The sequence below is a fragment of the Pelobates fuscus genome, chromosome 11 (genome assembly GCF_036172605.1).
Source record: "Pelobates fuscus isolate aPelFus1 chromosome 11, aPelFus1.pri, whole genome shotgun sequence".
NCBI lineage: Eukaryota > Metazoa > Chordata > Amphibia > Anura > Pelobatidae > Pelobates > Pelobates fuscus.
In genome coordinates, this window is record NC_086327.1 from 115,376,249 (window position 1) to 115,448,337 (window position 72,089).

The window sequence follows — 72,089 nt, forward strand, 5'->3', positions numbered from 1 at the left end:
GTTTTAAAAGTGGAAAAGCCACCATAGAAACCAACGAAATTGTGTTTTTGATTGCAAAACTTTTAGAATGTTGCCCCACGATTACGCTTTACGCAGAACCATTAGTGTAACTCCTCCATCAATGCAATATGTGACTTGACTGTGAAGACTAGACTGGATGTAATGTCACTTGATAAATGTTTAATAGACATTTTAAAAGAAAATAGATCATCACATAAAAAAGGTTAACAGGCGTTCTAAACACTTAACAGGCGTTCTAAACACTTAACCACATCATTTTACTGGCCCTGCATGTGCTACCTTTCTTTTTAAATACTTTCATCAGAGATGTGAACTTTCATGTCCAGAGCCTCAATGGGCTGTCAATCAGCTCGCTGGTACACTCTCTTCCTGGATGTAAATATCAGTTGTGTACACTTTGTTTTTGATATCATCACATGCAACACAAAAAATGCTAATCTCAGATGCCTTAGATAGGCTGTTCATGGCTTGATGAGTTATAAACATATGGTTGAATTATCTTAGTAGAGCAGAGACTTACTCTGCTAACTCAATAGCAATTTTCTCTTTGACTTCAATGGAGAAATTGCTCTTCAGTAAAATGTGATAATCCAGCCCACCTGGTCAAAGCTTCTGCTTCAGGATTTTCATTAACTATGTAACTCATTGATATAGAAAAACATCAATCAGTTGTGATTTCATACTTCTGCCATTCATAGTTGCAGAGATCAAAGAAAAAAAAAAACCACAACAACTCCTTTGGGAATTTATGTCACAACAATGTGAGTACAAGATGTTGCCTGTCCCTACTGGATTGCAAATCATATAATTCTCAGTGAGATTCTGGCTGAGGTTGATAGGAGTAAAAATATAAATTTGATGTAATTGGAAAGTGAGGCAACCACTTGCTTTACAATGCATGTGTACTATAACTCCAATCAACCTCATCCAGCATGTGTACTATAAGTCCAATCAACCTCATCCAGCATGTGTACTATAACTCCAATCAACCTCATCCAGCATGTGTACTATAACTCCAATCAACCTCATCCAGCATGTGTACTATAACTCCAATCAACCTCATCCGGCATGTGTACTATAACTCCAATCAACCTCATCCAGCATGTGTACTATAACTCCAATCAACCTCATCCAGCATGTGTACTATAACTCCAATCAACCTCATCCGGCATGTGTACTATAACTCCAATCAACCTCATCCAGCATGTGTACTATAACTCCAATCAACCTCATCCAGCATGTGTACTATAACTCCAATCAACCTCATCCAGAGGTTGGCTGAGCCTGAAACGAATTTTAGTCTACAATAGTTTTATATTGCGATATATAAAGCTAATATATTACCAACACAAAGAAATATTACTTAAAAACAACACTTGAACTAATAAAGCCCTTAAGTATGAGTTGCTATGGGTCCCTTAATCTCAATAAAATAACCCATTTCTGTGAGGAAATTTGGAATAGAAATTGACCATCAACATTTCAATCATTTGATTAAACATTGCCTTTCACAAACAAGGAAGTAGGTGACAGCCAAAAAAGAGGTGGATTTTTATTAGCTGCAGAGACTAGTTCTGCTTAGGAAATAGGTGTGCAAAGTAAATGCATCTATTTTGCAACAATTAATTATATGCATTAAAAAATTCAATTTATTTTCTATTTTCATATAATCACAGCCATGTATTTGTTAAATGAATAAAACAATCCAATTTGATTTGGTGGCTTTTTTTTTTTTTTACACATATTTTATTGACATTATAATTTAAATAAAAAAGTTAACGCCATGCATACTTTTACAGTGTTATATTTATCAGCCAAACATATTAATTAAAGATAATACATATAATCACAACATTAAAAAAGTGATTTCTTTATCACAAAAATAAAAATTCTAGCATTCGTTTTTGTTTTTTATTGGTATTTAACAGTATCTCTCTCTCTGTATCCATTTATAATGTGCACATTCTCAGAGTTCTATTACATACTTTAACGGCCAAACTAATTGCTAAACTTAGTGAAGTTACCTCCCTGCATGGCTTTCCAAAGAACAAGAAAATAATAATTTCAAGATGGATGCCAAATATTTTCCACTCATATAAGCATACTGAAGCTCCAATAAGAGTGCATGTATGCTCCTGTCCTGGGTACATGGAAATCATTGTAACAGATAATTAAAGGGACACTCTGAGCATCAAAACCACTGCATTTTAACATAGTTGTTCTAGTGCATAGATACTGTCTCTTTTCTCTGGCAATGTAAATATGTCAGAGAGATACCAACTAAAGTTATTCCCTCCTTAACATATTTTCGTTATTATTCATGTTCGTTGTCATCATGCACATGATAATGCCAAACATGGCTATTACTTCTCATAGATCGAGAGATACTTTATTCATTGCTTCTCTTTGAAAATTATTTGATTGGTGGAAAAGTGTGATGTCATGCGTGCACCACATTTCCCTAGTACATCTCTATGAGAAGCATTGGATTGGTAAATAAGAAGATATCAGAGAAGGAGGATCAGGCTGGATTAAAGAAACTGTTTCTGTGCTGGAATAAGTTATGTTGTAGTGTGAATTAAAGCAGCATTACCCATTCCAACATTTGGGAATGCCAAGGAACTGTTACCAGCAAGTGCAACATGAGAGCATCATTAGACATAATAGCGCTGGGCTAGGACCTATAGTATCTTTCTCTTCATTTTCTACCCTGAGCAGGGATGGCCAAAAAGTGGTTAGTCAGCCTTGCATACATTCATACAAGGTTGACGTACCCCTTGTTGGCATCCTGTCACCATTCCATGGGGGAAACCCCTATTTTAGACATCATCAGTGACACTAGTGGCATCACTAGCCCCATTGGTCTACCCACTCCCTGTCCTAATTTCATACGTATGAGTGAAATACAACAAACAGAAAATAAAGAATATAAGTTACCATATAGTATTGATGTGGTTAATATTAAGTTGCAAACCACTTTTTGTAATATTTCCAATTAAAAATGTGTTTTTCTTAATCTTTCATAACACCAATTTCAATTTATTTTTCTGACTCCTCAAATATTGCTTTTTATTTTAGAAAAGAAAAGTAAAAAAACACTTTAAAATAACATTACAATTCCTTAACTTGGTGTATGCAATTAAAGATTTCTGATGATCAGAACCAGGCCAAATGCTTGGATTAGAGATGTCAATATGGAGAAAGTCTGTTTTGCAGAACCAGAAGTTGTTTTGGAAGTGCCTGAAATGCATTGAAAAAGGTAAACATTGAAATTAAGCAACACATTGAACTATGTTATGTTAAATCATCTTGATTTTCAGAATACAGATTTTTTTACAAAATTTACAGAAAAATATTGTGTTTACATATAACCTGTCTGACTTTATATGTGTATGCACATTTACTTTCTTTTTTATTTTGTTTCTGATATCTTGTATTATTAAGTTTTTAAAATACTAGCTATTCCATTTTTACCTAAGAAATGTTTACATCAGATAGTCAAGAAACACAAGTAGTTTCCTGAAAAAAAATAAAAATCCAAAAAGGTATTTTCCTCCACTGGCATTGTAATTTCTTAAATTTAATACATTTTTGGTTGATTTTTAGTAATTCTACCAAGAATCAAAATAATTGGGTCATCTCTAGTATCACCTAATAATATGTCAAATCAATAAGCAGCATGGCAAATCAATGAACCAGGAAATTGTGTCCTATCAGGGCTAGTCCATTTGTATCAAGTGGGTTGGTTCCAACTAGAAAAATTTAGGAAAATACAAATATACCAGTTGATTTGCTAAATTCAGAAAAACTATCTGCAATTGCATCTGTATTTTATTCTACTGATGCTGAAAAAGCTTCTGATCAGGTTGTGCCCAAGGAGTCAGGCAAAGTTCCCCTTTGTGTATCACAGGGATATGGCTGCAAGATAAGTTGGGATTCAAAATTCAAAACCCTCAGGGTATTACTGAAAATTCAAAGTGAAGTTCAAATTCAAGGTAAAAATTGTTGAATTGAAAACATTCTCTAAGTTGGCGATGATACCAGTTTGGCTGCTTTGCCCTAAATTCTAAATTCACTTTGAGTTCACATTGAATTCTCACTTTATTGAATAACCCTGCCAGTTGCTCTGCAGCTATAGTTAGCTGGATGCAATGGCTTGGTGAGCACTAAGACATGTTAATTAAAAATTAGTGTTGGAAGTTGTGGAGTATAAATGCCTTTTTCTGTCTAACCAAGTAGATTAAACATTTTCAAACCCAGTATGTCTCTTCAAAAGATGCTCTTAATTTTTGCAGTATACCTAGTGATGATGAATGTATTTTAATTCTTATGACTTCCAAAGATATCATTTTACTAAATATTTTTTCTCTCTTGTTTCAATGACTAATATGGCACTACTCTTTCAATATTGAATACAGTCAATCTTTTTTATTTTAAACATGTGTCACCTATTCACTTAATATTATTACATACGATACTATTAAAATACTGATTCAATCTCCCATCATATGGTTCCTCAATATACTCTTGCTCTTCCTTTTCTTGCCTAGCGCATAACACGTTTCTCAAATTTTTTTAATTTTCTCAATTGGTTCATCACACATATGTGTTCTTAAATATATATATTATTATAATTATTATATGTATATATATATATATATATATATATATATATATATATATACATATAATAATTATAATAATATATATATATATATATACATATATATATATATATATATATATATATATATATATACATATAATAATTATAATAAATATATTATCATATACTTATAATAATTATAATAATATATATATATATATATATATATATATATATATATAAATAATATTATTTAACAACATTGGGATATTGCTTTTTAAACATATAAACTTGTTTTTATAATTAACCTGCGGTGGAGTTTGTGTTAATTGTTGCAGAGGTAGCTGAAAGAAAAAAAATGATATATTTTTAATTAAAAGGAAAAAATATGCTTTATTGAGTAAGATTATATTTATTGCAATAAATGTTTTTTATACCAAGTCTCAAAATATATTTTATCTGAAAAACATTCAAGGATAATTTAAAATTCTAATTATATTGCTCATTGTTTAATTCCTCACTCAGTTAATGGACTACTTTCAAGGCCTCTGTCACTAAATATTTCTCAACATATTGCAAACACAAGTAGAAGATTTATTTTTTGCCATCTAGACAATTTCCAATGTCTACATCTTTCTAACAAACCACTGGCTCCTTGCCTCTAAAAAGGAAAGTGACAGGAACATTGTGGAGTATAAACTATTTTTTGGCTAACTGATTAGAATTAGATTGCATATTTCAAACCCAGTCTAATATTATTTACAAACATTGCTGTATTGTTTTTTAACCCCTTAAGGACTAAGCCAAATGTACACGTTGTGAACAAAACAAAACGTAATCAAAACGTAAACAAAACCTTAGTGTTGGGAAGTTGTGGAGTATAAATGCCTTTTTCTGTCTAACCAAGTAGATTAAACATTTTCAAACCCAGTATGTCTCTTCAAAAGATGCTCTTAATTTTTGCAGTATACCTAGTGATGATGAATGTATTTTAATTCTTATGACTTCCAAAGATATCATTTTACTAAATATTTTTTCTCTCTTGTTTCAATGACTAATATGGCACTACTCTTTCAATATTGAATACAGTCAATCTTTTTTATTTTAAACATGTGTCACCTATTCACTTAATATTATTACATACGATACTATTAAAATACTGATTCAATCTCCCATCATATGGTTCCTCAATATACTCTTGCTCTTCCTTTTCTTGCCTAGCGCATAACACGTTTCTCTAATTTTTTTTAATTTTCTCAATTGGCCCATCACACATATGTGTTCTTAAATAAATAAATAAATAAATAAATATATATATATATATATATATATATATATATATATATATATATATATATATATATATATATATATATATATATATATATATACTATTATTTAACAACATTGGGATAATGCTTTTTAAACATATAAACTTGTTTTTATAATTAACCTGCGGTGGAGTTTGTGTTGATGGTTGCAGAGGCAGCTGAAAGAAAAAAAAAATGATATATTTTTAATTAAAAGGAATAAATATGCTTTATTGAGTAAGATCATATTTATTGCAATAAAAATGTTTTTTATACCAAGTCTCAAAATACATTTTATCTGAAAAACATTCAAGGATAATTTAAAATTCTAATTATATTGCTCAGTTTAATTTATCCCTCAGTTAATGGACTACTTTCAAGGCCTCTGTCACTAAATATATCTCAGCATATTGCAAACACAAGTAGAAGATTTATTTTTTGCCATCTAGACAATTTCCAATGTCTACATCTTTCTAACAAACCACTGGCTCCATGCCTCTAAAAAGGAAAGTGACAGGAACATTGTGGAGTATAAATTCATTTTTGGCTAACTGATTAGAATTAGATTGCATATTTCAAACCCAGTATGTCTCTTCTTCAGATGATCTTAATTTACTGTATTATACCTAGTGAAGCTATATGCTTGTATTTTAATGACTTAAAAATATATCATTTCACTATATCTATTTCTTCCCTGTTTCAATTACTAATTTGTACTACCCTTTCTCTATTTAATATAGTCAATCTTTATTTTAAAACAATGTGCAAACTACTTACTCAATAATATTAATTACGATTCTATTAAAGGGACACTATAGGCACCCATACCACTTCAGTTCATTGAAGTGGTCTGTGTGCATATTCCCAAATCCCTTAACCCAGCAAACATAATTATTGCAGTTGTTAATTAACTGCAATACTTACCTTAGCGGGTTAACTTCACCTCTAGGAGTTGTCTACCGGACAATAGCCTCTAGAGGGATCTCTGTGCTGTTAGGCGACTTATGGTTACCTAACTGATGCTGGACGTGCTTACAGTATGCATGCGTACTGCATAGCCAGAAAGCAGTATACATTGAAAAAAAAATGGTTTGGAAATCGTAAAGTGCTACTTGTACTTAAAACCCTAAAACTTTCCAAAAAAAGCTAAGAACACAAGCATTCCTAAACTCAGGGCAAAATTTAAAAACTATTTAGCATGGGTGTTTTTTGGCGGTTTTAGATGCGTAACAGATTTTGGGGGTCAAAGTTAGAAAAAGTGTTTTTTTTATTTTTTCATCATATTTTGTAATTATTTTTATAGTAAATTATGATATGACGAAAATAATAGTATATTTAGAAAGACCATTTAATGGCGAGAAAAATGGTATATAATATGTTGTGTTACAGCATGAGTAAGAGGATAATTACAGCTAAACACAAACACTGCAGAAATGTAAAAATAGCGCTGGTCCTTAACGGTAAGAAAATTGAAAAACGGTCTGATCTCTAAGGGGCTAAAGGGACACTATAGGCACCTAGACCACTTCAGCTCATTGAAGTGGTGTGGGTGCATATTCCCAGGTCTCTTAACGCAGCAAAGATAATTATTGCAGTTATTAATTAACTGCAATAATTAACTTAATGTGTTAACTTAACCTCTAGTGGCTGTCTACCCCAGGACCGCTGCTAAAGGGATCGTTGGGCTGTTAGGTGACTTACAGTCACCTGACACTGGACAACTTCACACTATGCATGAGTACATCCAGGGTCATGTAAAACACCACAGGAAAGCATTATACATTTTTTCATATGGGGGAAAGTACGAATGCAAGCAAGGCCATCGCCGCATGTGCGCATTAGGTCTCCCCCGCCGACATCAGTGAAGCCTGATATAGATATCTAATATTATTTACAAACATTGCTGTATTGTTTTTTAACCCCTTAAGGACTAAGCCAAATGTACACGTTGGGAACAAAACAAAACGTAAACAAAACGTAAACAAAACCTTAGTGTTGGGAAGTTGTGGAGTATAAATGCCTTTTTCTGTCTAACCAAGTAGATTAAACATTTTCAAACCCAGTATGTCTCTTCAAAAAATGCTCTTAATTTTTGCAGTATACCTAGTGATGATGAATGTATTTTAATTCTTATGACTTCCAAAGATATCATTTTACTAAATATTTTTTCTCTCTTGTTTCAATGACTAATATGGCACTACTCTTTCAATATTGAATACAGTCAATCTTTTTTATTTGAAACATGTGTCACCTATTCACTTAATATTATTACATACGATACTATTAAAATACTGATTCAATCTCCCATCATATGGTTCCTCAATATACTCTTGCTCTTCCTTTTCTTGCCTAGCGCATAACACGTTTCTCAATTTTTTTTAATTTTCTCAATTGGTTCATCACACATATGTGTTCTTAAATATATATTATTATAATTATTATATGTATATATATATATATATATATATATATATATATATATATATATACATATAATAATTATAATAAATATATTATCATATACTTATAATAATTATAATAATATATATATATATATATATATATATATATATATATATATATATATATATATATATATATATATATAATATTATTTAACAACATTGGGATATTGCTTTTTAAACATATAAACTTGGTTTTATAATTAACCTGCGGTGGAGTTTGTGTTGATTGTTGCAGAGGTAGCTGAAAGAAAAAAAAAATGATATATTTTTAATTAAAAGGAATAAATATGCTTTATTGAGTAAGATTATATTTATTGCAATAAATGTTTTTTATACCAAGTCTCAAAATATATTTTATCTGAAAAACATTCAAGGATAATTTAAAATTCTAATTATATTGCTCATTGTTTAATTCCTCACTCAGTTAATGGACTACTTTCAAGGCCTCTGTCACTAAATATTTCTCAACATATTGCAAACACAAGTAGAAGATTTATTTTTTGCCATCTAGACAATTTCCAATGTCTACATCTTTCTAACAAACCACTGGCTCCATGCCTCTAAAAAGGAAAGTGACAGGAACATTGTGGAGTATAAATTATTTTTTGGCTAACTGATTAGAATTAGATTGCATATTTCAAACCCAGTATGTCTCTTCTTCAGATGATCTTAATTTACTGTATTATACCTAGTGAAGCTATATGCTTGTTGTTAATTAACTGCAATATTTACCTTAGCGGGTTACCTTCACCTCTAGGAGTTGTCTACCGGACAATAGCCTCTAGAGGGATCTCCGTGCTGTTAGGCGACTTATGGTTACCTAACTGATGCTGGACGTGCTTACAGTATGCATGCGTACTGCATAGCCAGAAAGCAGTATACATTTTTTCCTATGAAGGAAGTACGAATGAAAGCATGGCCATCGCCGCATGTGTGCATTAGGTCTCCCCCGCCTACGTCAGCGAAGCCTGAACCAGCACTTCAGGACAGCAGCACTGGAGTCAAGTAAGTGACATAATTTTTTTTTTATGATTTACCTATGTTGGAATTTGAACCACTGGTGGCCGAAGAACTGAGTGCAGTTTTAGCTGAAATAGAAAATATATATTGTTAATTAAAACACAAAAAAATGACTACCCAAAAGTTTAACATAAAATGGTGATTTTAAAATACCATTTAAAATACCCTAGGGTGTCTACGTTTCAAAAATATATGGTTTGATGGGGTAAATTACATTGTCGGGCTTCAAAAATGTTCCATATAGGACATGGGTGCATGATGACCAGCTGTGAAAATTCCAAGTTGGAAAACTGGAATTCGCACCCTCCAAATAAGGTATTTTAGTCCCTAGAGAACCCAACACACCTATACATGGGTGGTATCAGTGCACTCAGGAGATGTTGCTGAACACACATTGGTGTGTTTTTTGTCAGTAACACATAACAGGAACTAAGAATCCATGCCTAAAATACAATGTGTGAGAAAAATAACACAAAAAAAATGACTACCCAAAAGTTTGAAAAAGACTGGTGGTAGAATTAGTGCATTGAAAGTGTTAAAATACCACCATATGAAATACCCTAGGGTGTCGTTTTCAAAAATATATGGTTTGATAGGAGTAAATTACATTGGCTGGCTTATAAAATGTCCCAAATTGGAGATGGGTGCATGATGACCCTCCAAATAAGGTACTTTAGCCCTAGAAAATCTGTCACACCGATACATGGGTGGTATCACTGTACTCAGGAGATGTTGCTGAACACATATTGGGGTGTTCTTTGGCAGTAACCCTTAAAGTTTTCCGTACATGTATACTTAAATTGCTATGTGTATCAAAAAAATCCCCAATGATTTTTTTTTTTTAAATTTGGCATAGATTGGTGGTAAAATGGTTGCATGAAAAGAGTCAAAATACCCCAAGTTTAATGCCTTAGGTTGTCTCCTTTTTGAAAAAAAACTAATTTTTTAATTTTGAAAAAAAAATGGTTTGGAAATAGCAAAGTGCTACTTGTACTTAAAACCCTAAAACTTTCCAAAAAAAGCTAAGAACATGAGCATTCCTAAACTCAGCGCAAAACCAAATAGCTACTAAAAATGACTGGACATACCCCATTTGCAATACCTTGGGTTGTCTACTATTGCAAATGGCATGCCATTATGGGTGTAAATTTCATTCCTGGACTACTATACAGTCTCAAAGGCAACGTAACCAATCTGGCGAATTTCAATTTCAAATGTAATGTGCAATATTTGACCCTGTAACTTCCCAAAACACCATAAAACCTGTACATAGGGGGTACTGTTTTACACGTGAGACAAATATGTGTATTCTATTGCAGTAAAAGCAAACAGTATTATGACATTGACAGTTAAAATGTCATGTAGAACTAAAAAAATAACAACATTTCTTACTTTCTCCCATTTTCTTCATATTAAATTATGTTTCATAGCTAAATATTTGATATTATGAAAGCCCTGTTTCCCCTGAATAAAATGGTATATAATAAGTGTGGGTGCATATAATATGAAAGAGGTGAATTACGGTTGGACAGACGTAGCGCAAATGCCAGTTTTTGTTCACGTTTTGTTTTGTTCACAACGTGTACATTTGGCTCAGTCCTTAAGGGGTTAAACATATAAACGTTTTTTATGATTAACCTGTGTTGGAGGTTGAACCGCTCGTTGCAGTAGAACTGGATGCAGTGCTAGCTGAAATAGAAAATATACTGCAGAGAGTTGTTGGAAATGGATTGTGGGTCAGGATTGTACAGACATGTGGTCAGCAGCATAGAACTAGGGATATGTTGAAAGAGATCTTGAGAGCACTTTATGGAATTACATCAAATGTGTCATTGTCTGGAAAAATTAAACAGCTGAAACAAGAGTCTCCGTTTGAATTGTCAGCTTGAATCTCCACAGTGATGGAACAGTTTGGGGTCAGTAATCCTGGTTTTGAACAGGGAGGGATGGTGCATAGATCGATGTTTTTGGATGCATTAGAGGAATATATTAAGGATGAGATATTATCTGTAACCCCAAACCCATCAGGAATGTGTGATTTACTGTTAAGAGCTGATAATTTGTGTCAAAGAAAGGATAAAAATTAGAGTTCTGGTAGTGACAAAAGACGGAGAGATCCACAGAGGGACCATAGGAATAGGGATAGTGCTAAAGGGAGCAATGTAATGGGAGACAATTGGAGAAATAGATGGGAGGAGCCTCAGGTAATCAACAATAATTGGAATAATAATAATAACTGGGAGAGGCTAAAATGGAGAGATAATAACTGGGAAAATCACAGTTGGAGAGAAAAACGAAGAAACAACAGAGAGAATACTTGGAGAAGGAACCATAGATGGGATGTGCAGCCCAATAGACGAAATTGGGATAATTGGAGGAATAAAGAAGGGAATAGCGAATACTGGGACCTGAAGAGACAGACTGAGAGATTGGAGGCAGAAGTAAAAGCACTTAGGGAACAGATGAGAGAGGAGGGATAGACTGATCAAATGAGGGTCCCCACCAATTAATAACTCCCATAAAATTTTGTTTTTTTTCTCTACATCTGTATGTATTTTTGTTTATCTTTTGTTTCTATATTTTGGTTACCAATAAAAATAGCCTGTAAGATTTTTATCTTTGTATGGCAACCGTTGTCAGTTTTCTTGCATGCTGACAAACATCTTTGATGGTTTGTCGTTTTTTTTTTTTTAAAAGGGGATATAACCGAGCTTCAGATTGGAAACAGAGTAATGCTGAAATTTTTTTCCCCCTACCATCCATTTCCAAAACCAAAATGGAAAGGTCCATATATTGTGCTTGACAAAATTGGCCCTTCTGTGTATTTGTTAGACGTGGGAGATGAGAACTTTATGCCAAGTTAATGTAAATTTTAACATAGTCTCTTAGTTCTCTTTTCCAGATAATTGGAGATGGAGTGGATCCCTGGAAGAGCAGCCCACATAAGGAATATGAAGTGCAAGAAAACAGCAGTCATGATGTGGTGGTTATGTGTATCGTATTTTTATGTATATACTGTATAGCTTAGGAAAAGGGAATGTCATGATGAAGAATAATAATAAAATGGTACATCAGAGTACTCCAGTAGAGGGTTATCATAGGGAGAAGAAAGGAGTTCAGAAGAGTCAGAGAATATCAAAGTAACATTAAAAGTAAAGGAACAATCACCTGATGTTACATGTAAAGATAATCTTACAGTGGTTGGGCCTATAAGGGGTAGGATAGTGGTACAATGTAATATTTCAATGCCTAAAACTAACCTTCCCTCTGAATGTGCAGTTTGGAAATATCCAGGAGGAAGTGATTTACATAAGAGTACCAGTATATTTTGGGCCAATGCCACAAAAGAAGTTAGGATAAAGATGCTGCTGGAGAGAAATTTTACATTTTCCCAGGATGGTGTTGTAACATGCAGCCCCCATCAGACTGGATTACGTAATACAGTTGACCCAGCAATTAACATAAGAATTATACATTCTCAGGACTGTCCAACTACCACCCTGTGGCCAGAGCATGGCCTTTTCTTACAACCAACACAAACTGTTGCGTATACTGATGTATCTTATGTAACATTACCATTTTTGTTAAATTTTTCATTATTTAATATACCAGAGAGTTGCCCAGAGATGATGAAAGAATGGTTTAAAAATGTATTTCAAGCACATATTAATCTATTGTGGGATGCAACACAAGGGCTCAAGTTTAGAGAGAGAGAAAAAAGGGATCTGGGCACTGATATAATCTCAGGACTCAGTTTGGGAACATCAATTTGGAATAGGGCAGACATAGAGGGTCTTAACTCACGAGAACAAAATTATGTTAATAGGTTGCAGCAAATTATGCTTAAAGAGGGACGAGTGGATTTTAACACTCTAGCTGAAACTGATGTCACGATACAGAACATTCACACAGTTGCTGCAGATTTGCAGTGGATTAATATATATGTGAATACTCTCAGAGAATCAGTTAATAACAATAATGTATCTAAAGCTATGGTATGTGGTATAGTTGGAAATTTACTAGACGAACATCTAAATTTAGGCCTCCAAGAAATAAAACGAGGGGAATGGCCCAGAATAATCAATTCTACCCTAGTCTTTGATCTGGTTAGGGAATATGGCATAGATTGTCAGAATATAGTCCTTTCCAAAATTAAAGGTCTGCAGAGTTGGTGCAATAAGTGCAAATTAGGAAAAAGGGTAATTCCATTAATAATTGACCATTCCAGTTTGGACAGAACAGCCTGTACCTGTTTATAAGATGACTATGTTTGGTGATTTGGAAGTGGCTAATCGCACTAATGTTTTAAAGCGATTCCTTCCACAAACTCGCTTAGTAATAAAAGAAGACCAGTTCTGGAAAGTTATCAACCCCAGTTGCTGTGACAGATGTGGTAATGCTTGGCTTTGTTCCTGTGTACTTGAACCACTAGTCCAGGCAGATGGGTGCATGGTGGAAAACTCAGGAAGCTGCCCTGTTCACCTTCACAAACCCATAAATGGTTGGAAAAGTGTGGTGCACGGACAGGGTCCCACGATCTGCGCACTGGGAGGATCTTCAGTTCTGTGGCAGCAAACTATACAATGTAAGGTACCCCCAACAGGATGGTGTGTTAATCTTACCTATGGCTCTATGAAAGTGGGCAAGGAGGTCATAAGAGCCAATATCCAACTCACACAAAGTTCTATGGACGTGGTACAGGAAGATCTAGGAAATTGGAATAAAATGGCTCCCTCACTTTTTTTTTTTTTTAATTCTTTATGTTATTGTGCACGAAGGAAATACAAAGAGGCAAGCAATGCCACAACAGCTATTGCCAGCTTTTAGGTCAAAATTTAGAGACGTGTTAGGCATATCAGAACATTGCACTTTTTTACATTTTTATGTAGATACATCAAGGATTACATCAACATGTCAGTTATATGAGAAGGCAGACAAAATGCTATTTCGGGTTATCATACTGACGTTCGTAAATTCTTAGGATCACAAGCTTAACTAAGGTTGCTTTTCTCCTTCTTTCTCCCTCCCTGTGTTAAAGAGCGAAAACAAAGGAGAAAAAACAAAAAACAAAAACAAAACGAGAAAAACAACATACCTAGTCACGAGTTAAACAGGCCAGGTAACTGCTTTTCTACAGCACATTACTATCATTTGTGACAATAGAGTGATTGTGAGTCCTACTTGTGTAGGACCTGCTGGGCTAGTGATAGACATGTTGCACTGTACCCACTTAGACTGCGGGGCTTTGAGGAGCAATAAACGTTGCTGTGTCATGTTGATAAATAAAGTAACATCGCTTTGTAATCTAATAGTGCATATGAGCTTAACTGGTAATCTGTTAGTTTGTGTTTTCTAACTGTATAGACAGGCTAGCACAGTTTGCCTATTAAAGAGAGTGAACCGGTACATCTAGCCATAGGAAAACACAGTGCACATTTTTATGTTGTAAACGTTAAGTGTAAACTTAAACATGAGAGCAATGCATAGGGTACTGTTTCCCTCTCTAGTGCCAGGGAATCGACAGCCGTCAGTGTAACCAGCAGAAAACATGACCATAAGAAGCACAGAGTTCCTTTAGTGAGAAAATATGATACAGCATAAGAGGATCGGTTTAAACTGGGGTTGTGTGTCTGCAAACCAGTCTCTTTCAGCCCATGCCGGTCCGTGGCAGGCTGTCTTCCGGGCCGAGATGGCCCTTGTAGCCCCCTAGCTTGCTGACGCTGCTTCGGGAGTCAGCTCTGGCGGTGCCTCGTGGTGTCAGCTGCCGCCCAGTCGCTTGTGTTGTCTCGATCTGTGCGTGGAGTCGGTTCAAGCTGCAATGGGTGCTGGGATTTTGATCCGGTGAGTTGCTTGTTTGTAACGGTCGGTGTGCATATCTGGATGATTTCATTTGCGAACAAGGGATTACGCCCGATAGGCCTGCCGCCATTTTCTGTCTGTGGGCCCGCTGGTACCTGTGTTGTCGGGCGGCCATTTTGGAGGCTCGTGGCATCTGCCTATAGTAGCTCCTTCGAGCTGCGGGCCGCATCCACGAGGTCACCGTTATCTCGGCTTGATGGTAGGTAGCTCCCCTCCTCTGCAGGGCGTCCCTGAAGCTTGTGCAGAGGTAGTCAAATGTTTCCAGAGGGGACATGGGTGGATGGATGCATGTGCTCCGCTTTCTGCGTTTACGCTGGGCAGCCATTATGGATTTGCCCTGTGGGTCAGTTGCCCCAGTTTGACTTGTGTCTGGGTCGACTGCTTGCGTTGAGTGTGGACCGGGATATCCCCTACCGGTCCAAAGGGGGGGGAGGGGGAAGGTTGCAGAGAAGTCGCTTAGTGACTTTTGTGCCAAGGAGAGCGGCCGCCTCTCCCCGGCTTCAGCCTCAGTAGGCCGCATCCGTGTCTCTGTGTTCCCGGCTTCCATGGGCCCAGGGGTGGAATCGTTGGATTCAGGAGGGCACCCCCAATGTGTGTGGCGCACCCCCAAGTGGCTTTGGGTGAAGTGGTCGTTGTTTTTGCCCCGGATCGTGCCCGCTCGGCAGGAGCCCATGTCAGATGCGTCTGCACGGCTCGGTGGTCAGGCTCCGCCCCCTCCCTCACTTTTTAAGAAAATCCCACCACTTAATGTAGATTTGGATGCATTATTTAAAAGAAATAATCGAAGGGTTGTGCAATTGCAAGAGCTGGTGAAGGAAAATGTAGCTAGCCTTAATGATTTAACAAATAGTTTTCAAGAGCCCCGGTGGAGCATACCCTACAATACTTACACACACCCAGGATTAAGAACTGATTTGTAGTATTTGTTTGTCTACAATTTGTTTTAATCTGCTCTCTATTCATTTTATATTGCTGTTGGAGGAAAGAACTAAAAAAAATCCATACAAAGCAGGAAAAATTAGAGCTCACATCCATTTTAGGGATATAAAATATATGTGTGGGTTCATGTCTTGCCTTGATTTTTTTTTTTTTTATAAATATACAGAAATCAGAGTGGGTGGCGGGGTTGTATGTGAATAATCTCCTTATTAGATCTTATTCAAGTGGTGGAGTGTTGGGGAAAATATTATATATATATATATATATATATATATATATATATATATATATATATATATATATATATATATATATATATATATAATATATCTGTTTAATATGTGCTTGATTAAGTCTGTGTGTATGGAAGGTCAGGAATTATCTTCAAAGGGAGTTTCTGTTTAGATAGTTGGAAAGATACAGCACCTGAAAGGCACCTATCACATTTAAATATCAACTGGTCTTCAAAGGAGTCTCTATCTAGGAAATCACACCTTAGGTTAGAGGCAAAGGGATGGCTGGGAGAGTTAACACTTAAATAAAATAACAGGATAGACAACACTTTGGGCCTTGGGAAAGTAAATCACATTTACATATCAATTGAGCTGAGGAGTTTGCTATTTACAACCAATTCCTTTAAAAATAGAAGATACTGACATCACATTAGACTAGGTTTGGTAAGACACACATGCTGCACATAACATCTCACAGCACATACACAATGTAGCAGATATTATTAGATAGATGGCATGTATGAGTGTTATGAATGTATTTTAACTATAACTCTGTACCATTCTTCTTCTGTAATATTTAACTGGGCAGATTCTAAGTAAAGATTTCTCTCTGGTAAGAACTATGGTGTTGGCTGCTTATTTGTAATATCGGGTAGAATACCTTAGTAGTGCTAGTCATATATTTATCTGGACAAGGGGATAAAGATATGTTAGTTCTTGGAAGAGGTTATACAGGGATATTACATTCACTATTAATACACAACGCAGAGTGAATTTCTCTCAAAAGGATATCAATTGGAAGTATTGATGGTGAGAGAAGGATTATACAACCTACATGTATATATTTTTTAAAAGAAGACAACCTAAGGCATTAAACTCAGGGTATTTGGACTCTTTTCATACAACCATTTTACCACCAATCTATGCCAAATTTTAAAAAATAAAAATAATAATTGGTGATGTTCTTGACACACATTGCAATTTAAGAATACATGTACGAAGAACTTCAAGGGTTACTGCCAAAGAAGACCCCAATATGTGTTCAGCAACATCTCCGGAGTACAGTGATAACCCCCATGTATAGGTTTGTTGGGTTTTCTGGGGCTAAAAGACCTTATTTGGAGGCTGCGCATTCCAGTTTTCCAACTTGGAATTTTCTCAGCTGGTCATCATGCACCCATGTCCTATTTGGGACATTTTTCAAGCCGGCGTTTATGACCACCCCAAAAAGGACAGCATAGAATGCCCACCATCCTTAAGGCGTTAAACACCAAGTGCATAAATACGTGCAAAAACATACTATATTGGGATATAATTATTAATTAGTGGGGTAATATCTTCTTGATCCAAGGAGATATCTAAATGCCATTCTGGGGTCAAGAAGGAATTTTTTGCACAATTGAAAGCGCGTCAGACTGTGTTTTTTGCCTTCTTTTGGATTAACAGCAAAAGCAAATGTGAGAAAGGCAGAACTTGATGGACACATGTATTTTTTCAGCTATCAATTATGTAATTATATAACTATGTAACTTCCTAATGCTAATCTAATTTCTGCACCTTCTGAATGTAGTTCATTCTCTCTTGTCTTGGTTTTGCAGCTTTCTAAAAAACAGAACTGGAGGTTAGTAAAGGATGGAGTTTACTGTGAATATAACAGTTCTAGAGAATGCAGAATGGTTGAGACAGAGTCTGTATAATTTGCAAAAAGAAAAAGAAAAAAAACAACCACACTCCAATCATGTGAAGATCTGGGTGCTAAACGGAACCAAGGGTCAGCACCAGCCCCAGGAAGTAGCTATCATTGGTAAAAAAGAAAATCTAGGCACTCACTTATCCCAATAAATGCATTTGAAGATACTTGGAGTGCCTGCATCCACTTTCTACCACTGAAAGCCTGTATAATAGCACAATTGGATGATCTCTAGGTCAGGACATCGAAGCCAAAGTCAGAAGCCAGAGAAGAACTTGAGAAGAAAGGGTTATCCATAAACATAGCGAGCTTCACTCAGAATGGGATATGATGCAGTTAGCCTTAAGAGACATTCTGACACTGTATAGGATGTGTGTGTGTGTGTGGTTGCTGTGTATTTTAGGCAGGGAGCTAGTTATTGGTGGTAGTGGTTGTTGCTCTTGGTAGTTTGGGGGCACTGCATGTGGTAATCACCTAATGTTGGTATAGTTCACAGTAAATATTCTTTCTGGTTTAGCTCTAATTAATGATGGAGAGTGCAGGCTGGAGGAACCTGACAGGATTGGATGGCGAGGAGTCTTTACTGTGGTCTGCACCTGCCTTAGGTGTAGTGACACCATTAGGAGAAAATACTAGGAGAATAACAATCCCTGCCACTAGGAATCTTCATTTGAACACCGCAGCTTTAAGGCCCAATTTTAACTAACATCCCTGCAACTAAGAATCTTCATTTGAACACTGGAGCTTTAAGGCCCAATCCAACTACCATCCTTGCAACTGAATTTTTTTTATTGCTTATATTGATCCTTTTGTGTGAATCATTTTACTTAAGGAACAGAATATTCATATGTTAGACCCTATTTCTTTTTAGCAGGTCTTAAAGGTAATGCATTTAATGTTATGCACAGCAGTCATTTGGACTCCTGGAGGATAAAACTGCAGGATCTTAAAAAGCAAGATGGTGGACCCCAAAAACAGAGCTTTTGGTATATTTCCCTTCCTATTCACTGCTGGGCAACAGCACACAAAGTGAGGATATCACATTCAGAGTATTTGCCTAATATACAGTGTTGCCCAAAGATGACAAAAAGACATAAACTAGAAGGTAAAAGTAAAGACAAAAGTCAGAAAACACCCATATGTTGTAGAATCTGTTTTGGCTTGAACATTACAATTTTTTTTTTTAATGTAAACCTATTGAGATGCCAACTTTCAAGATCACTAAGAAGTAGAAAAATAAAAAGAAACATTTGTCATAGGCTCATGCATTGGTCTAACATTGACTGGTTTATGACTTTTGACTAAACCGGTAGATATAGTATACCAGCTGGAGAGGCACACATGTCTCAACCACATGTTTGCTCTAAGTCCCCTTGGCCTGAATCTCCCAGTTGATCATATACATGTACATGAAGTCATGCACTTATGCTTTCAACATGCATTTTCATTGGATCAGCAGTGAACAGACAAAATGTTTTATAACTTAAAAAAGTAATAGTGGGGTTATTCATAGAGGGTAATCCAGAGGCAGAGTTTTAAAAGTGGAAAAGCCACCATAGAAACCAACGAAATTGTGTTTTTGATTGCAAAACTTTTAGAATGTTGCCCCACGATTACGCTTTACGCAGAACCATTAGTGTAACTCCTCCATCAATGCAATATGTGACTTGACTGTGAAGACTAGACTGGATGTAATGTCACTTGATAAATGTTTAATAGACATTTTAAAAGAAAATAGATCATCACATAAAAAAGGTTAACAGGCGTTCTAAACACTTAACAGGCGTTCTAAACACTTAACCACATCATTTTACTGGCCCTGCATGTGCTACCTTTCTTTTTAAATACTTTCATCAGAGATGTGAACTTTCATGTCCAGAGCCTCAATGGGCTGTCAATCAGCTCGCTGGTACACTCTCTTCCTGGATGTAAATATCAGTTGTGTACACTTTGTTTTTGATATCATCACATGCAACACAAAAAAATGCTAATCTCAGATGCCTTAGATAGGCTGTTCATGGCTTGATGAGTTATAAACATATGGTTGAATTATCTTAGTAGAGCAGAGACTTACTCTGCTAACTCAATAGCAATTTTCTCTTTGACTTCAATGGAGAAATTGCTCTTCAGTAAAATGTGATAATCCAGCCCACCTGGTCAAAGCTTCTGCTTCAGGATTTTCATTAACTATGTAACTCATTGATATAGAAAAACATCAATCAGTTGTGATTTCATACTTCTGCCATTCATAGTTGCAGAGATCAAAGAAAAAAAAAAACCACAACAACTCCTTTGGGAATTTATGTCACAACAATGTGAGTACAAGATGTTGCCTGTCCCTACTGGATTGCAAATCATATAATTCTCAGTGAGATTCTGGCTGAGGTTGATAGGAGTAAAAATATAAATTTGATGTAATTGGAAAGTGAGGCAACCACTTGCTTTACAATGCATGTGTACTATAACTCCAATCAACCTCATCCAGCATGTGTACTATAAGTCCAATCAACCTCATCCAGCATGTGTACTATAACTCCAATCAACCTCATCCAGCATGTGTACTATAACTCCAATCAACCTCATCCAGCATGTGTACTATAACTCCAATCAACCTCATCCGGCATGTGTACTATAACTCCAATCAACCTCATCCAGCATGTGTACTATAACTCCAATCAACCTCATCCAGCATGTGTACTATAACTCCAATCAACCTCATCCGGCATGTGTACTATAACTCCAATCAACCTCATCCAGCATGTGTACTATAACTCCAATCAACCTCATCCAGCATGTGTACTATAACTCCAATCAACCTCATCCAGAGGTTGGCTGAGCCTGAAACGAATTTTAGTCTACAATAGTTTTATATTGCGATATATAAAGCTAATATATTACCAACACAAAGAAATATTACTTAAAAACAACACTTGAACTAATAAAGCCCTTAAGTATGAGTTGCTATGGGTCCCTTAATCTCAATAAAATAACCCATTTCTGTGAGGAAATTTGGAATAGAAATTGACCATCAACATTTCAATCATTTGATTAAACATTGCCTTTCACAAACAAGGAAGTAGGTGACAGCCAAAAAAGAGGTGGATTTTTATTAGCTGCAGAGACTAGTTCTGCTTAGGAAATAGGTGTGCAAAGTAAATGCATCTATTTTGCAACAATTAATTATATGCATTAAAAAATTCAATTTATTTTCTATTTTCATATAATCACAGCCATGTATTTGTTAAATGAATAAAACAATCCAATTTGATTTGGTGGCTTTTTTTTTTTTTTACACATATTTTATTGACATTATAATTTAAATAAAAAAGTTAACGCCATGCATACTTTTACAGTGTTATATTTATCAGCCAAACATATTAATTAAAGATAATACATATAATCACAACATTAAAAAAGTGATTTCTTTATCACAAAAATAAAAATTCTAGCATTCGTTTTTGTTTTTTATTGGTATTTAACAGTATCTCTCTCTCTGTATCCATTTATAATGTGCACATTCTCAGAGTTCTATTACATACTTTAACGGCCAAACTAATTGCTAAACTTAGTGAAGTTACCTCCCTGCATGGCTTTCCAAAGAACAAGAAAATAATAATTTCAAGATGGATGCCAAATATTTTCCACTCATATAAGCATACTGAAGCTCCAATAAGAGTGCATGTATGCTCCTGTCCTGGGTACATGGAAATCATTGTAACAGATAATTAAAGGGACACTCTGAGCATCAAAACCACTGCATTTTAACATAGTTGTTCTAGTGCATAGATACTGTCTCTTTTCTCTGGCAATGTAAATATGTCAGAGAGATACCAACTAAAGTTATTCCCTCCTTAACATATTTTCGTTATTATTCATGTTCGTTGTCATCATGCACATGATAATGCCAAACATGGCTATTACTTCTCATAGATCGAGAGATACTTTATATTCATTGCTTCTCTTTGAAAATTATTTGATTGGTGGAAAAGTGTGATGTCATGCGTGCACCACATTTCCCTAGTACATCTCTATGAGAAGCATTGGATTGGTAAATAAGAAGATATCAGAGAAGGAGGATCAGGCTGGATTAAAGAAACTGTTTCTGTGCTGGAATAAGTTATGTTGTAGTGTGAATTAAAGCAGCATTACCCATTCCAACATTTGGGAATGCCAAGGAACTGTTACCAGCAAGTGCAACATGAGAGCATCATTAGACATAATAGCGCTGGGCTAGGACCTATAGTATCTTTCTCTTCATTTTCTACCCTGAGCAGGGATGGCCAAAAAGTGGTTAGTCAGCCTTGCATACATTCATACAAGGTTGACGTACCCCTTGTTGGCATCCTGTCACCATTCCATGGGGGAAACCCCTATTTTAGACATCATCAGTGACACTAGTGGCATCACTAGCCCCATTGGTCTACCCACTCCCTGTCCTAATTTCATACGTATGAGTGAAATACAACAAACAGAAAATAAAGAATATAAGTTACCATATAGTATTGATGTGGTTAATATTAAGTTGCAAACCACTTTTTGTAATATTTCCAATTAAAAATGTGTTTTTCTTAATCTTTCATAACACCAATTTCAATTTATTTTTCTGACTCCTCAAATATTGCTTTTTATTTTAGAAAAGAAAAGTAAAAAAACACTTTAAAATAACATTACAATTCCTTAACTTGGTGTATGCAATTAAAGATTTCTGATGATCAGAACCAGGCCAAATGCTTGGATTAGAGATGTCAATATGGAGAAAGTCTGTTTTGCAGAACCAGAAGTTGTTTTGGAAGTGCCTGAAATGCATTGAAAAAGGTAAACATTGAAATTAAGCAACACATTGAACTATGTTATGTTAAATCATCTTGATTTTCAGAATACAGATTTTTTTACAAAATTTACAGAAAAATATTGTGTTTACATATAACCTGTCTGACTTTATATGTGTATGCACATTTACTTTCTTTTTTATTTTGTTTCTGATATCTTGTATTATTAAGTTTTTAAAATACTAGCTATTCCATTTTTACCTAAGAAATGTTTACATCAGATAGTCAAGAAACACAAGTAGTTTCCTGAAAAAAAATAAAAATCCAAAAAGGTATTTTCCTCCACTGGCATTGTAATTTCTTAAATTTAATACATTTTTGGTTGATTTTTAGTAATTCTACCAAGAATCAAAATAATTGGGTCATCTCTAGTATCACCTAATAATATGTCAAATCAATAAGCAGCATGGCAAATCAATGAACCAGGAAATTGTGTCCTATCAGGGCTAGTCCATTTGTATCAAGTGGGTTGGTTCCAACTAGAAAAATTTAGGAAAATACAAATATACCAGTTGATTTGCTAAATTCAGAAAAACTATCTGCAATTGCATCTGTATTTTATTCTACTGATGCTGAAAAAGCTTCTGATCAGGTTGTGCCCAAGGAGTCAGGCAAAGTTCCCCTTTGTGTATCACAGGGATATGGCTGCAAGATAAGTTGGGATTCAAAATTCAAAACCCTCAGGGTATTACTGAAAATTCAAAGTGAAGTTCAAATTCAAGGTAAAAATTGTTGAATTGAAAACATTCTCTAAGTTGGCGATGATACCAGTTTGGCTGCTTTGCCCTAAATTCTAAATTCACTTTGAGTTCACATTGAATTCTCACTTTATTGAATAACCCTGCCAGTTGCTCTGCAGCTATAGTTAGCTGGATGCAATGGCTTGGTGAGCACTAAGACATGTTAATTAAAAATTAGTGTTGGAAGTTGTGGAGTATAAATGCCTTTTTCTGTCTAACCAAGTAGATTAAACATTTTCAAACCCAGTATGTCTCTTCAAAAGATGCTCTTAATTTTTGCAGTATACCTAGTGATGATGAATGTATTTTAATTCTTATGACTTCCAAAGATATCATTTTACTAAATATTTTTTCTCTCTTGTTTCAATGACTAATATGGCACTACTCTTTCAATATTGAATACAGTCAATCTTTTTTATTTTAAACATGTGTCACCTATTCACTTAATATTATTACATACGATACTATTAAAATACGGATTCAATCTCCCATCATATGGTTCCTCAATATACTCTTGCTCTTCCTTTTCTTGCCTAGCGCATAACACGTTTCTCAAATTTTTTTAATTTTCTCAATTGGTTCATCACACATATGTGTTCTTAAATATATATATTATTATAATTATTATATGTATATATATATATATATATATATATATATATATATATATATATATACATATAATAATTATAATAATATATATATATATATATATACATATATATATATATATATATATATATATATATATATATACATATAATAATTATAATAAATATATTATCATATACTTATAATAATTATAATAATATATATATATATATATATATATATATATATATATATATATATATAAATAATATTATTTAACAACATTGGGATATTGCTTTTTAAACATATAAACTTGTTTTTATAATTAACCTGCGGTGGAGTTTGTGTTAATTGTTGCAGAGGTAGCTGAAAGAAAAAAAATGATATATTTTTAATTAAAAGGAAAAAATATGCTTTATTGAGTAAGATTATATTTATTGCAATAAATGTTTTTTATACCAAGTCTCAAAATATATTTTATCTGAAAAACATTCAAGGATAATTTAAAATTCTAATTATATTGCTCATTGTTTAATTCCTCACTCAGTTAATGGACTACTTTCAAGGCCTCTGTCACTAAATATTTCTCAACATATTGCAAACACAAGTAGAAGATTTATTTTTTGCCATCTAGACAATTTCCAATGTCTACATCTTTCTAACAAACCACTGGCTCCTTGCCTCTAAAAAGGAAAGTGACAGGAACATTGTGGAGTATAAACTATTTTTTGGCTAACTGATTAGAATTAGATTGCATATTTCAAACCCAGTCTAATATTATTTACAAACATTGCTGTATTGTTTTTTAACCCCTTAAGGACTAAGCCAAATGTACACGTTGTGAACAAAACAAAACGTAATCAAAACGTAAACAAAACCTTAGTGTTGGGAAGTTGTGGAGTATAAATGCCTTTTTCTGTCTAACCAAGTAGATTAAACATTTTCAAACCCAGTATGTCTCTTCAAAAGATGCTCTTAATTTTTGCAGTATACCTAGTGATGATGAATGTATTTTAATTCTTATGACTTCCAAAGATATCATTTTACTAAATATTTTTTCTCTCTTGTTTCAATGACTAATATGGCACTACTCTTTCAATATTGAATACAGTCAATCTTTTTTATTTTAAACATGTGTCACCTATTCACTTAATATTATTACATACGATACTATTAAAATACTGATTCAATCTCCCATCATATGGTTCCTCAATATACTCTTGCTCTTCCTTTTCTTGCCTAGCGCATAACACGTTTCTCTAATTTTTTTTAATTTTCTCAATTGGCCCATCACACATATGTGTTCTTAAATAAATAAATAAATAAATAAATAAATATATATATATATATATATATATATATATATATATATATATATATATATATATATATATATATATATATATATACTATTATTTAACAACATTGGGATAATGCTTTTTAAACATATAAACTTGTTTTTATAATTAACCTGCGGTGGAGTTTGTGTTGATGGTTGCAGAGGCAGCTGAAAGAAAAAAAAAATGATATATTTTTAATTAAAAGGAATAAATATGCTTTATTGAGTAAGATCATATTTATTGCAATAAAAATGTTTTTTATACCAAGTCTCAAAATACATTTTATCTGAAAAACATTCAAGGATAATTTAAAATTCTAATTATATTGCTCAGTTTAATTTATCCCTCAGTTAATGGACTACTTTCAAGGCCTCTGTCACTAAATATATCTCAGCATATTGCAAACACAAGTAGAAGATTTATTTTTTGCCATCTAGACAATTTCCAATGTCTACATCTTTCTAACAAACCACTGGCTCCATGCCTCTAAAAAGGAAAGTGACAGGAACATTGTGGAGTATAAATTCATTTTTGGCTAACTGATTAGAATTAGATTGCATATTTCAAACCCAGTATGTCTCTTCTTCAGATGATCTTAATTTACTGTATTATACCTAGTGAAGCTATATGCTTGTATTTTAATGACTTAAAAATATATCATTTCACTATATCTATTTCTTCCCTGTTTCAATTACTAATTTGTACTACCCTTTCTCTATTTAATATAGTCAATCTTTATTTTAAAACAATGTGCAAACTACTTACTCAATAATATTAATTACGATTCTATTAAAGGGACACTATAGGCACCCATACCACTTCAGTTCATTGAAGTGGTCTGTGTGCATATTCCCAAATCCCTTAACCCAGCAAACATAATTATTGCAGTTGTTAATTAACTGCAATACTTACCTTAGCGGGTTAACTTCACCTCTAGGAGTTGTCTACCGGACAATAGCCTCTAGAGGGATCTCTGGGCTGTTAGGCGACTTATGGTTACCTAACTGATGCTGGACGTGCTTACAGTATGCATGCGTACTGCATAGCCAGAAAGCAGTATACATTGAAAAAAAAATGGTTTGGAAATCGTAAAGTGCTACTTGTACTTAAAACCCTAAAACTTTCCAAAAAAAGCTAAGAACACAAGCATTCCTAAACTCAGGGCAAAATTTAAAAACTATTTAGCATGGGTGTTTTTTGGCGGTTTTAGATGCGTAACAGATTTTGGGGGTCAAAGTTAGAAAAAGTGTTTTTTTTATTTTTTCATCATATTTTGTAATTATTTTTATAGTAAATTATGATATGACGAAAATAATAGTATATTTAGAAAGACCATTTAATGGCGAGAAAAATGGTATATAATATGTTGTGTTACAGCATGAGTAAGAGGATAATTACAGCTAAACACAAACACTGCAGAAATGTAAAAATAGCGCTGGTCCTTAACGGTAAGAAAATTGAAAAACGGTCTGATCTCTAAGGGGCTAAAGGGACACTATAGGCACCTAGACCACTTCAGCTCATTGAAGTGGTGTGGGTGCATATTCCCAGGTCTCTTAACGCAGCAAAGATAATTATTGCAGTTATTAATTAACTGCAATAATTAACTTAATGTGTTAACTTAACCTCTAGTGGCTGTCTACCCCAGGACCGCTGCTAAAGGGATCGTTGGGCTGTTAGGTGACTTACAGTCACCTGACACTGGACAACTTCACACTATGCATGAGTACATCCAGGGTCATGTAAAACACCACAGGAAAGCATTATACATTTTTTCATATGGGGGAAAGTACGAATGCAAGCAAGGCCATCGCCGCATGTGCGCATTAGGTCTCCCCCGCCGACATCAGTGAAGCCTGATATAGATATCTAATATTATTTACAAACATTGCTGTATTGTTTTTTAACCCCTTAAGGACTAAGCCAAATGTACACGTTGGGAACAAAACAAAACGTAAACAAAACGTAAACAAAACCTTAGTGTTGGGAAGTTGTGGAGTATAAATGCCTTTTTCTGTCTAACCAAGTAGATTAAACATTTTCAAACCCAGTATGTCTCTTCAAAAAATGCTCTTAATTTTTGCAGTATACCTAGTGATGATGAATGTATTTTAATTCTTATGACTTCCAAAGATATCATTTTACTAAATATTTTTTCTCTCTTGTTTCAATGACTAATATGGCACTACTCTTTCAATATTGAATACAGTCAATCTTTTTTATTTGAAACATGTGTCACCTATTCACTTAATATTATTACATACGATACTATTAAAATACTGATTCAATCTCCCATCATATGGTTCCTCAATATACTCTTGCTCTTCCTTTTCTTGCCTAGCGCATAACACGTTTCTCAATTTTTTTTAATTTTCTCAATTGGTTCATCACACATATGTGTTCTTAAATATATATTATTATAATTATTATATGTATATATATATATATATATATATATATATATATATATACATATAATAATTATAATAAATATATTATCATATACTTATAATAATTATAATAATATATATATATATATATATATATATATATATATATATATATATATAATATTATTTAACAACATTGGGATATTGCTTTTTAAACATATAAACTTGGTTTTATAATTAACCTGCGGTGGAGTTTGTGTTGATTGTTGCAGAGGTAGCTGAAAGAAAAAAAAAATGATATATTTTTAATTAAAAGGAATAAATATGCTTTATTGAGTAAGATTATATTTATTGCAATAAATGTTTTTTATACCAAGTCTCAAAATATATTTTATCTGAAAAACATTCAAGGATAATTTAAAATTCTAATTATATTGCTCATTGTTTAATTCCTCACTCAGTTAATGGACTACTTTCAAGGCCTCTGTCACTAAATATTTCTCAACATATTGCAAACACAAGTAGAAGATTTATTTTTTGCCATCTAGACAATTTCCAATGTCTACATCTTTCTAACAAACCACTGGCTCCATGCCTCTAAAAAGGAAAGTGACAGGAACATTGTGGAGTATAAATTATTTTTTGGCTAACTGATTAGAATTAGATTGCATATTTCAAACCCAGTATGTCTCTTCTTCAGATGATCTTAATTTACTGTATTATACCTAGTGAAGCTATATGCTTGTTGTTAATTAACTGCAATATTTACCTTAGCGGGTTACCTTCACCTCTAGGAGTTGTCTACCGGACAATAGCCTCTAGAGGGATCTCCGTGCTGTTAGGCGACTTATGGTTACCTAACTGATGCTGGACGTGCTTACAGTATGCATGCGTACTGCATAGCCAGAAAGCAGTATACATTTTTTCCTATGAAGGAAGTACGAATGAAAGCATGGCCATCGCCGCATGTGTGCATTAGGTCTCCCCCGCCTACGTCAGCGAAGCCTGAACCAGCACTTCAGGACAGCAGCACTGGAGTCAAGTAAGTGACATAATTTTTTTTTTATGATTTACCTATGTTGGAATTTGAACCACTGGTGGCCGAAGAACTGAGTGCAGTTTTAGCTGAAATAGAAAATATATATTGTTAATTAAAACACAAAAAAATGACTACCCAAAAGTTTAACATAAAATGGTGATTTTAAAATACCATTTAAAATACCCTAGGGTGTCTACGTTTCAAAAATATATGGTTTGATGGGGTAAATTACATTGTCGGGCTTCAAAAATGTTCCATATAGGACATGGGTGCATGATGACCAGCTGTGAAAATTCCAAGTTGGAAAACTGGAATTCGCACCCTCCAAATAAGGTATTTTAGTCCCTAGAGAACCCAACACACCTATACATGGGTGGTATCAGTGCACTCAGGAGATGTTGCTGAACACACATTGGTGTGTTTTTTGTCAGTAACACATAACAGGAACTAAGAATCCATGCCTAAAATACAATGTGTGAGAAAAATAACACAAAAAAAATGACTACCCAAAAGTTTGAAAAAGACTGGTGGTAGAATTAGTGCATTGAAAGTGTTAAAATACCACCATATGAAATACCCTAGGGTGTCGTTTTCAAAAATATATGGTTTGATAGGAGTAAATTACATTGGCTGGCTTATAAAATGTCCCAAATTGGAGATGGGTGCATGATGACCCTCCAAATAAGGTACTTTAGCCCTAGAAAATCTGTCACACCGATACATGGGTGGTATCACTGTACTCAGGAGATGTTGCTGAACACATATTGGGGTGTTCTTTGGCAGTAACCCTTAAAGTTTTCCGTACATGTATACTTAAATTGCTATGTGTATCAAAAAAATCCCCAATGATTTTTTTTTTTTTAAATTTGGCATAGATTGGTGGTAAAATGGTTGCATGAAAAGAGTCAAAATACCCCAAGTTTAATGCCTTAGGTTGTCTCCTTTTTGAAAAAAAACTAATTTTTTAATTTTGAAAAAAAAATGGTTTGGAAATAGCAAAGTGCTACTTGTACTTAAAACCCTAAAACTTTCCAAAAAAAGCTAAGAACATGAGCATTCCTAAACTCAGCGCAAAACCAAATAGCTACTAAAAATGACTGGACATACCCCATTTGCAATACCTTGGGTTGTCTACTATTGCAAATGGCATGCCATTATGGGTGTAAATTTCATTCCTGGACTACTATACAGTCTCAAAGGCAACGTAACCAATCTGGCGAATTTCAATTTCAAATGTAATGTGCAATATTTGACCCTGTAACTTCCCAAAACACCATAAAACCTGTACATAGGGGGTACTGTTTTACACGTGAGACAAATATGTGTATTCTATTGCAGTAAAAGCAAACAGTATTATGACATTGACAGTTAAAATGTCATGTAGAACTAAAAAAATAACAACATTTCTTACTTTCTCCCATTTTCTTCATATTAAATTATGTTTCATAGCTAAATATTTGATATTATGAAAGCCCTGTTTCCCCTGAATAAAATGGTATATAATAAGTGTGGGTGCATATAATATGAAAGAGGTGAATTACGGTTGGACAGACGTAGCGCAAATGCCAGTTTTTGTTCACGTTTTGTTTTGTTCACAACGTGTACATTTGGCTCAGTCCTTAAGGGGTTAAACATATAAACGTTTTTTATGATTAACCTGTGTTGGAGGTTGAACCGCTCGTTGCAGTAGAACTGGATGCAGTGCTAGCTGAAATAGAAAATATATATTGTTAAATCCCCCGCCGACATCAGTGAAGCCTTATATAGATATCTAATATTAATTACAAACATTGCCTTATTGTTTTTTAAACATATAAACTTATTTTTTGATTAACCTGTGTTGGTGGTTGAACCACTGGTGGCAGTAGAACTGGATGCAGTGCTAGCTGAAATAGAAAATATATATTGTTAAATCCCCCGCCGACATCAGTGAAGCCTTATATAGATATCTAATATTAATTACAAACATTGCCTTATTGTTTTTTAAACATATAAACTTATTTTTATGATTAACCTGTGTTGGTGGTTGAACCGCTGGTGGCAGTAGAACTGGATGCAGTGCTAGCTGAAATAGAAAATATATATTGTTAAATACCCCACCTACGTCAGCGAAGCCTGATATAGATATCTAATATTACTTACAAAGTTGCCTTATTGTTTTTTAAACATATAAACTTATTTTTATGATTAACCTGTGTTGGTGGTTGAACCGCTGGTGGCAGTAGAACTGGATGCAGTGCTATCTGAAATAGAAAATATATATTGTTAAATACCCCACCAACGTCAGCGAAGCCTGATATAGATTTCTAATATTATTTACAAACATTGCCTTATTGTTTTTTAAACATATAAACCTGTTTTTATGATTAACCTGTGTTGGATGTTGAACCACTGGTGGCAGTAGAACTGGATGCAGTGCTAGCTGAAATAGAAAATATATATTGTTAATTAAAAGGAAAATGTATGCTTATTTGAGTAAGATTATATTCATTGCAATGAATATTTTTTATATTAATACAATAATTCTAATTCTAATTATATTGCTCATTTTTTACTTCCTCACTCAGTTCATGAACTAATATTCAGGCCTCTGTCACTAAACATTTTTCAACATACTGCACACGTGTACAAGTTTTATTTACCATCTAGACCAGGGCTTTCCAAACTTTTATGGGCTGAGACCCACTTTTGAAAACGGTAATTTCTTGAGACCCACTTGCATTTAATGCATATTTTTAAAATGAACAACATGGCAATCAGCTTTAGAGGCATACAACTGGCACACCATGGCAATCAGCTTTAGAGGCAATCCGCTTTAGATGCATAAACTTGCCACAACATGGCAATCCGTTTTAGATGCATACAATTGGAACATTATGGCAGCTTTAAATACATTAACTTGGCACACCATGGCAACCAGCTTTAGATGCATAAACTTGGCACATGATGGCAATCACTTTTAGATGCATAAACTTGACACATCATGGCAATCAGCTTTAGAGGCATACAATTGGCACACCATGGCAAGCAGTCAGATGCATACAATTGGCACACCAGGGCAATCAGTTTTAAAAGCATACAATTGGAACAACATGGCAAAAAGTCTTAGATGCATAAGGTTGGCAAATGATGGCAGCTTTAGAGGCATACAATTGGCACACCAGGGCAATCAGTTTTAGATGCATACAATTGGCACACCAGGGAAATCAGTTTTAGATGCATAAAATTGGCATATCATGGCAGTTTTAGTGGCATAATTGTGGGTATCATGGCAGTTTTAGGGGCAGAAACTTGGCACATCCTGGCAGTTTTAGAGGCATAATTTGGCATATCATGGCAGTTTTAGAAGCATAATTTGGGGTATCATGGCAGTTTTGGAGGCAGAAACTTGGCACATCATGGTAATCTGTTTTAAAGGCATACAACTGCTTACTCACATACTCAGTCAGAATCAGAAGTGCTGTTGTCCTGCTCTTTCATCCAGGCACCTCACGTTGATTATCCCAGTGGTGGAACTAATGTAGAAAGGACCCTGGTGCAAGTATGTTTTCTGGGCCCTCCTCTAGTGCAAGTGTGGCCAAAAGATAGATTCCCATCTGTCTGAGAACTTCAACAATGCTATGCCAGCTGGGGATCTACCATTTGCACATCATTGCAGGGTTATATTTGTGAGCAGTGTTTGAGCGTTTGAATGTAAGCATGTTTTTGTGTTAAGTATATGTGCGCATGTATGGGTGTATTTGTATGTACTGTTGCCTTTGGAATTTAGTGGTGTAATTGTTTGTAATGTTTGTGTATGAATGCAGGGGTGTTTATATGTAGTGTTGGACTTTAAATTCACGTGTGTAGTGTTGGTGTTTGAAGGAAGGTGTGTTTGTATATAATTTTAGTGTTTTAATACAGGGGTGAGTTTGTATGTAATGTTTGCATTTGATTGCAGTGCGTGTGTAGTGGATGCAGTGTGTACAATGTGTGTTTGAATGTAAAGATGTTTTTGTGTGGAGTATGTGTGTGAATGTTGGTGTTTGAATGCAGGTGTGCATTTGTGTGCACACGCATACAAAAACACACACAGACACAAAAATACACACACTGACACAGTGATACACACAGATACACAGACACTCAAATACACAGATAGACGCTGACACACAATACACACAGACACACATGGACACACAAATACACCCACACTGGCACAAAAGGACACACAGCTACACATACACACAGAGACAGGAGGTGAGGGTGACAGTGTATGGGTGATATGAAGGTGACAGTTTAGGAGGGAGTGTGGGTGTGCTGATGACAGTGTGGGGGGGCAGTGTGAGGGCTGGGTGAGAAAGGGTTACAGTGGGCGGGGCAGGGTGAGAAAGGAATACAGTGTAGTGGGCAGGGGAAGAAAAAGCTACAGTGGGGGGACAAGGGGAGAAAGGCTTACAGTGGGGGGGGGGCAGGGTGAGAAAGGGTTACAGTGGGTGGGTAAGCAGGGTCATAAAGGGTTACAGTGGGTGGGTAAGCAGGGTCATAAAGGGTTACAGTGTGGGGAGCAGGGGTAGAAAAGGCTACAGTGGGGGAGCAGGGGGAGAAAAGGCTACCATGGGGGGCAGGGGAGAAAGGGTTACAGTGGGGGGAGGGGGGGTTAGAGTGAGAAAGGGTTACATTGTGAGGCCAGGGTGAGAAAGGGTTACAGTGGGGGGAAGGTCAGTAAATTCATCAATCTTGATGAATTGTAAATAAAATAATTTCTTCTGTGTTCTAAATTCCTTCACTTTTGTCATACAATGTTTAAAATCAATGCATTTTTTATTGCCACATGCTTTTAGCTTGTTTGCCTATTTTTAATAGGTCAAACAAATATTCTTCAATTATTGAATAGAAGAGGTCTCCTGTGTACTCTGGTTTGCAGTTTCATTACAGTTTACTGTGGGAAGTTAATCAATTAAGGGACATTGTGGAACCAGTGGTATTGTGGAACCAGTGCTTAAAACATAATTTTATATTATAGAGTTTTTTATTCCTCTGACTACGTTATCTCATTGGATATTATTCAACAAAATGACTGAATACTCAAAGAACTTGACCATATGTAGGAATATGAACTGTTTTGAGGCCATATTTCTAGCAAACGCCAGATGTTTTTGGAAATAAAAATCATTTATACGGATGAGCACCCATTTGAATATGGTTATTCTAACCCTCTATACCTGAAGAAATGTAGAATTAATAGAGAGGTAAAAACAAAGCAGAATGACTATTTCTAAAACTTTCCAACCAAAAGCACCCACAATAAAGAACTTTTTTTCTGAGATTAATATATAATATGTGCACCTAACTATACAGTGTATTTGCACAATTAGCAGTGAGCTTTTCTCTGGAAGGCATATAATTCTAGCTTCTGATGTATGCCAATATGCAATATTCTCACAAACTGCATTCAATAAATTGTTCCTTATCCAGTTCAGGTACATATGTGATGCCTTCCTCCAACGAAAAGCACGATACATCTAGGATCCCATGGCATCATTATATAAATATGGGCATAGAATGGATTAACACAATACCATTTGTGTTCTAAAACTTAAAAATGTATCATTTAAACATCTATGTAATTAAATCTGGAATGACAAACAGCTGTAAAAAAATTATTTCACACACATACACGCATGCATGCACGCACGCACGCACGCACGCACACACAATGGGAGGGTATATAAAAAAAGAAAACAACTTGAGGATTACAATAATTAGATATATGTATAAAAAATAGAAATAGAAATAAAAAGGAAAAATAAGAATTTATGAATTAGAACCATTAGCCATGAGAAATAAACGGAAATAAATAAGTGAGTTATCCAGCTGGAGTCCAAGCGAAAAAAAAAATATCAAAAGGTAGCTTTTAGTGGCAAGGCTAGGATAGTAAAGCAATACCATTTTACTATAACAAATAAACAAACCCAAAAAGCACTATGAAAGGTTGTTTTGATATTTTTAATACAAATACTCATAAACCTTCCAATGTATGTCGAATTCTCCAACTAACAAGGTCTCTCTTTCCATTCAGCCTAAAGATTCAAAATATTTTGCAAATTTCCTCATCATTAATATTGATACATGTGACGTTTCCGTTGTACAAGTGCTAGGTTTAAGTCTGTGATACGGAGGATGAAATGTATTGCTGTACAATGTAGCATATACCATATTTACTCAAATCTATTGTGCATCTTTTTTGGAAAATAATGTTTCCAAAATTCAAACAGGCGAATTCAAAGAAGCAAATTCAAAAAGGTGAATTAAAATTTGGGAATTCGAACTTGTGAATTCAAACAGTTGAATTCACAAAGGCAAATTCCATTCCGGCGAATTCACACAGGCACATTTCGTTCCTGAAAGAGGGCTGAATGAAGAATAGACTTAACATGTAACACTAAAATGTAAATACCATCAGTGTTACTATGGTATATGGCAATAAACATTTTCATTGTAGCACTATGTTGTATGGTAGTATCTTCTTGTATAAATGCGCATTACATTCGCCAGCAAAAAACATTTTTCAGAATCCAGGTTTTAAAAATGGAGGTGCACGTTAGATTTGATGGCGCATTAGATTCGAGTAAATACAGTATTTATTTTAAAACAAATCAATTTATATTGGTGTTTTGTATTTAAAAACCTGGGTACTGTCCTATTCTTGGACAGTGCCTACATATCATTTTAAGTTGAATAAAAGCACTAAGTACTTTTAAGAATTTTGAATCTATGAATGCTTAGACATTTTAGACTCAGTGTTGGGGGATCGTATGTTGATTGAATATTCTGGATATTAGGTCAACACAGACACCAAACTATAAAAGTCATATCTGGTAATGTAAATTTATAGTAATATATGAAGATTATAGTGAAGGCATTATGTCTTTTATACTTAGTAGTAAGCACAAGCTAAATTAAGTTAAAATAAATTGAACAATTAAATAAGTTTATTCCACTTTTTAAGAAAGGAGGTGTGTACACAAACTATTAAGTATTAAAATACATTTAAGTGCAATCACGTTTTGATCAAATTGTCATCTTTGTATATCCTTCACACAAGGATAGTAACTTAGAATGTCCTGAACTATTTGCTTTGTCTCTGCTTAACTGTCTAGCTTCTGGGTCCAGGGTTATCTGCATCATTCTGTTCTTTAGCATCTTCATTTAACATTGAAACCAATACTGTGAATATAATATGCTATAGCTCTATCTGGATAATATGGTTTCATACATTCTGACAATGCAAATTAAGAAGATTTTTGAAACCAGCCACTGATGTAAAATTACAGCTGATTATAGCATTTCTTTACAATGTAGAATTAATATTTCCAAACGTTCCACTATTTAGGTTGCAATGCAATTCTATTTTTTTTTTTTTTATTTAAAAAAATAAAGCAAGTGAATTATATGATATCATTTTAATTTAAAATAAAGAAACATTGCAAGCATAGCTAGCACTCAAAATACTAACTTTTTCTTTATATCTGTCTTAAATAAACCTACAATCACAGTTAAAAAATTAAGCTCCTATGAGAGAGTAGTATGGACTGTAACCATATATCCAGTAAATTATGATCCATTTAGAATCGCATAACATATGTTTTGTAAAAAGATGAGTAGAAACTCTTGGAAAAAGGACAATTAGTTGCATCTTATCTGAGTAGTTAGTGTTACTATTGAGCACATTAGGTACAACAGTTATTTGGTAAGAACTTGAGGTATTGGTTTCTGTAAAAGTCTTGTTACTTACATTGTGTAGTGGGACTTTCTGATGATTCTAAGTGGACTGGATTAAACATCAGACTCAGAACCAGGAGAAGTGCTGCAGTTATTACCAGTGCCATTGTGGTGGTAGGGTGAGTTCCAAATCAGAGTGAAAATCTCAAGAACACACTGCTTTATAAACAGTGCTCACATATTTTTGAAGGCAAAGAAAACAAAATTATAATAATAAAGTATGTTTTGACTCTTATTTGCCTTTGTGTGACTTCCGCATGCCTTGAGGATCAGATTAAACTAGTAAAATGTTGCCATGGTGATATGAAAATCCCACTAAAAAAGTAGTCACTTAAATTGTCAGGGGAAGTCAAGAGAATTATAAAGTATGGTAAAAAGGTAATTTTATTATGTTCCATCCTAATGTGCACTCCTGGTGTTACAGAGGTGCACAGAATGTTCTTGACACTAAATGGTGGGTGTGTTTATATCTTCATGAATTATTTTTAATTTTTGATATTCCATTTCTTTAAATGTAATCTAGATAATTTTAAATGTATCTTCCAAAGCTGACATCACAATTTTTTTTTTTTACTATAAACTCATCTCCTTCTGGTATAAAACGCAGACCCCACTTCAAAGAATCTTCCCCACGGTCCCCCCACATTCCAGAGATGCCAGGTGGAGAGAGAGAAGATGATACACAACTGGTGGGAGTGCCGAAGCATCACCCCATACTGGGAGATGGTAAAAGACGATGTGACAGCAATCTTGGGAGATTCGGTCGATTGGTCAGCTGAACTAGCCCTACTGCATGTGTCATCAAAACATGTCTCACTTTATAAGAAATTGACATTAAGCCACCAAGGCCCTTATCCCGGTGTTCTGGAAGAGGACCGAGGTTCCTACCAGGGAAGGCTGGCTTCGTAAAATCAAGGACATTCAGGCGGCAGATGCGCTTCATGATTCACCAACAGGGAGGGGACCAGACATGCATAGGCATGGAAACCAGGGTTTATATTCATGACTTGTGACCTGTGAGGTGTAGAGGCTTCCAGTGCCGCTGGCGGTGGACTGGGGGTGCTCGATCTCCTCGGGAGGAAACCACATCTTTTTTCTCATCTACTTCTTCTATCTATATTGTCTCTATTTCTACTGTCTTACATAGTAGGCTTACTTCTAAGTGTTTTGGTGTATGGTTGGAGGCAACACTATAGGGGGGCACCCCATTCTCAGAGAGTACTATGTTCTTTTTGTTGCTGATTAAGAGACCTCTTCAAGCAATAAAAGCATTGTTACCATATATTGAATACGGGAATAGTAATCTGCAATACAATATGCATGGTAACTGAATGTGGAGTGCTCAATGCCAGAAATACTAGTTTTACTTTATATGATTTATAACGAGAGGCCTGTTTGCTTTCTCTTGTATACTTTGTGTATATTGATGTACCGAACTGTTCGCTGGCGAATAGTTCCCGGCGAACATAGCGTGTTCGTGTTCGCGTTCGCCACGGCGGGCGAACACATGCGCGGTTCGATCCGCCCCCTATTCGTCATCATTGAGCAAACTTTGACCCTGTGTCTCACGGTCAGCAGACACATTCCAGCAAATTAGCAACAGACCCTCCCTTCCAGACCCTCCCACCTTCCTCCCAGCATCCATTTTAGATTCATTCTGCAGCTGCATTCTTAGTGAGAGGAGGGAAAGTGTAGCTGCTGCTCATTAGATAGGGAAATTGATAGCTAGGCTAGGGTATTCAGTGTCCACTACAGTCCTGAAGGACTCATCTGATCTCTGCTGTAAGGACAGCACCCCAAAAAGCCCTTTTTAGGGCTAGAACATCAGTCTGCTTTTTTTTTTCTGTGTAATGTAATTTCAGTTGCCTGCCTGCCAGCTTCTGTGTCAGGCTCACAGTGGATAATGTGCCCACTTGCCCAGTGCCACCACTCATATCTGGTGTCACAATAGCTTAAGCTTGACATTTAAAAATATTTTTTTTTTCACTCTAATAGATTGAATAGCAGTTAGTTGTCTGCCAGCTTCTGTGTCAGGCTCACAGTGGATACTGTGCCCACTTGCCCTGTGCCACCACTTATATCTGGTGTCACAATAGCTTAAGCTTGACATTTAAAAACAAAAAACTTTTTTCACTGTTATAGATTGAATAGCAGTTAGTTGTCTTCAAGCGGGTGTCAGGCCTTCAGCGTGTACTCTGCCAACCTCAGCAAGTGCATTTGCCACTCATATCTGGTGTGACTATAGTGTGCCTTTAAAAAGAAAAAAAAGTTTTTCACAGTAAGCTAATAGCAGTTAGTTGTCTGCAAGCGTCTGGCTGTCAGGCCTTCAGCGTGTACTCTGGCAACCTCAGCAAGTGCATTTGCCACTCATATCTGGTGTGACAATAGCGTGCTTTTAAAAAGAAAAAAACGTTTTTCACTGTAAGCTAATAGCAGTCAGTGTCCTTAAAGCGGGTGTCAGACCTTCAGCGTGTACTCTGCCAACCTCTGCCAGTCCACATTGCCACTCATATCAGGTGTGACAATAGCGTGCTTTTAAAAAGAAAAAATGTATTTCACTGTAAGCTAATAGCAGTTAGTTGTCTGCAAGCGTCGGTGTCAGGCCTTCAGCGTGTACTCTGCCAACCTCAGCAAGTGCATTTGCCACTCATATCTGGTGTGACTATAGTGTGCCTTTAAAAATAAAAAAAAGTTTTTCACTGTTAGCTAATAGCAGTCAGTGTCCTTAAAGCGGGTGTCAGACCTTCAGAGTGTGCTCTGCCAATCTCTGCCAGTCCACTTTGCCACTCATATCAGGTGTGACAATAGCGTGCTTTTAAAAATAAAAAAGTTTTTCACTGTAAGCTAATAGCAGTTAGTTGTCTGCAAGCGTCTGGGTGTCAGGCCTTCAGCGTGTACTCTGGAAACCTCAGCAAGTGCATTTGCCACTCATATCTGGTGTGACAATAGCGTGCTTTTAAAAAGAAAAAAAAGTTTTTCACTGTAAGCTAATAGCAGTTAGTTTTCTGCAATCGTCTGGGTGTCAGGCCTTCAGCGTGTACTCTGCCAACCTCAGCAAGTGCATTTGCCACTCATATCTGGTGTGACTATAGTGTGCCTTTAAAAAGAAAAAAGTGTTTTCACTGTAAGCTAATAGCAGTTAGTTGTCTGCAAGCGTCTGGGTGTCAGGCCTTCAGCGTGTACTCTGCCAACCTCAGCAAGTGCATTATGATAGGTGTCAATCCATATCTGCCAAGTGACCCTATGTAGGAGGAACAATCCCTATTCTGCTCTGTAGTGATGTACCGAACTCTCCGCCGGCGAACAGTTCCCGGCGAACTTAGCGTGTTCGCGTTCGCCGCGGCGGGCGGACACATGCAAAGTTCAATCCGCCCCCTATTCGTCATCATTGGGCAAACTTTGACCCTGTGCCTCTCGGTCAGCAGACACATTCCAGCCAATCAGCAGCACTCCCTCCCTTCCACACCCTCCAACCTCCCTCCCAGCATCCATTTTTGATTCATTCTGAAGCTGCATGCTTAGTGAGAGGAGGGAAAGTTTAGCTGCTGCTGATTAGATAGGGAAATTGATAGCTAGGCTAGGGTATTCAGTGTCCACTACAATACTGAAGGACTAATCTCATCTCTGCTGTAAGGACAGCACCCTAAAAAGCCCATTTTAGGGCTAGAACATCAGGCTGCTTTTTTTTTTTTCCTGTGTAATCTAATTGCAGGTGCCTGCCTGCCAGCTTCTGTGTGAGGTTCACATTGGATACTGTGCCTACTTGCCCAGTGCCACCACTCATATCTGTTTTTACAATAAGTTAAGCTTTACATTTAAAATAAATATTTTTTTTCACTGTAATAGAAGAGCAGTTGCCTGCCTGCCAGCTTCTGTGTCAGGTTGGATGCCTTGCCCATTTGCACAGTCAGTGCCACCACTCATATCTGTTTTAACAATAGGTTAAGCTTTAGATTTAAAATAAATATTTTTTTTTCACTGTAATAGAAGAGCAGTTGCCTGCCTGCCAGCTTCTGTGTCAGGTTGGATGCCTTGCCCATTTGCACAGTCAGTGCCACCACTCATATCTGTTTTAACAATAGGTTAAGCTTTACATTTAAAAGAAATATTTTTTTTTCACTGTAATAGAAGAGCAGTTGCCTGCCTGCCAGCTTCTGTGTCAGGTTGGATGCCTTGCCCATTTGCACAGTCAGTGCCACCACTCATATCTGTTTTAACAATAGGTTAAGCTTTACATTTAAAATAAATATTTTTTTTTCACTGTAATAGAAGAGCAGTTGCCTGCCTGCCAGCTTCTGTGTCAGGTTGGATGCCCTGCCCATTTGCACAGTCAGTGCCACCACTCATATCTGTTTTAACAATAGGTTAAGCTTTACATTTAAAAGAAATATTTTTTTTCACTGTAATAGAAGAGCAGTTGCCTGCCTGCCAGCTTCTGTGTCAGGTTGGATGCCTTGCCCATTTGCACAGTCAGTGCCACCACTCATATCTGTTTTAACAATAGGTTAAGCTTTACATTTAAAAGAAATAATTTTTTTTCACTGTAATAGAAGAGCAGTTACCTGCCTGCCAGCTTCTGTGTCAGGTTGGATGCCTTGCCCATTTGCACAGTCAGTGCCACCACTCATATCTGTTTTAACAATAGGTTAAGCTTTACATTTAAAATAAATATTTTTTTTCACTGTAATAGAAGAGCAGTTGCCTGCCTGCCAGCTTCTGTGTCAGGTTGGATGCCTTGCCCATTTGCACAGTCAGTGCCACCACTCATATCTGTTTTAACAATTGGTTAAGCTTTAGATTTTAAATAAATAATTTGTTTTCATTGTAATAGAAGAGCAGTTGCCTGCCTGCCAGCTTCTGTGTGAGGTTCACATTGGATACTGTGCCTACTTGCCCAGTGCCACGACTCATATCTGTTTTAACAATTGGTTAAGCTTTAGATTTTAAATAAATAATTTGTTTTTATTGTAATAGAAGAGCAGTTGCCTGCCTGCCAGCTTCTGTGTCAGGTTGGATGCCTTGCCCATTTGCACAGTCAGTGCCACCACTCATATCTGTTTTAACAATAGGTTAAGCTTTACATTTAAAATAAATATTTTTTTTCACTGTAATAGAAGAGCAGTTGCCTGCCTGCCAGCTTCTGTGTCAGGTTGGATGCCTTGCCCATTTGCACAGTCAGTGCCACCACTCATATCTGTTTTAACAATAGGTTAAGCTTTACATTTAAAAGAAATATTTTTTTTTCACTGTAATAGAAGAGCAGTTGCCTGCCTGCCAGCTTCTGTGTCAGGTTGGATGCCTTGCCCATTTGCATAGTCAGTGCCACCACTCATATCTGTTTTTACAATAGGTTAAGCTTTAGATTTAAAAGAAATATTTTTTTTTCACTGTAATAGAAGAGCAGTTAGTTGTCTGCAAGCGTCTGGGTGGCAGGCCTACTTCAGCGTGTGCTCTGCAGACCTGTGCCAGCGTGCTTTGACAGTTGCCAATCATATCTGGTGTCTCTTTAGCGTGCTTTTACAAAGAAAAAAGGTTTCCAGTGTAAGATAATAGCAGCCAGTCAGTGTCCTTCAAGCGGCTTTGTCAGGCCTTCCTTCAGCGTGTGCCCTGCACAACCCTGCCAGCGTACTTTGACAGTTGCCACTCATATCTGGTGTCTCTATAGCGTGCTTTTACAAAGAAAAAAAGTTTCCAGTGTAAGCTACTGGCAGCCAGTCAGTGTCCTTCAAGCGGCTCTGTCAGGCCTTCCTTCAGCATGTGCTCTGCAGACCTGTGCCAGCGTGCTTTGACAGTTGCCAATCATATCTGGTGTCTCTATAGCGTGCTTTTACAAAGAAAAAAGGTTTCTAGTGTAAGCTAATAGCAGCCAGTCAGTGTCCTTCATGCGGCTCTGTCAGTCCTTCCTTCAGCGTGTGCTCTCCAGAACTGTTCCAGTGCACATTGCCAATCATATCTGGTGTCTCTATAGCGTGCTTTTAAAACCAAATATTTTTTTTCACTGTTATAGATTGAATGGCAGTTACTTGTCTTCAAGCGGGTGTGTCAGGCCTACAGTGTGTGCTCTGCAGAACTGTTCAAGTGCACATTGCCAATCATATCTGGTGTCTCTATAGCGTGCTTTTACAAAGAAAAAAGTTTCCAGTGTAAGCTACTGGCAGCCAGTCAGTGTCCTTCAAGCGGCTCTGTCAGGCCTTCCTTCAGCGTGTGCTCTGCAGACCTGTGCCAGCGTGCTTTGACAGTTGCCAATCATATCTGGTGTCTCTATAGCGTGCTTTTACAAAGAAAAAAGGTTTCTAGTGTAAGCTAATAGCAGCCAGTCAGTGTCCTTCAAGCGGCTCTGTCAGTCCTTCCTTCAGCGTGTGCTCTCCAGAACTGTTCCAGTGCACATTGCCAATCATATCTGGTGTCTCTATAGCGTGCTTTTAAAACCAAATATTTTTTTTCACTGTTATAGATTGAATAGCAGTTACTTGTCTTCAAGCGGGTGTGTCAGGCCTACAGTGTGTGCTCTTCAGAACTGTTCAAGTGCACATTGCCAATCATATCTGGTGTCTCTATAGCGTGCTTTTACAAACAAAATTTGTTTTTCACTGTTATAGATTGAATAGCAGTTACTTGTCTTCAAGCGTGTGTGTCAGGCCTACAGTGTGTGCTCTGCAGAACTGTTACAGTTCACATTGGCAATCATATCTGGTCTCACAGTAGCTTGCACGCATAGTACCACTAATCCCCCAAAAAATGACAGGCAGAGGCAGGCCACCCCGCAGGGGCCGTCGTGGTCGTGGTGCTGTGATTCCCTTTTGCCCTAGAATAATGCCCAGTTTTCAGAAGCCACGTACCCTGAACTTGAAAAGTTCTGAGGACATAGTTGACTGGCTAACACAGGACACCCAATCTTGTACAGCCTCCGCTCGGAACCTTGACGCACCATCCTCCTCCAGCTTAGCTTCAGGCACCTCTCAAGATACCACTCACCCGCCTGCCGCCACCACCAAAACTAGCACCACAGCCGCTTTACTTGGTATGTCAGAGGAGTTATTCACACACCCGTTTGAAGAAATGAGTGATGCGCAACCATTATTGCTAGAGGATGTAGATAACAGGGATATGTCTCAGGCAGGCAGCATTAAACACATGGAGGTACGGTGTGATGATGATGATGTTGTACCCGCTGCTGCTTCCTTTTCTGAGTTGTCAGATACAAGCGAAGCGGTTGATGATGACGATGCGTCCATGGATGTCACGTGGGTGCCCGCTCGGCAAGAAGAAGAACAGGGCGAAAGTTCAGATGGGGAGACAGAGAGGAGGAGGAGACGAGTTGGAAGCAGGGGGGGGTCGTCGCAAGGAGCTAGTGGCACAGTCAGACAGCATGCATTGGCACCCGGGGTCAGCCCGACAGCACACCAATCAACGCATGCTATGTCCACCACCAGAATGCCGTCATTGCAGAGCTCAGCAGTGTGGCATTTTTTTTGTGTGTCTGCCTCGGACAACAGCGATGCCATTTGCAACCAGTGCCAAAGGAAACTGAGTCGTGGGAGGTCCAACACCCACCTAGGTACAACTGCTTTGCGTAGGCACATGATCTCACATCACAAACGCCTATGGGATCAACACATGAGTACAAGCAGCACGCCTACTCTAAGTCGCCATCCTCCTCCTGGTCTAGCATCTTCAGCCACGTCAACCACTGCTGTCCTTCTTGCCCCCTCTCAACCATCCGCCACTCCGTCTCCCGCCTTGAGCAGTTCCCGCTCATCTGCCCACCGTCATGTGTCTGTCAAGGACATGTTTGAGCGTAAGAAGCCAATGTCACCAAGTCACCCACTTGCCCAGCGTCTGACAGCTGGCTTGTCCGAACTATTAGCCCGCCAGCTTTTACCATACAATCTAGTTGAGTCTGAGGCGTTCAAAAAATTTGTAGCTATTGGGACACCGCAGTGGAAGGTAACCGGCCGGAATTTCTTTTCACAAAAGGCAATCCCCAACTTGTACTCGATTGTGCAAAAGGAAGTCATGGCATGTCTGGCACACAGTGTTGGGGCAAGGGTCCATCTGACCACTGATACCTGGTCTGCAAAGCATGGTCAGGGCAGGTATATCACCTACACTGCGCATTGGGTAAACCTGCTGACGGCTGACAAGCAAGGAATGCGTGGCATTGCAGAGGAGTTGGTGAAACCGCCACGAATTGCAGGCAGTCCTGCTGCCACCTCCTCTACTCCTCCTACTCCATCCTCTTCCATAACCTCCTCGGCTGAGTCCTCTTGTGCTGCTGCGTCTTGCTCCACCCCCAGCTCCCCAGGTACTATTCCACATCCCGGATACGGCAGTGTCACGCCGTCTTGGGTGCCATCAACGGCACCCCCCCAGCACCCCCCAGCTCCCCAGGTACTATTCCACATCCCGGATACGGCAGTGTCACGCCGTCTTGGGTTTGACTTGCTTGAAAGCAGAGAGTCACACCGGACAAGCACTCCTGTCCGCCCTGAACGCACAGGTGGAAAAGTGGCTGACTCCGCAGCAACTGGATCTCGGCAAAGTGGTGTGTGACAACGGAAAAAATTTGATAGCGGCATTGAAGTTGGGCAACTTGACACATGTGCCATGCATGGCACATGTGTGTAATCTGATCGTACAACGCTTTGTGCATAAGTACACAGGCTTACAGGACGTCCTGAAGCAGGCCAGGAAGGTGTGTAGCCCTTTCAGGCGTTCCTACACGGCCATGGCTCACTTTGCCGATATCCAGCGGCGAAACAACATGCCAGTGAGGCGCTTGATTTGCGACAGCCCTACATGTTGGAATTCAACACTCCTAATGTTCGACCGCCTGCTCCAACAAGAAAAAGCTGTTAATGAATATTTGTATGAACGGGGTGCTAGGACAGCCTCTGGGGAGCTGGGAATTTTTTTGCCACGTTACTGGACGCTCATGCGCAATGCCTGTAGGCTCATGCGTCCTTTTGAGGAGGTGACAAACCTAGTCAGTCGCAACGAAGGCACCATCAGCGACATCATACCATTTGTTTTCTTCCTGGAGCGTGCCCTGCGAAGAGTGCTGGATCAGGCTGTAGATGAGCGTGAAGAGGAAGAGGAAGAGTTGTGGTCACCATCACCACCAGAAACAGCCTTATCAGCATCGCTTGCTGGACCTGCGGCAACGCTGGAAGAGGATTGTGAGGAAGAGGAGTCAGAGGAGGATTGTAGCTTTGAGGAGGAGGAGGAGGAGCAAGACCAAACACAACAGGCATCCCAGGGTGCTCGTTGTCACCTATCTGGTACCCGTGGTGTTGTACGTGGCTGGGGGGAAGAACATACCTTCAATGACATCAGTGAGGAGGAGGAACGGGAAATGAGTAGCTCGGCATCCAACCTTGTGCAAATGGGGTCTTTCATGCTGTCCTGCCTGTTGAGGGACCCTCGTATAAAAAGGCTGAAGGAGAACGACCTGTACTGGGTGTCCACGCTACTAGACCCACGGTATAAGCAGAAAGTGGCGGAAATGTTACCGAATTACAACAAGTCGAAAAGGATGCAGCATTTGCAAAATAAATTAAAAAGTATGCTTTACACAGCGTATAAGGATGATGTCACAGCACAACGGGAATCTAACAGGGGGAGAGGTGGAAGTCATCCTCCTCTTCCTCCTCCCACGACCACGCCGGCAAGGACAGGACGCTTTAAAGACGTGTTGTTGATGGAGGACATGCGGACCTTTTTAAGTCCTATGCATCGCCCCAGCCCTTCGGGATCCACCCTCAGAGAGCGACTCGACCGACAGGTAGCAGACTACCTCGCCTTAACTGCAGATATCGACACTCTGAGGAGCGATGAACCCCTTGACTACTGGGTGTGCAGGCTTGACCTGTGGCCTGAGCTATCCCAATTTGCGATAGAACTTCTGGCCTGCCCCGCTTCAAGTGTCCTGTCAGAAAGAACCTTCAGTGCAGCAGGAGGTATTGTCACTGAGAAGAGAAGTCGCCTAGGTCAAAAAAGTCTAGATTACCTCACCTTTATTAAGATGAATGAGGGATGGATCCCGAAGGGACTGACACTGGGCGATACATTCGATTAAAAAAGGCCTGATGAGATGAGCTGCCTTGGGCTAAAAATGGTCCACACGCTGCTGTATTTTAGCTCTGAATGACGTTTGACTTGCGTGACTTATCCGCCACCAACTAGGGTTCAAGCCGCCATGTTTTAGGGCACTTTCTGCCTGTGAAACAAACATCAATTTTTCTGGACGCTGCTACAGCAGCGGCTGCAACAATACCAAATTTTTCAGGCATGTGTACATGCCTAATTTTTAGGCCCACTGGTGCAGCACTGTGGCTTCAAAAACCAAACCAAAAAAAAATCCTCCAAGATGGCACCAATATACCAGTGGTCTATACGCGGAAGGTATTAAACTGATATGAACAATACTAAACTAACCACTCCTATCTGGTGGCACATTAGCTTGCCCGCGCAGTGCCCCAAATTTCAAGTAAGAGGACCAACCAAGCATCTTCTTCCATCTCCCTGTTACATAAATCAATGCCATATTCATAGAAATTGTAGAGAATATCCAGGATAGTTTTACAGGGCCAAATCATGTCGCCTGTTGAAAGAGGTGACCTTGCTCGGGTCCCAGGTGTGCGGTTCCTAAAATGACTGCCATATACATGTCCTCTGATAGGAGACGCGGAAGGTATTAAACTGATATGAACTCCTATCAGTAGGTCCGTCCCATTGTGATTTATGCCCCCCACCCACCGCGCAGGGATGGGGGCCGGGGGGAGGAAAGTAGGCCCCCCCATTGTGATTTATGACCCCCACCCACAGCGCAGGGGTGGGGGCCGAGGGGGGAGGACAGTAGGTCCCCCCATTGTGATTTATGGCCCCCACCCACCGCACAGGGGTTGGGGAGGACAGTAGCTCCCCCCAGTGTGTATCATGGGCTTTGAGGACAGGTGTCAATCCATACCTGCCAAGTGACCCTATGTAGGGGTAACAGTCCCTATTCTGCTCTGTGTTAGTGTGTATCATGGTCTCTGTGGACGGGGAACAGTCTCTATTCTGCTCTGTGTCAGTGTGTATCATGGTCTCTGTGGACGGTGAACAGTCTCTATTCTGCTCTGTGTCAGTGTGTATCATGGTCTCTGTGGACAGGGAACAGTCTCTATTCTGCTCTGTGTCAGTGTGTATCAGGGGCTTTGAGGACAGGTGTCAATCCATACCTGCCAAGTGACCCTATGTAGGGGGGACAGTCTCTATTCTGCTCTGTGTCAGTGTGTATCATGGTCTCTGTGGACGGTGAACAGTCTCTATTCTGCTCTGTGTCAGTGTGTATCATGGTCTCTGTGGACAGGGAACAGTCTCTATTCTGCTCTGTGTCAGTGTGTATCAGGGGCTTTGAGGACAGGTGTCAATCCATACCTGCCAAGTGACCCTATGTAGGTGGGACAGTCTATATTCTGCTCTGTGTCAGTGTGTATCATGGTCTCTGTGGACAGGGAACAGTCTCTATTCTGCTCTGTGTCAGTGTGTATCAGGGGTTTTGAGGACAGGTGTCAATCCATATCTGCCAAGTGACCCTATGTAGGGGGAACACTCCCTATTCTGCTCTGTGTCAGTGTGTATCAGGGGGTTTGAGGACAGGTGTCCATCCATATCTGCCAAGTGACCCTATGTAGGAGGAACAGTCCCTATTCTGCTCTGTGTCAGTGTGTATCAGGGGTTTTGAGGACAGGTGTCAATCCATATCTGCCAAGTGACCCTATGTAGGGGGAACAGTCCCTATTCTGCTCTGTGTCAGTGTGTATCAGGGATTTGACTATCTTTATTCAGATTCAAAAATTACAATTCCAGGAAAAATTTAACAAACATTTACAAGAACATGTTATGCACATCATAGAAACAACGTAAACCTCTTTAAAGCCACAAACTTAAGACGAAAAATACGTACACACAATGTGTAAGGGTTTGAAAGAATATTCTGAATCCTTACATGTTTACTTTATCGTTTGTTTGATTTTTGTGAACCATATATAAACTACAAGCAGCGTGAAAACTATAAAAACTCAAGTGGCCATGCTGATCAAATTAAATAGTATGCTTTACACAGCGTATAAGGGTGATGTCACAGCACAACGGGAATGTAACAGGGGAAGAGGTGAAAGTCATCCTCCCCCTCCCACGACCCCGCCATATCTGCCAAGTGACCCTATGTAGGGGTAACAGTCTCTATTCTGCTCTGTGTCAGTGTGTATCATGGTCTCTGAGGACGGGGAACAGTCTCTATTCTGCTCTGTGTCAGTGTGTATCAGGGCCTTTGAGGACAGGTGTCAATGTTAGGTGATTTCTGCCCTTTATGGATAAAAAGCAGACTCTGCATCAACTGTGCAATTTTCCATTGGAGTTTTGCCATGGATCCCCCTTCCGGCATGCCACAGTCCAGGTGTTAGTCCCCTTGAAACAACTTTTCCATAATTTTTGTGGCCAGAAAGAGTCCCTGTTGGTTTTAAAATTCGCCTGCCCATTGAAGTCAATGGCGGTTCGCGCGGTTCGCCGGTTCGCGAACATTTGCGGAAGTTCGCGTTCGCCATTCGCGAACCGAAAATTTCGGGTTCGCGACAACACTACTGCTCTGTGTCAGTGTGTATCAGGGTCTCTGAAGACAAGTGTCAATCCATACCTGCCAAGTGATCCTATGTAGGGGGAACAGTCTCTATTCTGCTCTGTGTCAGTGTGTATCAGGGGCTTTGAGGACAGGTGTTAATCCATATCTGCCAAGTGACCCTATGTAGGGGGAACAGTCTCTATTCTGCTCTGTGTCAGTGTGTATCAGGGGCTTTGAGGACAGATGTTAAGCCATATCTGCCAAGTGACCCTATGTAGGGGGAACAGTCCCTATTCTGCTCTGTGTCAGTGTGTATCATGGTCTCTGAGGACAGGTGTCAATCCATACCTGCCAAGTGACCCTATATAGGGGGAACAGTCCCTATTCTGCTCTGTGTCAGTGTGTATCATGGTCTCTGAGGACAGGTGTCCATCCATACCTGCCAAGTGACCCTATGTAGGGGGAAAAGTCTCTATTCTGCTCTGTGTCAGTGTGTATCAGGGATCCTTAGGATAGGTGTCAATCCATATCTGCCAAGTGACCCTATGTAGGGGGAACAGTCCCTATTCTGCTCTGTGTCAGTGTGTATCAGGGATCCTTAGGATAGGTGTCAATCCATATCTGCCAAGTGATCCTATGTAGGGGGAATAGTCCCTATTCTGCTCTATGTCAGTGTGTATCAGGGTCTCTGAGGACAGGTGTCAATCCATATGTCAAGGTGTCAATATGTAATTTGTCAGGTGTCAATCGATATCCATTGTGATTTAGGAATGTTAGGTGATTTCTGCCCTTTATGGATTAAAACCAGACTCTGCATCAACTGTGTAATTTTCCATGGGAGTTTTGCCATGGATCCCCCTCCGGCATGCCACAGTCCAGGTGTTAGTCCCCTGGTAACAACTTTTTCATCACTTTTGTGGCCAGAAAGAGTCCCTGTGGGTTTTAAAATTCGCCTGCCCATTGAAGTCAATGGCGGTTTGCCCGGTTCGCCGGTTCGCGAACGTTCGTGGAAGTTCCCGTTCGCCGTTCGCGAACCAAAAATTTTGTGTTCGCGACATCACTATTTGTGTACATTCTTCTTTGAAAAAAATAAACAGAGATTTACAAAAAAAGTAAATAAAATTCTAATAACAAGCAGAGATAAGAAACTGCACACAAATAATGAAGGTATCCCTCAAGGTGCCACACAGACTGATGTGGTTATACCCTAACTTAGAGTTAAACAGAAAGAAAGATCTGATTGGCAGAACAGAGCATGTTAGGAACTTTAGTCTCCTCATATATATAAGGAAATGACTTAATGGCATTTGTGAAGTGTCATTGATTGTGATGAAATATGACATCTACCTCTGATAAATGTTTTAATTTGTCTTATGGCCCATTGGACCTTGGCATCCATCTTAACCTTAGATTTAAATGCTCAAATGTTACCTTATTAAGCTTATTTTATTTTTCCGTAATAGTCATTTTTTTTTTATTTACAGCATTTTGCAAATAGATGGGGGTGTGCTGCTATTTATTAATGTAAAAAATGTTGGGAATTTAATGTGAGGTCAAGAGAAATTTTAAATGCAAGGCCACAGTAGATGAATTGGAAAAATTCTCCAAGGAAGCTATGCTTTTAGTTTAGCTACGTTGGGATTATTTTTGAAATTCACTTTGAATTTACAACAATTCTCACTTTTATAAAGAGTCTCTAGAAGATGGTGGATTGTGAAAAGAAAAGCCAGTTACAGTGCTGACACGTGTATTTTTTTTTCTGTTTCATATTTTTAGTATTTAACAAACTTGTGCATGGACAAGAGATTTCGTTTTCGTCCAATATGTTTGTCTGGATAACAAAAACATATTTGGCCGAACCTAATTTCATTCCTAGTTTGATTCCGTTTAGCCAAATTTCATGTAACTTGTTTATTTGCAAATAAAATCTGAAGGAACAGATGCTATTCTATGAACCTCTCAATCATAGCTCGCAAGTGAGGGATTAAGAATGGAAGTGGCAGAAAACAGAGCTTTATAGGATGTACAGAAATTAGTTTAATATTGGAAGACCTATGCAGGCGCCCCCCTGTAAAAAAAATAAATAATTAAACACTCTTTAGATAGATCTACAATGGTTGGCTTCACGTTTGAAAGCAAAATTGACACTTGACAAAAGCTGACAGCAATGATGGGTGCATCAGAAAAATTGTTAGTAATTACACACAGTTTATAATTATACAATGTTTCCTAGAAACAGTATCTAAATCAATATGTACATACTACATTCATATTTCCTATATGCCAGCAGATTTTACAGATGATCAACAACGCCTTATAGAAACATAGAATGTTACAGCATATAAGACCCATTCGGCCCATCTAGTCTGCCCGAATTAGTCCCTGGCCTTATCTTATATCTAGTATAGACTTATGCCTATCCTACACATGCTTAGACTCCCTCACTGTGTTTACCTCTACCACTTCAGCTGAAAGGCTATTCTATGCATTATGTGTCAAACATCTCAAAACGACTAGGTTCTTACTCAAGACCCAAATTCCAACATGGTCCATATGATACACCATATGATAAAATCCTAGAAATATTTATTAAACATATACACATATATGATCCATATATTGCATATCACATGCACAAATGTCTATCTATACGCTCTGGTATAGGAAGGATAGGTAGTGAGAGAGGGATAGGGAGGAAGGGAGAAAGGTGGATAGCAATTGAGGGGGAATTGAATGAGGTGAAGGGGTAAATAAAAGGACGGTAGATGAAATAAGTGAGTGAAATATACAAAAGAGAAGGAGAGGAAAAATGGCAAAGAGGAGAGAAACTGAAAAAAGGGGGAAGGAATAAATGAGTGAGAATTTCTGTTTATATTACACATAAAATAGTCACTTTGACATAGGTGTACTTATTTTTAAAAACAGGATTTGATTTAATTGATTATAGAATACAGTAGAATGACCAGTGCAGTATATTCTGCAGTTTGTGCCTGTGCCAATGTCCTGCCAGTCAGAGCACACACCATGCATTATTTGCAGATTTTCTGGGGCACTAATTGCCCTTCTGATTGAAATGCCATTTCATGTTTGCTGATCCTATTCTATGTCAAATTAGGATGATTTGTGTCTCTCTACACAAATAGAGAGCTGCCTGTCCTGTGCTCACATTGAGTAACAGAAAGGTGGTAATTCCCTGCTAGTGTGGGTCATCAAACAAGACAGGGGACCATCACCACAAACCATATCACAGGCTCCTGCAACCTATGTTGCACCCCAATATATCAGACAAAGACTAGAGAGACAGATATTCTGACTCCATGGATTTGCTATGTAGTAAGACATATATTTAAATAAAGAGAAGGGTAAAATGAAGACATTCGATTGATACTTTCTTAATATTAACAGAATTATTACATATTAAATCTGGCTAGACCTGATAAGAATACACAATGCTATTTTAGTGTGTTTTCTACTTGTGTTATATTTGAGGCCATATGCAGAGTTGCAGTCTGGGACTATTTTAAATAATTTTGTAAAATTTAGATTAAGAAGCTGCTAGTGTTACCTTCTAAAATTATAGTTCTTTCCTTGTTAGTAACTAAATTTGAGAGTGCAATCTTTTTCCATTTAATGTAAAAAACAAAGTGCGTCTGTCTTTTCACACTACTGAAAATAATCTCCAACTCAGCAGTGAATAAACTCGATAACCGATTGCTCAGTAGACCACCATGCATTGTATATCACAATATGGGGCCATATTACTACTTTAATAATGAATTCTGGATCCTGTAGGGTTTCTGTAGCTTCAATACAACACTGTATTGCCAAAAATAGGGTCACAGAGCAGGGCCCCAGGACCAAAATGATATTAGTACAGAGCCATGTCCAGGATATAATATATGTGGTGAGCTTGTAATATTACAACATATGTATTGCACAGTAATAAGATGACAGGTAACACAACACATCTAGTTGAGAGCAGACGTATACAGAGAGAGAAGGAATTAATTCCATATAATAAAGGAAATTCCATATGGCACACAAGAACAAGATCCATAATGAATGCAAGATGTTGTAAAAGACATTGTAAGTTAAACGAGGGAGAGAACACTAATCTGGAACTCTACTAATATACTATATGGAATTTAGTAATACACTATACGGAGGAAGTTAGGAAACCTACTCATACACTATATAGGGGGGAATTCAGGAAACCTACTAATACGCTATATGGGGAAATTCAGAAATACTACTAATATGCTATATGTGGGAAGTCAGTAAACCTACTCATACACTATATAGAGGAAGTCAATAAATCTACTAATACACTATATGGAGGAATTCAGTAATCCTACTAATACACTATATAGAGGAAGGCAGGAAACCTACTTATAGACTATATAGAGGACGTCAGGAAACCTACTCATACACTATATAGAGGAAGTCAATAATTCTACTAATGCACTATTTGGGGGAAGTCAGGAAACCTACTCATACACTATATAGAGGAAGTCAGGAAACCTACTTATACACTATATAGAGGACGTCCGGAAACCTACTCATACACTATATAGAGGAAGTCAATAATTCTACTAATGCACTATTTGGGGGAAGTCAGGAAACCTACTCATACACTATTTGGGGAAGTCAATAAATCTACTCATACACTATCTAGAGGAAGTCAATAAACCTACTAATACACTATATGGAGGAATTCAGTAATCCTACTAATACACTATATAGAGGAAGGCAGGAAACCTACTTATACACTATATAGAGGAAGTCAGGAAACCTACTCATACACTATATAGAGGAAGTCAATAAACCTACTAATACACTATATAGAGGAAGTCAATAAATCTACTAATACACTATATGGAGACAGTCAGGAAACCTACTCATACACTATATAGAGGAAGTCAGGAAACCTAAATACACTAAATGGAATACACTATATAGAGGAAATCAATAATTCTACTAATACACTATATGGGGGAAGTCAGGAAACCTACTAATACACTATATAGAAGAAGTCAATAAACTTACTAATACACTATATGAGGGAATTCAGTAATTCCACTAATATACTATATGAAGGAGGTCGGGAAACCAACTTATACACTATATAGAGGAAGCCAATAAATCTACTAATACACTATTTGGGCGAAGTCAGGAAACCTACAAATACACTATAAAGAGGAAGTCAATAAACCTACTAATACACTATATGGAGGAAGTCAGTAGTCCTACTAATACACTATATAGAGGAAGTCAGGAAACCTAATCTTACACTATATAGAGGAAGTCAATAAACCTACTAATACACTATATTGAGGAAGTCAATAAATCTACTAATACACTATTTGGGGGAAGTCAGGAAACCTACTCTTACACTATAAAGAGGAAGTCAATAAACCTACTAATACACTATATGGAGACAGTCAGGAAACCTACTCATACACTATATAGAGGAAGTCAGGAAACCTAAATACACTAAATGGAATACACTATATAGAGGGAATCAATAAACCAACACATACATTTTATGGAGGAAGTCAGGAATTAAAAGAACGATATCAGATATTGTTTCAACAATATGCAACCAAAGAATAATGCTACCCCCCCAAACATTTTTATTTCATATTGATTTTCCAAATTGTAAGCAGGAATTTCTAATTTTAATAATCCATATTCTCATGGCTACTAAACTAATTATGGCTAGGAATTGGAAACTGCCTTCTGCACGCACTTGGCCAAATATTGTAAATAATATTAATTTCCAATGTCAAATGGAGGAAGGTTTCTACAGAAATACAGGTATAATTAAAGTATATTAAGAAATATGGTCAAAATGGCACAAATAAATAATCTAATAGTGGTACATTCATATTCAGACCCTTAATTTAAATTCCTGATGCAAGGAGAATAACCAATCAAATTCACTTAGAACTCCTAATATGTTTATGCTCTGACCCGTATGTATGGTCACAAATCCTAATTAGATATAAAAAAATGAAAAGAGGAGAAGGAAGTGAGAAAAAGGGAAAGAGAAAAGGAAAAAATGCACAACATAATATAATTTATCTATCTAATGACATGAATACGAATGTTAGTGACGAATAAGTGGAATGTAACTGTAAGTGATTTTATATATAATATATACGTATATGTTTTTGTATTTAAATTTCTTAAAATGTGAATAAAAAGAAAAAGATTAAAAAAAAAGGAAACCTACTAATACACTATTTGTGAGAATTTGGGAAACCTGCTAATACACTATAGAGAGGAATATAGGATATATATTATTTGGCTGTATAAGTGCAAACTACTAAAGGTGGTGAGAGGAAGAGGGGGAATGGGAGAATCAGAGAGAGGGGAGAAAAGTGAGAGGAAAATATGGAGTAGGTAACGAAGGGGGACGTAGAGGGATTGGAAAATTGAGATTGAGGAGAAGGAAAAAAACAATGAGACAGAGATGGAGAGCAAGAGAGAGAGGGGGGTTCAGAGAGAACAGGGGAGAGGGAAAATAAGAGAGTGGGAAATTGAGGATGAAAATAGAGAATGAGGTAGAGTTAGAGAGATGGAGTGGTAAAATAAGAGTAAGAGGAGGAAAAGAAGTAGTATGAGAAATATGAGAACTGGAGATCACAGGATCTCATCGCCTGATAATAAATCCTTGGCATTGTCACATGTCTTCCCGTGAGAACATCTAAAAACCTTTCATTCAAGGTAAATGAAAACAGATTTATTGCTATATGTGTGTGAAATTGTATTCCAAATATATGTCCATAGATAGATATTTCATGAATTTAAGTTAAATAAGTAGAAATTAGAGACAAAATAAAACAGCATGTACACATATAATATTATTGAAAAAAAATAAACCGAATGACCTTATATATTATGTACAGTAACTATGAATGATTATTGCATTTGGATATGTTCTAACAGAAGAAATGGAAACATTTTGGAATCTGCATGTTATATTATTGATCTATGAGATTTTCATTGCAGATGAAGCTGTCATTAATGTATTTGTGTGGATGCAAATTCGTATGAGCTTAATAATGAAAACATCCTGCTCGTCTCAGACCTGTTTTAAGCGTCAAGGATAAGAAATCAAGTCTGTAGACTTCCCTTGGGAACCGGACTTTCAGTCTGAACTTGAAACGAGCTAGCACAGGTTTTTTTTTCCTGCACTGCGATGAGTATTATATTTTAATTAGTGTAACAGTTTTTATGTTGGGCGGGACCTTTTATACCCGGGGCAATACATTTGTTATAGAGTTACACTATATACTCTTTTGTTTCTCTTTACCTAAGGTATCTCTACACACATTTGGACCTCCACCTTCCATTACATTACTGGACTATTTTCTGCAGGACTTACAGTTTGATTTTGCAGACTCTGGACTTTTTTTGTGGTATTTTCCACCATTATTTTGAACTTTAGTTGTTTTTATTTTTATTTTTTCACCTTATTTATCTATTTTTTTCCGCCTACAATCACAAACATTTTCTGCATATAAATGCACCCTTAGTACTCATAAAGGGATTATCCATTAAGCGCTGAAACTCATATTTGCATCTTTGTATAGGAATTAGGGAAATTCTTTTGTTTTAGCTGCTAACATCTTCCGAATACTTAGAGCATTATTCTTATTGCTTTATTAAGACTATATATTGGTTATTACGCTAGTCTTTCATCTATTCAGTACATGCGCTCTCTTTTATATCTTGTAAGCCTGTAGATTTACCTGGAATCAAGAACTGGAATTTATTTTAGTTAATATTAACATGAAACCTGTTTTACAAAAATATAGGTAGTGTTTGCACTCAATTACTAAATGGTGCCTGTTTTTAGAGGTATTCCCCCTTATACGTAACCTCAACAATCTATACACAACAAAAATTAAATACCGCACTCGAATATATTGTTATATGTCAGAAAAAAAATGATGAATAAGTTACTATTCAATATGCAAAGAAATGAAATTGAATCAATTATACTCTTAATATATGAATTCATATATCTACAAAATATGTACATCATAGTAGTCTGAAGATCTCCTTCAATACATCAAATTTCATCCAAATAGATAATAAATCCCTTATCCTATGGATACTGCATTTGTGATCGGTTCCTGGAGAAAAATTCATCTATGATACAAAAATCTATCCACCCTTCCTAGGCTATGCATAGCACTCTATAATGTCCAGTGTTCTGATGGATCCATTCCTTGGAAAAAATAATGTATATGCAAAAAGGCAAAAAATATATAATGAAAAAATGAAAAAAAGGGGGAGAAAAAAAAAGAGAGAAAAGAAAAAATAGTGAAAACAAGAAAAAAGAAGAAAAAAAGGTCCTTTGTAAGTTCACTATATACGTATACAGTATAAGTATGGTTGGATCTCACCACTTTGAAAGTTGCAGTCAAGAGTTCAGATGAGCACTATAAATACTCCGATAGTTGAGCTTATTCCTAGGAGCCAAAAGTGTCTGGTAGAAATGTGTGCTCCATCTGTACCATAGCAGTGAAGAGTGGATGATAATTGGGTAAACCACGGGCGGCTGAATAAATTGCTGGCGGCTGAGTTCTCCTCGGGCGAATAAACTTCTGGCGGCTGAGTAATCCTCGGGCTGAGTAATCCTCGGGCTGCACGCTCGGGATATGACGTCCCTTCGATGGCCAAAAGTGTCTGGTAGAAATGTGTGCTCCATCTGTATCATAGCAGTGAAGTGTGGATGATAATTGGGTAAACCACGGGCGGCTGAATAAACTGCTGGCAGCTGAGTTCTCCTCGGGCGAATAGACTTCTGGTGGCTTATTCATCCTCGGGCTGCGCGCTCGGGATATGATGTCCCTTCGATGGCCATCGATGATGGATGATAATTGGGTAAACCACGGACGGCTGAATAAACTGCTGGCGGCCTTCGATGGCCATGGATGATAATTGGGTAAAGATGGCCATCGAAGGGACATCATATCCCGAGCGCGCAGCCCAAGGATTACTGAGCCCGAGGATTACTCAGCCGCCAGAAGTTTATTTGCCCGAGGAGAACTCAGCCGCCAGCAGTTTATTCAGCCGCCCGTGGTTTACCCAATTATCATCCACACTTCACTGCTATGGTACAGATGGAGCACACATTTCTACCAGACACTTTTGGCTCCTAGGAATAAGCTCAACTATCGGAGTATTTATAGTGCTCATCTGAACTCTTGACTGCAACTTTCAAAGTGGTGAGATCCAACCATACTTATACTGTATACGTATATAGTGAACTTACAAAGGACCTTTTTTTCTTCTTTTTTCTTTTCTTGTTTTTTTCTTTTTTCCCTTTTTTTCTCCCCCTTTTTTATTTTTTCATTATATATTTTTTGCCTTTTTGTATATACATTATTTTTTCTAAGGAATGGATCCATCAGAACACTGGACATTATAGAGTGCTATGCATAGCCTAGGAAGGGTGGATAGATTTTTGTATCATAGATGAATTTTTCTCCAGGAACTGATCACAAATGCTGAAACCTGTTTTAAGCTATTAATGACCTAAATCAGTAATCTGATATTTCCTAGCAAGCATGTAATTTCATCCCTTGAATACTGAAGAAAACTGAGTAATAGGGCAGAGATGAGGACTAACAGATGTCTCATCATTTTATTTTTTTAAAAATATATATTTTTATGTTCAATGCGGATATCAAAAACAGGCACAAAGGAATCTGAGCAAGGTACATTATTCATAAAATGTTCATGACATTAGACATCCATTTAAAAGGGTATGTGCAATGTGACCATTAAAATGAGATTTTCAGCCTAGGTTTTGTGGCGCTCTCACATCATGTGACTGTCCGTGACACTCCTAGTTATGCCCCCATGTCTTATCATTTCTGCTACACAGACAGTGTTTGAATATAGAAAATACAGTTTATTTTACTTGCCTCTTTAACAGACTTATACTCCACCTTCAAATATATTTGTCTTCTAAAAACAAACTACAAACTTATTAACAATAGCAGTGTTCGATTTGCTAAAATACACTTAGTTTTTAAGATCACCAACTTGTGAATTGCCCAAGGAAGAGATTTCCCTCAAAAAACAAAAACAAATAGCATGCAAGCACAATTTACAAATCTGTCTGATGAAGTCCAATTTACGAGGGACTGGAATTAAAAAAAACAAAAACAATCGTCCAACAAATAATTTGTTTTTCATTTATTCCATTTACAATGTCTTTCATTCGTTATTCTGGCAAATGAACAAATTGCCCTAAATTACATGAATTTGCATTTGTCTGAAAGATAATGCAAAAGCCTGTTGTTTAGAATTTTGCTTAAAAGTTTAGTTTTGGTCTCATCATACTATAGAACCTATATAGAACCTATATCGTCTGAATTTCTTTAAAAGTAAGAACATTTTTTATATGTGTTTCCATATGTCCTTATGAATAAAAAAGCAAGAAGAGCGTGTGTCCAAATGAAAATATATAACCGGTTCCATCTGCATGATGAACTAAATAAACATAAGTGACTGTGTATACAACAAAAGTTCAAGTAATCACAACAGGAACATTGCTTATCTGTCATCTGTTAAACTATTTTGTTTAAAGTTTTGTTTTTTTATTGTACTGAACATACATATTTAACTTGAAATTCTTGATTCTTCTCCCCGTGGTCTAGAAGTTATATTTTTGGATCTTTATTCATTGATTGCACAATTTCCTGCAGCTCTGTACTGATGCCAGGGCTGAGGTGCCATCACATAACACAACAGCTCCAGCATTAGTACAGGGCATGCGAGGGTACTAGGCAATCAGTGCAGCAAGATCTCAGCAGCCTGTCACAAGATCCCTAGACCGCTGGGGCACTGCCCCTACATAACCAGTTAGAACTCCATTGTATGGGAGGATTTGGCCAAGCCTGAACACTTTTAACCCATTGTCAGTAACAATACTTAAGTAAGTTGTAGCATTCAAACAATGCTCTACTGGTATTAAGGGCCTAATGTGTGCCGGTAAAATATTCTCACCCAATTACACTAGCTAAATATCACTCAAATAGTGCCTTTTGCTATTTTATTAAGAATGCCAATGTTAGCTGATGAGAAGACAAATGTTTTTTCTTCTGATGTATTGCTCCCAAACACTATACACATTATTTTTAGAAAGAGTGTCGAGCTACATTCTTTTGTTTGTTAGCAAGACTGTCAAACAACGGGGTGAAACCTTAGTAGCTAACATTAAAATTAAGTACCATCAATAGACCTTTCCAGTCTGAAAATGTCTGAAAACATACTTCACCTCTTATTTTTCAACATCTGATTTTCCCTGAATAGTACCAGTAATCCTCTGTGTCGGATACCAAATGTGCGCAAACGTGCCTGTTCAGATCACTTGACTTCGCATGCATTTAAATGTGAATGCGAATGATGCAAATAGGCACGCATGCGCAATACAAACCTGAATTCATATGCAAAATTCAAAGAAATGGCGTGTCTAAAGTTTTATCTGAGGAACAATTAGCCAGAATATTAGAACAGAGTGATTCGGAGTATGATTTCAGTGATGAAGATGATTGTAACCCCAGTAATTCTGATTCAAGTGAAACGAAAGATGAAAATTTCAGTGATGAAAATGTTGAGAATTAAAATAAAAATGTTGAGGATCAAGATGTACCTGCTGAAAATGTGACAAATAAAATACATAATTGGGAAAGGTACCGTACTAACGGTCCTAATTTTCCAAGACACTCTTTTCCATTTCCCAAACCAGGAATTAAAATCCCAAATGGTACGTGTGAAAAGGAAATTGATCTTTAGGCAGTTTTCTACTTACTAGCTGTTAGTAAAATTGTCACTGAAACAAACAGATATGCAGACAATGTACTCCTCTGCATTAATATTCCAATATGGCTCTAAATTCAAAATCAGAGTTGAAAGAGTGTTTCTCCCAAAATTGGCTCAGTCGCATGCCCTTCTTTCTGATGTGTTCTAGAAATAGATTCCTATACATTTTCTAGTTGCAGCATTTGTTCCACCGCAGCAGCCAATAAGGGATAGACCTTAGTAAAATAAAAAGTGTGGCAAACTACATAAACAAAAAAATGCAGTTGACTACTTATACCTGGAGTGAATAGAGAGTAGATGAAAGCACTGTGGGATTGAAGGGCAGAGTACAGTGGAAATGTTACAATCCACAGAAGTCGCCCAAATGGGGACTTCAAGTTTACTGCTTATGTGATTGTAAAATGGGTTACCTAGTAGCATTTTTTCCATATTTTTGCAAAACTACTACAGAGAGTTTAGTTCATCCTGACCTTCCATTTACCAGTAGAATTGTCCATAATTTGTGCAATATGTTACTTTCAGTGTCTCAAGGAACAGGCTATCATGTGTTTACATTGCAAAATGAAAAAAAGGAACTACACTCAATTCACTTAAGACAGGGTGCTTAGCTGAACCAAGGGCCAGCACAAGCCCAGATAATAAATACCAGTATTAGACGAAGGGTTCAGGCACTCCAATGTCTTCAGGCACCTTTATTAACACATGTGGAACACTGCAACGTTTCGACTCCTAGTGGAGTCTTTGTCAAGCAGTGTTCCACATGTTCTAATAATGGTGCCTGAAGACATTGGAGTGCCTGAACCCTTTTACAGACATATTTTACACAGCACGTCCTCTTTGCAAAGAAGTATTGTGCCTCGGGATCGAACCGCAAAGGTTTGCCACAGGAAATGAAGAGCAAAACCATAAAAGTACACAATGTCATTGCATACCAGAAGGATAATAAAATCATGACCCTGCAATGGAAACAGAAGAATTGTATCCATGTGCTCAATGGTGTACACTGCGGACACACAAGAAATTCAAAGAATAGTTGCCAAAGGCAAATTAGAACAATTTCAAAGCCGGTAGCTATCTCTGAATACAACAAATACATGGGTGCTCTGGACAGAGCAGACCACTACTGCAAAAGTTATGTCTTTCTGTGAAAGTTGGTGAAATGGTGGAGGAAAATGTTCTTATGGCTGATTTAACTCGCAATACTAAACAGCTTTATGCTATACAATCTAGACTGAAAGCAGAGAAAATCGAAGGTCTTGCCTAAAAAAAACCTGGGTTACTTCCAGGTATTTGTTTTAAAAAGTTTCATACAATCAAAAAATATAAAGGCTAACATGAAATGTAAAGTTTTAGAATAGTACATTTTAATTAGTTTGTAGTTATAAATAAAAAAAAAAGTGTTAAAATCAAAAGCATGTGTTTTTAAAAAATAATAATAATTAAGACATTTTGAAATATGTGAAAATGTTTTGGAACACAAAGGGTTAAAATGCAACAAGTCAACAGGATATTATTCTCCTGGTTTATGCCAAACTAGTTTTTAGCCATTTCACAAAACCAGGTCTCTCTCTCTCTCTCTCTCTCTCTCTCTCTCTCTCTCTCTTTGAGTGTACAGCCTTCCTCTTCTGGTATATTTTGGTTAATACGGAACTGAACTTTCAAATTAGATAGTCATATATTCTGACAGCAATTATAGGCTAAGGGCACTGGGGCCAGGTTAGCCCAGGACATTTAGCCTATCACTGCCAGCAATTAAGCAGTAAGTAATAAAATATATTGCAATTCTTTTTGATTAGTTTGTGAAAAATATATGTATGTCTAACTGCTTAGAGCAAACTGTTGAACAGTTCTGTGATATCAGTTAGCACTTTACAAATAATGTTAATAATGATAATAATGGTAATACTTTTAATAGGGTTAGGGATAATTCGTTTTAGGTTTATCTAGGGTTATTTAGGATTAGAAATAGAAAAAATGTGTGATGTTGGTCAGTATAGTGACGCAGATACGGTCACTTCACCAAATGCTATCTCTAAGAAGTAAGGAAGGAAGCATATCAAGATTAAGGCATGTCTGTTATTTGACTCTACAAGTCCCTCAAACACCTGGTTTAAATATATGCAGCCCAGGAGTAATGGGAGCTTGAGCGCAGGACTTGTTTTTTTGTGTTTGTATTCACATTTGTATCACACAACTTTGTTACAATGCTGCTGCCCATCCCATGTGTTCCCTATTAAGGGTTAATAAGCATGTAGGGATGTATATAAAAAAACACACCTTTTTGTCTCATTAGAGATATCTTTGCCAGAAACTCAAGGAAGCAAAGTGAATGGTTAGAGTTAGGACCCACCTAAGAGGTCTGCCTTGATGTTGGCAGGTGGGCATACCCTCTCATGGCCATTGGAGGTAACTAAAAACCTCCATTTGTTTAAATATACATAGGGATTTGGGAGCACAGGTAACTTTTTTCTTTGGTTTTTACTGTATGTATTTGAGCTGATGTGTACTATGGTCGTTGCTGCCGCCCAGGAGTAATGGGAGTTTGAGCGCAGGACTTGTTTTTTTTGTATCTTTCTTGCATTGTTTACAATTGTTTTCATATTTTATTGAAACATAATGTTTTGTTATAAATACATAAATGGTATCAAAAGAAAGCCCAACCTGTCAATTAAAATATATATATATATATATATATATATATATATATATATATATACATATATATATATATATATATATATATATATATATATATATATACAATAAATGTGGGGGCTCTTATTGAGAAAGAAATGTGGGTACACTTAATGTTTTAGAAACAGATCACAAATATTAGTTTTCGGTGGTTCTGAAGTCGAAAACATACCTTGGTCCTTAAGGGGTTAATGGCACCATGGTAGTCAGAGTAAATACATCTTCATTGTCTCTTTTTGTTGTCTAAAGCTGCCTCCAATATGCCAATTAGCAGCAAAATTCCAGTCATGTGGTTTCAATTCATATTGTTGTATTGTCAGACTGCATACTATACATACCAAACTGATGAGATATTATGAAATTTCAATATGTTTGCTATAGCTAGTTGGGGAACAACAGTTGCTACTGTAAATTAATTTGGCGTCACTCTATCTTGCCAAATTTTGTGGAGTCACTACACGCTATAACAACACGGCTAACGGAACATGGGAAAGTTTCATCCAAATTGGTCACTAGAAAGCAGCTACGCCTAGAGATTATCCAATATTTAAATAGCTTATTTAAATGCAATGTAATGGTAATTCATGTAAATGTCCTCCTTTTTTTTGTCTATACAAGCTGTTACTCTTGAAAACGCAATAGCTTCTTTGACCAGACATAGACCAATTAATTTTTGCTGCAGCAATATATTCAATAAAGTTGAGCTAAACCTTTACAGAATTGCTAATTTGATACTCTGAAGTGGTTGTGGTGCTTGTAGGTCCATCATGCTGTCCCACTATTCAGTGTCAAACCATTTTCTAACAAGGGTCAGTTGTGTCTAGTACACGAATGAGTGTCCAATCACCCAAGCACTCCAACCTACAGGAGAAAAACATATTAACAACATGTACCGTAACAAACAAACCTGCCTGAACTAAACAAAATGATCAGGTCTCACATAGGTATTAAAACTCACTGATTCCCACCTACCGATCTTTTTAACCAAATCATCCTTTAAACCCAGCTGTGTAGCTTACGTCGCAGCCCCAATCCTAAAAGAGTGTGTCCCAAATTGCGATGGAACCAAACCTATATGCACCAGATCCCCTCTGCTGAATATTTGGCTAAATGGAGTTTAACTCCAAATTATCCATATTGTATTGATCCAAGCTAGGGATAGGTAATATAGGATGAGGACTTTAATTCCTGTCTATTGCTGCTAGGGCTAAAAAAGGAGTTTAGCACTGAACAGTAGGATATTGCCAGAGGATTCCATATACCAGTACCAGTTTAATTAGATGATTTGGTCATGGTGCTAGCGTGACCCTTTAAATTGGAACACTCACTGTAAGCTGAGCAATGAGTAAGACGATTTGAAAGATTCAGGCATTGAATTTTATCACAAGAACATATAACACATTCAGGGTTATTTTTTTTTTTTTTTTAAGGGGTGAATTGTTAGGTTTATTCCCGTTTGTATACTTTGGGCTTCAATTTGAAATTCACTTTGAATTCCCAACAGTTGTTCCCAATCACTTTAATGAATAACACTGATTGTTTACATTGTTTTCTGATAATTCAATGACATGATTTAACCCCTTAAGGACACATGACATGTGTGACATGTCATGATTCCCTTTTATTCCAGAGGTTTGGTCCTTAAGGGGTTAAACTGCCAAAAAAATTAATAAAGCAAATATTTTTACCTGTCATAACGGTGACATTACATAAAAATCATGTATGTAGCAGTAAAATGCTGCCCAGGAAAGCATTAGGGAGAAGCTGCTAAGAGAAATAATCAATGAGATCATGCAGAGTGTGAGAGAAAATCTGTAGTTTGTGTGTGTCATGACATATGCATAGTCGCCTTCTCGGCATACACTTGTAAAACCCATAATCCTCCAATAAGACTCAGACACCTTGTGGGAAAAAATATCACAGCTTTAATGCCTTAATGCCTTAAAAGATAACATAATTAATTTAAGGTCATTGTCAACATACTTGAACATTGCATAACCACCCCAATTCTTTTTCACAACTCTACCCCAGACAATCACCCATATAACAATAATTGATAACCATTATAACATATAATACAATAGTTGATTTTCCATTTTTTACAATGTGGGGGTATGATTTTCCAATTTTTACAATGTAGGGGTATACCAAGATTTCGGAGCTACCAACGAGCTTGAGCCTACCAATTCCAATTCCAATTTAACTGTTCTTAGCAAACTAAAACTATCTTACAGCTGAACAAACACCCCAACTGTTCTATCCATCCCTCGCCACAGCTCAAATCTTGACTCCTTGAGCTACCTAAGTGCCCGCCCAAAAAAACAACGCCTTTTGCAAACCATTCTGAAAGCCTAGTAACATAAAGTCTGTACCGAAATCCGAGAGGTAAACACCATCCTGACGGTAGTATCCTGGAAACTTAGCTTCCATATACCTATGTATCACCACCAATCCACCTACACGCCAAACATAATTAGCCATTAGCTTATTTACCTTACCCCTGCTCTTTTCCAATGCCCCAAGATCCCTAGCATACCACCGCCACAACCGGGGAACCATCTCTGATTAGACTACCACCACGCCTGGGAAAAGCTGTCTCAAAGTATCCACATCCCTCTTCATCTTTGTAATCAATTCACACTGCGGGGCCAGCGCCAAGTCGTTCCCCCCAGCGTGAATTAAAAAACATTCAGTACCCGACCTTCCCTAACGCATTTAAATAACTTAAAACACACTCCCTGCCAACTGAAACCCCCCAAAAACAAACAATAGTATTCGGACTACTGAACGAGGAAAGCCCAGCTGTATGCTGTGATGATGAACTGCAGCCCTAAGTTGTGTCCAGTACACGAACGAGTGTCCAATCACCCAAGCACTCCAACCTACAGGAGAAAAACATATTAACAACATGTACAGTAACAAACAAACCTGCCTGAACTAAACAAAATGATCAGGTCTCACATAGGTATTAAAACGCACTGATTCCCACCCACTGATCTTTTTAACCAAATCATCCTTTAAACCCAGCTGTGTAGCTTTCGTCACAGCCCCAATCCTAAAAGAGTATGTCCCAAATTGCAATGGAACCAAACCCATGTGGACCAGATCCAAACACAATACCTTGAGAAATTGGAACTTAGATAAAGAAGACCCATCCGTGTGAGAGAGAAATGAATCTGAACCCCAGCACGTACCGCCATGAAGGCAAAAGCCAAAAACCTTGACCCCCGGCAACGAAAATAGCACCAACGAGCAATCCTTTACAAAAACGTTTTGCAGACTCCCACAGCCAAATCTATTGCCGCTAACCAGTTCACTCACCCCAAATGCCCCAAAGAAGGCCTAACTAAATGATACTGAAAACAAAAGAGCTTTGTACGCTGAAAAACTAACCTCTGGAAGCACGCTGAGCAAAATCCCCAAAGACACCAGCTGCCAGGAAGTAGTTCTCAAGTAAGTGGATTGATCTCATAAAGGCATGCATTCGGCTGCTAAAGTAGGACCTGCCAAGGATGGGGTACATTGACGTTGTGGCAGGCTTATGCAATATATGATCATATAATGTAGCTAAACCCCCATTATTTTTTGCCTAGGTTCTGTGAGATTTGAAATCATTTTTAGTGAATAAGCGAGTTTGCTGGATTGTGTATTTTGTATACAACATTCAACAACCCAGGTACACATTAAACGGCCAAACCACAGGGATAGAAGAAGCAGATAGACCATTAACAGAGTCCACTACGGACACGTTGTCCGTGAAAAAGATCACCTTCCTTTCCCTCAATTGGTGACCCCACAATGCCAATGCCACCAACAACAGAAAAAAATATTCCACTCCTCCGGCTACGGTTCCCCACACCACTGACCTGCAAAATAAGCCCCAAACCCAATACTCCCTGATGCTTCCGTCAACAATTCCAGATCGGGGAAGAAACCAATGTTTTCTGAAAAAAACACCTGTCCGTTGAAATCCCGTAGAAAAACTGCTCATAATCAGTCCTCATGAATGCCGAAACCCAAATAAAATGGTGTGGTAATGGAACCTCTCTACAAACCCCTGATAACCCCGCAAGTACTTGCTCTCCCCACAAGTCCAAGGCCCCCTCATTACAAACCCCTGCTCGCTCACAAGTATCTGACCGCTCTCTACAAACCCCTGCCCACCCACAATCCCCCGCCACAGCTCAGATCTTGACTCCTTAAGCTACCTAAGGGCCCCCCAACAAAAGCAATGCCTTTTGCAAACCATCCTGAAAGCCTAGTAACAAAAAGTTTGTACCGACATCCGAGAGATTAACACCATCCTGCCGGTAGTATCCCGGAAAATTAGCTTCCAAATACCTATGTCTTACCACCAACCCCTGGTCTTCCCTCTACAAACCCCTGGTCACACAATTACAAGCTCCTGCTCCACCCTCTCTACAAACCACTGCTCCCTCCACAAGTACCTGCTCCATCTACAAACCCCTGCTCCCCCCACAAGTACTTGCTCCCCCGACAAGTACCTGCTCCCCCCACAAGTCCCCCTCCTTACAAACCCCTGCTCCCCCCACAAACCCCTGCCCCTTCTCTACAAACCCATGGTCATCCCTCCTTACAAACCCCTGCTCCCCCCACAAGTACCCGCCCCTTCTCTACAAACCCCTGGTCACCCCATTACAAAATCCTGCTCCCCCAACAAAACCTGCTGCCCACACAAGTCCTTGACCCACTCTCTAAAATCCCCTGCTCACCCCACAATCCCTGCCCCCTATCTACAAACCCCTGTTCCCCCGACAAGTATCTGCTCCACCCACAAGTCCCTGACACCCTCTCTACAAACCTCTGCTCCCCCCACGAGTTCCTGCCTCCTCTCTACAAGCCCCTGCTCCCCCCACAATCCCAGCCCCTATCTACAAACCCATGCTCCCCTGACAAATACCTGCTCCACCCACAAGTCCCTGACACCCTCTCTACAAACCTCTGCTCCCCCCACGAGTTCCTGCCTCCTCTCTACAAGCCCCTGCTCCCCCCACAATCCCAGCCCCTATCTACAAACCCATGCTCTCCTGACAAATACCTGCTCTCCCACAAGTCCCTGACCCCCTCTCTACAATCCTCTGCTCCCACCACAAGTACCTACCCTCTCTCTACAAACCCCTGCTCCCAACACAATCCCTGCCCCTTCTCTACAAACCCCTGGTCACCCCTCTACAAACCCCTGGTCCCCCCAAAAGTACCTGCTACCTCCATAAGAACCAGGCCCCCTCTCTACAAACCCCTGCTACCCCACAAGTATTTGATCCCCTCTCTACAAACCCCTGCTCCCCCACAACCTCTACCCCTCTCTACAAACCCTTTCCCCCTCTCTACAAACCCCTGCTCCCCCCAACAAGTACCTGCCCCCTCTCTACAAACCCCTGCTCACCCCACAAGTACCTGCCCTCCTCTCTACAAACCTCTGCTCCCCCCACAATTCCTACCCCCTCTCTACAAACCCCTGGTAACCCTTCTTCAAATCACTGTTCCCCCTAAAAGTACCTGCCCCCCTTTCTACAAACCCCTGCTCCCCCTTAATACCTGCCTCTTCTCTACAAACAATATTAGCAAGCATACTCACAGCGGATGAAAGGCATGATTGCCTGCTTGCTTCTTCTTGCAGCTGAGGTAGTGCCGCTGCGGTGCCATCCGCACCCAGTGTCTGAGGCTTAGACCAGATGGTATACGTCGGTTGTGCTCTCCTCCTCTTCCTCTATGTGAGTAAGTTATGCTGCTCAGCCGTGGCTGGATGGAACCCCCCTAGCAAATGGCACCCTGGGTTGATTGATCACCCACCCCCCGGCCCTCGGTTAGTATGCCACTGGTGTTAGTGGATGTATGCTAGTGGGGTTAAAAGTTCCCTCTTCCTACCGCTACGCAGCGCATTGTGGGCACTCACTGACTGCCAAGCTGGATATGTACAGTTTGGTTATTTATGTATAAAGTTCTAAAAATTATTTTAAAGTGACAAGACGTTCCATTATCACCACAAGATGTGTTACTACACCAAAGTCTTTCATTAAAGGAATACTTCTATTTAAATCTAAAAGCACTGTTTCCCAAATCATCTACTGTTACAGTTTATGAGGTAAGGGGCTTTTTCATTGAGTGTAAAGATAAAACTTGTTTGCTGGTTTAAGAGTTTTAAACTAAAACCAATATTTGTGATAGTGTGCATTCTATACAAAATGTTATATAATGCAGCCTTTATATGATGGTGGAGGGCTGTAGCAAAGGCATTGCATATCATTCAAACTACTTGTTTTGCCCTAAAGAAGTCATTTGGATGCTACGCATTGGTAGATATAATTTGCCGCAGTCCTCCACTGTTGCTGGGACCCTGAGTTAGGCACTATTTTTTTTCAAAACACCAGCTTTAAAAAACTTCTTATATTAATGCCCAATGACTGATCATTGAAGGCACTCACCAACCAAGAACTTAACATACACACAACCCCTTCTAACCCCATCAATTGAATACCAGCTTAACAGTGATTCGTATGGGTAAAATTGGACATATCACAGGAATAGTTTATTTTAGGGTCCTTTTTCTCTGTCTTGTTATCTTCAGCATTCTCTGCTTAGGTTCCTCTCATGTGTTTTCCAGTTTTTTATTTTTATTCAAGCAGGAAGAGTTCTTAGTCCGATGATACCAATTATTCTTTTCCAGAGGTGAATATGTGGCTACTTCGCAGGGTACAATGTTTCCAATAATGGGGTTATGCAACACTTTGAATGTTTGCACTTTTTTGTTAGTAGTGAGTTTATGTATTCAATTTAATTTAATGTGCATTATTATGTAACTTTTTTATTATTTAGTTTTCATTAGTCTCATTATTAAATGTGCTTTGTTTGTATTTTCAAACATTGTGCATCCATTTTAATTTTTTTTGTACAGTTGTTTGCGGAAAACTGACCTATTTCCACTAAGTGGTAGCTGCGTCAGCAGACATGTGCTTTGTGCAATTGTTTTATGGATTGAGTGCAAGATTACTTGTTTCTACTGTTCTCTCTGGAGATAGCAAAATAATAGTTATTATGGCACACCAAGTACATGCCAGGTGGTACTTTAAGGTCCAGTAAATCACAATGGGGTGAAGGGTACCAATATCACAACTATTCAAAAGCTGTTTTCTGTATTACAGAAGTTTTCAATCCACAACTTTTTTGTTTTCTTTGACTAGAAATAGACGTGATTAAAGCGAACAACTCATGTCTTAGGTATTCTAAAAGATTGCAACCTTGCAAATGTTTGTTTCATTACAAAAGCAAGTTAGTCAAAATGACTAGTCACATCCTCATTCTTTGTGAATTCCTGCCATTAAGAATTTTACGTTTTGTTTCTTTCAGTACCCGATTTACTGAAAGTGGTTGAGTAATTTACGGTCGTATTGTATCTATATTTTTTTAATTTTTTTTTTTTTTATCAACCATGTGCTTTTTTTTTTTCTTAAAATGTGAATTTAGAAGAATTGAAAACTGAGATGGACATTTTAGATCTAAATGATCAAATAGGAAATTCATTTCCCAACTTATTTATTTTTTACAAATTTTGGTCTACAATTTTTATTTACATTTTGAAAATCCTGGTTTAGGGAATAATCCAAGACTAATATAACTCATGCTGTACTAAAAGTACCCATACATGTTTATTTAGAAGAAGCTGAATAAAAAGCCCCAAATAATGTGGTGGGTCTTTGTCGCGTAGTAGCAAAGATAAACATGCTTACCTGTAATTAAAAAAAAAGTTGTATTTAGTTATACATTGTTATACAAGGAAGAATTTATTGAAAACATTTATTTTTTTAAAGTAAGTTTTTGAATGTTCACTATGTACAAAATGTGCTGAATGTTAGTACACTTTAGAATACTGTCTCTTACAACAAACACAGAATCTAAATCAGTTTCCTTACTATAAGTCAGTGGTAAAAATCATATGATTCCTTCATCTCCACCACAAGATGTATGTTGTTTTCTTCTTGTAAGTAATACTATTAATAATATTATTATTATTATCATTATTATTATTTTATCAATTAAATGGTGCCAATATATTCCTCAGTACAACATTAAAAAGGCAAACAAATGAA

The 72,089-nt window shown here is 37.6% G+C and overlaps 1 protein-coding gene across 8 annotated transcripts; it reads right to left on the bottom strand.

Annotated features, from left to right (window-relative positions):
- Positions 1–2,881: 2,881 nt before the first annotated feature.
- On the bottom strand, positions 2,882–36,991 carry LOC134577956 (mucin-21-like). Of its 8 annotated transcripts, XM_063436901.1 has the most exons (9): positions 36,850–36,987; positions 31,444–31,494; positions 31,265–31,315; positions 31,087–31,137; positions 30,908–30,958; positions 30,730–30,780; positions 11,061–11,111; positions 9,440–9,490; positions 2,882–3,261 (listed from the first exon to the last, which is right to left on the bottom strand). In XM_063436901.1, the coding sequence occupies exons 1-9, from the start codon at positions 36,941–36,943 to the stop codon at positions 3,161–3,163; spliced, it is 552 nt and encodes a 183-aa protein (XP_063292971.1). In that variant the 5' UTR covers positions 36,944–36,987; the 3' UTR covers positions 2,882–3,160. The 8 variants fall into 8 exon arrangements, with proteins under 8 accessions (XP_063292971.1, XP_063292975.1, XP_063292974.1 ...); XM_063436905.1 differs by lacking the exon at positions 31,444–31,494 and having other exon boundaries at positions 36,850–36,991; XM_063436904.1 differs by lacking the exon at positions 31,265–31,315 and having other exon boundaries at positions 36,850–36,989.
- Positions 36,992–72,089: the final 35,098 nt, after the last annotated feature.

Bases quoted from the DNA above. Each gene is read 5' to 3' on its own strand.
- LOC134577956 (XM_063436901.1), bottom strand. From the start codon at position 36,943: ATGGCACTGGTAATAACTGCAGCACTTCTCCTGGTTCTGAGTCTGATG. The intron at 31,316-31,443 runs GTTAATCATAAA...TTTCTATTTCAG, and splicing joins TGGTTCAACATCCAACACAG to ATAGCACTGCATCCAGTTCT. The intron at 30,781-30,907 runs GTTAATCAAAAA...TTTCTATTTCAG, and splicing joins TGGTTCAACCACCAACACAG to CTAGCACTGCATCCAGTTCT.